We start from the raw sequence: 71511 nt of genomic DNA, 5'->3' as shown, positions 1-71511 counted from the left end.
ATTCCCAGTGCCCAAATGTCATATTGTTAGTGTGAAAGTTACTGCTAGAAGAAAGCTCACAAAATATAATTTGCAATTGTTACACTGCTTTTCAAATATATTTCACAGTTCATTTGCACTGAGAATTGCTTTTCATTTTTTAAACTTGAATTTAATAGGTTGCTGATAACTACAGTGTAGCACTCCTAGGAAGCGATGAGCTAAAAACTGGCAAAAAACGGTTTGATGCCAACTGTAAAATCCTGGTGAGTTTTAGCCCACACACAGATACTCTTATTGTTATAAGCCTTTGCTATACCTCTGTCAGAGGGCTGGTTTCCTGCCAGGCAGTAGTTCATGTGATAACTAAATTTTATCCTCTCTAAGATGATACAAGAGTTTGAAGGCAACACGTTACTGTTTAACAACTCTTCAGAAGTACTGAAATTGGGAAATTTGGACAATACTTCTGTGTTTTTGGCCAGGTATTTAACGGCTATCCACAACGACTGTGCAGTGGTGCTAATGTAATGCGCTGAAAAGTCCACAATTTGGGTTCAGAAAACCATAGATGTTGCAATAAAACACAATGGCAGAGCATGTGTTTTGTTTACAGCTTTTCTGCCTAGCTGTTACGCACCATTCGAACAGACAATGTTGCTGGAGTGTAACGTAATTGAGAGCTACACAGGGTGATTTATATCAGCTAAGCTTGAAGCCAGCAGCGGCTGGGACAAGATCTGGCGACAAGTCAGTCATGTCCTGCTGTTGTGTGAGAGGCCGTGGCGTGTGGATCACTGACACTTGCTGAATAATCAGGCCTCCCACTTTAGGAGAGCTTAGGGCTCTCAGAAAGCCACCTTGTGTGGCCAGGTGGGTTTTCAAGCAATAGACTGTCCTGGGTCGTAAACCAAAATTGTCCTACCCTACTTTAAAAAAATAGCCTGAAAAAATGCCTTCCCACAGTTGTGTCAATCCCAGCTAGGGCTGTTTTGCCAGTGAAAGAGAGTTCCCTCCCCACCCACATGTTTGTCATGCCTTGGCTCAGGCAGCAGAGCTGGCCTGAAATCAGTCAGATCAGGTTGCTGCTCTGGTTGAAAACTAAAAACTCACACCACCACCCTCCCAGTTAATACAGATGATAATGCAACTGCACCTCCTCTGGGAGTCAGAAGGATCTGAATTCCTTGTGGTAAAGGACAGAAACTAAACAAACACAAGAGTCAAGTCCCAAATCATACACACAGAATATCTACCTCTTTTGAGGGAACTCGACCAAAACTGTGGGCTGTTCTCTGAATGTCTTAACTCTGAATGTCATTCTAACACATGTGTTTTACATAAATTTTGCAGTTTTGCTTGCCTAGTGCAGGTATTCCCAGAGGACAGTCTTCAAAGCCATTACCGATACTCATGAGACTGTTTTCAGTTACGTTTGACAGTGATTCCTAACATATAAAGAAGTGAACAGTATTTGTTCATCCAGAAAGTTTAGGAACTGCTGGTCCAAGATATCTTTATTGTCTGACTGTAAAGAACATATTCTGAACAGTTCTAGCACTTCAAAAAGCACAAGAGTGTATTAAATCCATAGCTGTTAAATCCTTTTCTAGATGGAAAACCAAGGTCTACAATCTGAGACTTGTTTGTTTATTTTTAAGGAAGTGCTGATGCTTTTAACAATATATTGAATACAAATGAGATGTTTTCTGTAAGCCACAGATGGCTTGAAACAATAGCTCTGACAATAGCTCCAAGAACCATCCAGTGCTTTTGACTGGTTTAATTCAGAAACTTAAAGATGGTTATTTAAATGACAGTAGCATTAGCTAATTCTATGTTAGTATGTTTTTAGCAGAAAAAAATAGTTAAAATACTAGAACCCAAATGGTTCTAACGTCCTTCACTGATCTTTAAATTTATCTTACCTCTAGCCTCAACAGCTTGCATGTTCCAGTTACTGATTGTAACCACAAACATCTGTTGTGTATTTAAAACAAGAGTGAAGTCTGAATTAACTACATCATAAATCAAAACAAGTTTGATTTGTATTAATCCTCTTCAGATTTGTTCAAAATTGTTCTATTACTTTTGGAAATAAAATCATACAAACTCCAATGTTCTTGATATTAGCAGTGAAGTCCACCTGGTTAAGCCATATGTAGAGTATTCATGTTTAATGCAGTTCTCTCCTTTTCGAAAAGAAGAATTGGAATAATGATTTATTATTTCAAACCTCATAAATGGTGTAAAAGTCTTACTTCTTGTTAGCATTTTATCTTTGTAATTGTAAAAATAACTGATTTGTAATGCTCATCTCCTTTTAAGAATCAGTTTGTGATTTCCACAGGACCAGGACCGACTTAGCTGTTTGTATAATCCTTAACTCCACAAGACACCAAAACACAGGTAAGAAGTCTAGTAATTGAGATGTAGATTTCTGTCTATACATCTGAAAATGTTATATCTTTAACACATGTATAGCATAGCAGCTAGAGGGCCTAGAAAATATCAGGATGCTATTATGCTAGCTGCTATATAAGCTCGTAGAAAGAAACAGCTCCTGCTTGTAAGCATCTATATGGACAAGACAGAGGAAAAAACACCAGAGATGAAGTGACATTCTTCCTGGAGAGATGTTTGGCAGTGACTTGTAGCGTGAGATCCTAATTATGGGTACAACACGTATCATGTGAAAACTCAAGATATATAGGTTTTTTTCTCGTCGCCACAGAAAAGACAAACCTGGATTTAGGTCAGTGGAGAGCACTTGTTTATGTATTAACAGAGCATTTGCCATTGTTTTGTCCCAGAATAACAGAAGAGCAGTATAAACATGGCATATAGAAAATACATACATTGAGGTGACTGAACACCTACTGTTCACTCACAGGCATTCACATAGTGTCCTTACGGATATGTACCATAGCACACGCTTAATGCCTTATAGAGCTAACACACTGCTGTACTGCAGCGTTGTCTAAAGCAGCGTGTTTTTAACTTAATATGAATTAAGTGAGTAAGAACCTCTGTATTTTGTAATCCTGGAAGACGAAAGAGCTAATTCAGGATTGTGAACGCTGTACCTTATACTATCTTTATGGTAAAATAATCAGTGGTAAAATAATTAAGGTTTCAGTCACTATTGGCAACATTTGTTCTTTTGAAGGAGATTTATGGGGACTTGTTTTGTTTCACTTTAGGTTTAAAGCCTGGACCTTTTGTGGCTGTTTTTAGAATGAAAGAATATAAGATTAACTATCTTGTATGAAAACAAGCAAATGCAATTAAGTATCTAATACATATTTGCTTGTATTTTTCCAGAGCTGAAAATTGAGCTGCTGTTGTACAGTAAAAGCAGAGAAGAGACTTGTTTGCCTTTGGTGTTTTGGGGTAGAGCTCAAAGCTTGTTGGACACAAGTTCCCTTAGCACAGGCCTTTGATGTCCATATTTGACAACCCAACTAGGACACGTGGTCAACATTACTCATTATAATTTTTAAATTACATTTGAATGGCCATTAACAAAATCATGAGAACTTTTTATTTTTCTTTTTTTTTTTCCTGTTTTCTGCTGATAAGCTAAAAATTATGGTATCTACAGGTTGGCAAAGCAATTCGGTATTCTCTTTTCCCAAGATATCTTCCATTCACTATCAGTTTTCTTCTTTTATTTTGATTTCTCTCCTCAATCCTTGCAATGATTTTTGTGGATCTCCGTAAAGCAAAGTTGGCAATGCTTGTTTGAAATCTTATTCTGTAAACACATGGCCTTTGTTCACAAGGTTTAAAGCACTGTCCAAATAGAAATTGGAATATGAGGGTGGTTTGAGCAAGTAGCTGGGGTTTTGGTTGAGCTGCTTGACTCTTTGGAAGCTGCCAGCACTGAAGAGATGGTATGTGTCACACCTTGTTTTATTTCAGTTCCATTTTGTACCTAAAACCAGACTGCAGAAAGGGTAAGATTTGACTGACTGCACTGGTTTGGATTGTACTTAAATCATGTAGCAGAAATACAGCAGCTAAAGAGATTTTTGTTTTATTTTAGAGGACTCAACCTGTTTCTAAAATGACTTCTCTTAAATAGCTCCCCCGGTATATTTTTACAGAGCGTATATGTTTGGGTTTTGTTTTAATTGGGCACTGCTTTGTGGGAAATAAATGAGGTTTTATTTCCCATCATTTTAACTAAAAAAATTAGCTTCAGATGCTGAAGTGTAAAATGTACTCCACTACAGCTGGGCTATAGAAAATCGAAAAAACTGATCATGTCTTTGATGAAAGATGAATGGTTTCTATACAACTCTGAGGTCTATAAAGCAACTGGATTAATGCTGTATCTGTGAACAAATGACAAGCTCTGTTTTGTAATTTCAGTCTTTTTAGATTCTTGATTATGACATTTCTTGTTCTCTTGAAATGGAAGAAAGTAAATAATTGAGTTTGTGGGTGATGAGCTTGCCAATCACAAGGCACTGAGAAGTTCTGTAAGCTTCTGTAGTGGTTAATGCCTGCTGGGCTCCCTGCCAACACAGTCAAAATATTTTAGATTAAAGTTAGAATCTCCTTGTGTTGTCATTTGCCCACTGCAATCAATCGGCTAGCCATAACCCAGAATTAGGAATTAAAAACCAATCTGTGATACTGCGGCATGTGACCATTATTCATGAGACCTCTGCCTGTAAAACATCATGATGATAAAACATGAAGTCAGCTGGATATGCTGTTTCTAAAACTCATTAATTCTTTTGCCTTGCTGAGCCTCTCAGTGAAACTAAGTATGTACAAATTCGGTATTCATGTGAGGTACAGCATCCCTAGAGTGCTCTTAAATGCTGCGCTATGAGAGAATAAAGCAACTGACTATGTTAATTTTAAGTTCCTTTAGAAAGAAAGGAAAATACGCTCGTGCTTGGAAAGTCAGAAATAACATAGGACCAAACATCACTATCTGATAATGCATACAAAATGTTGCCTCCGCTTCCACCACACACTCCACACCTTCAGTTCTCAGCCTTTTACTAGAGCATGGAATCAGCAGGGTCACCACAGAAAGCTTTTTATGCCCAGCTCTGCAGGTGCCGGGGCTATACAGCAATACACTGCATGGCATGTATTTCAACAGGAACCAAATCAAACGATGATCAGAATTATCTTTACTGTTGTGTATATTTTTAAATGTTACCCTCTAAAGCTCCTTGTGCCAAAGGAGGACGAAAGTATTGCCAGAGGGAAACAAAAATAATTGTCTCGGGAAGGAAGCACAATCGCTGGAAAAGTTCTTTCAAGCAAAAACCAAAGCAATTGTCTTTGTGCCTTTTTTTTTTCTTCCCAGTAGCTGATATTCAATAAACATTCGCTGAAAAGTAAAAATCAAAGAATACCAAAGAGAAAGGAGAGGTTTTCCTCAAGACATGCAGTGTTTGCTGGAACTACATTAAGAGACAACTGTGTATTAATAAAGTGCAAAATAAAAAGAACAAAATAACAAGATGGCAGAATAATTTCTGTAGGGATAGGAGCGTAAATCATCTATGTATTATGATGTAAATGGCAGCATCTTGAACATTTAAATGTTTATCAGCATTTGAATTTCTCACTATACTGTAATGCAGACTTGGTCAACACATTCAATATGATGACAACTTTGTATAAAAAAAGTATATTTTTTGTTACTGTGTTTCGGAAAAATAGGCAATCTCCTGGAGTTTGATTTTTGCCTCACATTTTTCTATTTGGTTATTATAGCAATTATAGCTAATAGCTTTTCTTCAGACCAATACTAAATGTTTTAAAATGTTTCGGCCACAGGAAAAATGCTTTATCAGTTTGATTTATTCTTACACCAGTAGGACATGCAGCTGCAACTTTTCTCCTAACACTGAGCACAATATCAGTGTTTTAAAATCATCACTATTCTGCAAATACAACAAATTGTACCAGAGAAAGCAGTTTTGCTGATACAACCTTCTGCTGTATAGTTTTTCTCAACACAGAACAGTTATTTCTGCCATGAATCGTGCTTCTCTGTGCTGAAGAACATCATTGAAGCATGGGGTGTGTGTGTATATACTCTGTGTATCTGTTAAGCTGCAGTATATGCTTATCGCTCAGATTACTTTTAAGTGTTGCTGACAATTATTTCACCTTATATCACTTAAAAGTGACAACCCATCTTCTGTTAGCATTTTGAATTATTTTGTTGCAGTGGCTACCAAAAAAAAAAGAAAAAAATTCTTGAGAGTTCGTCTGACTCCAAATGAATAGATGTACCCACAGAACTCTTTCAATCCATCCTTCCCATGGATCCTCTGGGAGCAAGATCTTTGTAGACATGAACCCAGCTGGAGAAACTAGTATCAAAATGATACCTCTCTGTATCTCTGCCATGTGGTATTAGCACAAGGTCGGAAGAAAGCATAAGATTAGAGCCACTGTGGAAACAACCAGTGATCATTTGCCATTCAATGACAATTCTGCCTCTCAGCTGAGGCTGTGTTTTTAGCAAGTGTCCAGCAGGGATTTGTACTGATCACTGTTGGCTCTAGCAGTTTCTTGTCCTTATCACCTCTCTACCTTAGCTTCTTTCCACACTTGCCTCTCTTACCAACTGTTGTCATGCTCAGTTAATTTCTCTTCAGTTCAGTCCTACCCCTAACTTTGCCACCATTACCCCACCCCTTCCCGAATACCTGGGAAGCCTGCTTGGCTGTCTTCTGTGGCTTGTACCCTTTCCCTCCTTGCTGGTCCATAATCCCTCTGGCTGAGGCCTCGCTCTGCTGCCCCAGCACAACATTCAGCACAACTGGGTCTTATTTTGGTGGTCCAAAGTCCTGCTCTTACAGCTGTGACCAAGGAGCTGTGGCTAGCACCCCGGTTTCTCTTCCCCTCACAGTGTAAGCCTGAGGACAGCAAGAGCTCCCAGTTGGGCAGCTGAGGGAACCGCAACTCCTCTCGCTTCCTCCCCAGGCAGCTTAACACACAGCCACGAAGTGCTGCCAGACAGTACAGGGCTCTCCATCCACCTCCACACTGCCCCAGCCCTGCAGTAACACAGGGCCTTGAGCTCTACCATGCTTTTGGTGCCGGGGCGATGTAAGCCAACCTCCTGCCACACTGCTCCTCACTATTGTCAGCCACTGTGCTTAACATCAACTATGTGTGTGCTCGCTTAGGCAGTAGGGCAAGAGTAGGGGTGCCCTGCTCCCCGCTGGTGTCACACCTGGAGCCGGCCGCAGCCTTGCGAGAACCTGAGCCGGCCCGGGCCTGGGGCGCTATGAGGAAGCGCCCTCGGGGAAGCACCTCCCGTCCGCGCGGGCGTGCGCATGCGCCAGCCCTCAGCGCCTTGCCGCAGCGCTACCGCCCGCCTGGAGGCTCTCTGCGCATGCGCAGGCACCTTGCCGCGCGCCTGCGAGCGACTACGCCTGCGCAGCCCCAACGGTTTCACCACCACCACTTCCAACGGCTGCGGGTGGGCTGTGCGCAGGCGCGGAGCTCCCCGCCCCTCCCCCTTCCGTTTCCCGGCTCTCTCGCCTCCGGGCCTCGCAGAGAAGCGCGGGGGAGGTGCGCGGCGGTGCGCGTGCGCAAGAAGCCGAGAGGTCCTGGCGTGCTCCCGCCGCGCCGCCTCGCGCGCCAATCGGGCGCCGCCCCGCAGCGTCGCGCCGTCGCGGCCCGAGCGCGCTGTGCGTGCGTGCGTCCGCTCGTGCGTGCGTGCGTGCGTGCTTGCGCTCGGCGGCGGCGGCGGCGGCGGCGCAGCGTCCCCTGCCCCGAATGAAAGGGACGGTCCCGGCGAGCGAGCGGCCGTGAGCGACCGGCGGTGACGGGGGGGTGGGGGTGTGCCCGAGCTGCTCCTCTCCCTGGCGCCCCACCCGCTACACGGGTGAGTGACTGACTGAGTGACCGACCGAGTGCCCAACCGCCTCGTTGCCCGCCCAGCCGCCTCTTTGCCGCGCGCCCGGGGCAGGCACGGCGCCCCCGGCCCGCCCGCCCGCAGCCCCGGGCCTGGGGAGCCCGCCCTGCCCTTTCACCGTCGGCCGCCGCCGGTCCTTGGGCCTCAGCAAGCCGCCTGCCCCGGGAGGGTCCCGGCACCCAGCGCTACCTCTTCAGGGGGCGCCCCCCCCGGTGCCGTTACCCCCCCTTTCCCTCCCCGAGCCGACGGCAGCCCCTCGCTCCGCCCGCCTCTGCTCGCTCCCTCCTTCCCTGGAGGATCCGCCCCCCCTTGTCTCCGAGTCGCGATTCCCCCAAAATTTGGTGAGGAACGGGGGAGGATCGCTTTTCCCGGGAGCCCCGCGTCCCACCGAGCCCCCCTTGGTAGGCCCTCCGTCGGGGAGGGGTCAGGCCCCGCCGGTGCTTGCGACCGGGCCCCTGCGGGGGAAATCGCGGCAGTCCCTCCCCAAAGGGGTGCCGTGCCGTGCCTCTTCGATCTCCCCTGGAGAGGCGAGCAGCGGAGGTGCCGTTATCGGCTCATCTCCCGTTCCCCGTGGGAGTATGTAAACTTTCTTGAAGATCGGTCTGTGCTGTCTGCCAGATCTTCCTTACCGCAGGCTCTTCTTGTGTAATTTTTAGTTACCTGGTCTATTTTTGTTGTTCAGACTTTCCAGGGTTGGGCCCTGCCCCCCCCCATCCGCCCCTTGCCCCCCCTTTGGTTTCTTTCTTTAAGGAAGTTGCAAGGATAAGTTCCTATCCTACTTTTTATAGTGGCTGTAGGATGCTCTGTGAACGTAACTCTTGGATAAAGCTTTTCATGGGACTTGTGACTTTGGGTTCTCTGCTACAGACACCTACAGGATACCTCCCTTCTCCACAGTTTCACTCCCCCTTCTCCAAAACAACACCCCCAATAATGGGTGATTGACCCTAGAAACCACTTGAAAGTTTCTTGAATGGAGAATGTGCTATCTCTAGTGAGCATCTTGAAAAATTAGACACAAATATTTTCTGTAGCTTTTCCTGAGAGTCCAAACCACTTCAGCACGTTTTATGAAATTTTACAAAACTTGTGTACTTCTCTTGTAGGTTTTCCTTGGCTGTCTGAAATTTTCTTGACCTATAAATTTAAATCCTAAAAATTTTTTTATAATTTTGTAATCATACAGGCCACACAGCAAAACAAACTTTACATGAGAGGGTGTAGCATATAGATCACTGTCCTTTGTTGGAAATATAAGTGGGGTCTTAACTCCTCTAAACAGGCAGTAGCTCTTGAAACATATTTGGGCAATAAATAGAAATTAGAATCCAGATTACTTTCCGTTCTTCGGTGCTGAACAATGTCTCATACACTGAGAGCGTCCTTCTTTGCCTGAGAGTCATTGAACTTGCTCTCTTCTTTTACGTTTGAAAATCTGTCCTGGAGAACTCAGTAAAACAGTACACAAGCCATATGAGTTTGTAAAACATGCTACTTTAAAGGTAAAATAAAGGTGCTATTAGGGGGAGCACCATGTTGAATACCTTAGTGGACATTAAGAATCATCAATGCAAATGGACCAAGATTTTTGAGTGAAGAGTCACTGAATGAATTTCTTGTTTTGTGATTTTAGGGTAGATGCAACTTCATTTTTTTAGACCAAGCCTATGAAAAATGTGTCTATATGTAATAATCTGTGTTTTGTAGTACACGTGTTCCATTTTGGTAGAGATAGTGCATAATCTCCTAGTCAGTGATTCCATAGTACATCGCTTTCTGTGATCCAATCTATAAGACTTTTTCTGACAAAGCTGACAAGCAAGATTCCGTCAACAGTACATTTAAATACTATTTTATAAGTCTTACTCATTTGTTAGCTTTTTAAACATGGAAAACAGAAATATTGAGCTGGTTTTAAGTTGCATTATTTTTCTTGTTCCAATGAAATGTAGCTTTATACTTGGCAAATTGGATTAGTTGCTTTTGGGCGATTTAACTCGAGAGATGAAAACAGAATTTTGAGTGTTTGCGTTCAGAATTCTGGCTCTGTGGTACAGCTGTGTAACTTTTTCAGAAAATGGGTATTTTTAAATGGACAGGATAAGTAGTGCATTTTGGCACAAAGAAAAGTGATGCCAGGATAGTGTTTGCTCACATTTATGAGAAAGCAAACATAATTTAGGGAGAGGTCTACAGGTTAAATGCTTATGAAATATTTCTCATGCTCATTTTTTTTTCTGCAGTCTTTAGAAATGTATAAATAGTGTTAATGCCTAGTGATACAGAAAACACATGCAAAGAACACAGGACTGGAAAGAAAACTTTTAGATATCCCTGTAAAATGTTTTCAGAGTAATTTAATCTGATGGTGAAAAGAATGTGAGTTTCCTTTCTGCCATACCCTGATGACTTTTGGTCTGTTTGCATTTCAAATAATTTTTCAAGTGTTAAATTATTTATCATTGAATAAGTATTCCAAAACATAGTATTTGCCAATTTTTTGTTTGTTATAACATCAACATCCATGCATCATCAGGTAAATATTGGCATTATTTTTAACTTTGCTGTGAGCCTTAAAAAATTTAATTATGCAAAAGTACTTCAAGAAGTTAGGTTATGTCAGGTTCTAGTATTGCTGTAGTGCTGTGCCTTCTCGTGTCTGTTAGTGCACTGGAAGGCATAAAGCTGTGAGAAGAGTCTTTATAATCTTGTTTCTTGGAAAGTTACTATTGTTATAAATTAAAGATGAGAGCCACTTAATTTTTTTATCTGTTCTATAAATTATTCGCATTTTCTAAAATAGGAATTTGCTTGTTAAATTGAAGGATTGCTATTTTTTATGGTAGTAATTCTCATTCCTGTAAGTCATTAGAACCTGCGCATGTGTTCAAGGAAATCCCTGATCTTCCTTTTAAGAAGTACTGTCATTGCGGACAATATAGTGATAGTATGATCTGAATATAAAATGAAACAGGTAGACCCAAGTGAGTGTGTGTGTATGTATCAAATTATATATACCAAAGCAGAACTCCCTGCATTTTAAATTATTTTGTTAATATATTTCTAACCCATCACTGTGTGATTTGTGTTAAGCTGTTCAATGTGACCTGAGAACAACAAATCTTTGTGATACTGTTTCCTACTGTTCTTTTGTAGGTCTTTTTTCTGCTTCCAAACATTTTAATTTTTTTTTAAGTTTAAAAAAATTTTTAAAACCCCACATTTGAAAAATCTGTGCATCTTTCCTTCAGAAACCATCCCTTCTTTCTACTCAGAAGGGATTACAGAATGGTCTTGTTTTATTTTTTCTTTAGAAGAATACAGTATAGTAATTCTTTTGTGTTTAACACTTAAGAACTCTCTATTACCACTGCAAAAGGGTGTGACTAGTTTATCCAGATTGGCACATTTTTTGTGCAAATCAGCAAGATCTGAAATCTATGCATTCTTCTTATGAGTATGCGTCACCAGCTAGTAAACTGCTTTCCAGTTATAAAAGAAAGCAAATGAAGCTGTTGATAAAGCAAAGGCAATAGATACTGGGCAGACACCTTTTGATGCAGGAGTTTTGTAGTAAATAGTGCAAAACAAACAGTTAAAACTCAGTCTGTGAAAATCTGTTGAAACAGAAGGGTGAGAAGCTAAAAGGATTGTCTTTTAGTAATAGTATATGCCGACAGAAACTTAATGACATTCCTCTGCTTTCGATTAGAAAAATAGTGAGTGATACCGGTATTATGAGCGTCTGACAGCACCGAGAAGCAGGCAGGTTTGCCTATGCAAATTTCAACAAAACAGTCATGCATTTTCGTGCAGATCGCCATTGTAGCACAGTCCAGATGTATTGCAATTCTGCTACTCTTATGGCTGGCTTTTATATTTTTTTCCAACAGAAATATCAAACTGTGTGGTGGCTTTTCTTATTTAGATGAGCCTAATGTACACAAAGGCTGAGGAGGATGCTTTTATTGCAGTTGTGGTCAATTCTGACAGTAAGGCTCAAATCTCCACAGTAAAAAGCTGTAAGCAAATCTGTTTGAAGCGGATGATATTTTCTTTCTTGAGAGATGTAGAAACAAATAAACACAAACTACTTAATAGTGGGCCAAGCAGCATGTGCACTTGTTAGGTATTTTCACTTTTGAACTTGCAGTGTCTGCTTGCTGAGGGGATTGGGACCTCAATGTTGTATTTTAAAATATGTTGCTGGTAACACATGAAAAGTTTGTGATTCATGTTGAGTTTAATTTTGTTACTTTTCTTAGATGAGAATAGCAGCTCTCGTGCTTACTAGGAACTAGTATGGTACTGCTAAATTAACTGTGGGTCTTCAAAAGGTTTCCATTGCAGCCAGTTAGTCATAGATCCTTCTAAAATTTTGTTCCTAATACTGTTTGACTAGCCACAGTGTATCTGTGTAATACCTAAAATGGTAACATTTTATCTTCTCATCTCTGCCCTCATCTACGTGTAGTTACTCATCTGCCCTGCTATTTTGTGAGCTTTTATACTCAAAACCTGTTCTGGATGAGATGCCAGACTCTTGGGTTTTTCTTTGGTTCTGTTTTTGAAGCCGTTCAGTAGCATGAATTTGATTGCGTGCACAGGTAGCACGTTTTCTACAAATGCCTTTGCTGTAATAAGTAGCTATAAGAATGGGATGAAAGAGTTGCAGTAACCTTTTCCCCTAATGATTGCTTTACTTGTTGTATTTTCCATTTATTTCTTCTTTTCCCCGTAAGTTTCGTATTCACATCCAAAGTTTTATATTAATGTTCAAACTTTTTTGCCTGAAGAACTAATTCTGCCTGTTGATAAAATTTCATAAAATGTTGGGAAAATACTGCCTCTGCTGGGTGCATGTTTATTTGGGCATATTGTAGTAGTGTAAAGAAAAGGGTAAAAAGGGACAGATCATTTTCAAGCAACCAATGTATTTATAAAACTATAAATTAAATTGCCTGTTATTGATGTTAACATGCTGATTGCACCTTTTTTTCCTTAGCATTGAGAGGATTGAAGTGGCATTCTAAGGTCATTTAAAATCATGACAAGCTCAGTTGGACAGAAAAAAGTCTCTTCAAGACAAAGGAAGTGTGGTTTTTGTAGATCTAATAAAGATAATGAATGTGGACAATTATTGATGTCAGAAAACCAGAAGGTGGCAGCACATCACAAATGTATGGTAAGTAACCCATAGGAGAAAGGAAAGGAATGTAGTGAGCTAGTAAAAAAAAATAGAAACAAATGAAAAATTCAACCAGCTGTGGCATTGTCACAAATTATTAATCACTGTAATTTGAAATTTTTTGTGGTTTTCATATATATAAATGTTCTATACCATTTTTACCCTTAAAACTTAAAAATAAGTTTTGTTCTTGCAATTTTAGCTGTTCTCATCTGCACTGGTATCTTCACACACTGATAATGAGAGTCTTGGTGGATTCTCCATTGAAGATATTCAGAAAGAAATAAAGAGAGGCACTAAACTGGTAAGTCTCTATTTTTTGGCCTTGAAAATGGACAATAATATTGTCTTACCTTCTGTAAAGTTTACCATTAAGTTGTTCAGTGTATTATATATATGGTTGTTTTTCTTAAAATGCTACTTTTGTGTGAGCTCTAAGGTAATGGACAACTTATAGAAGAATTGATCTCAGATTTAGGAAAAAAAAACCCCTCAGTATATGTGATTATACTTCTATTGAAATGAAATTTAAATATCAGTTAACCAGCCTTTGAATTGTCTTTAAGAAAGAATAAAAAGTAGTTTGTTTATTTCAGTCAAGTTCTGCTCTCATGGAAACATGTTGTTTTAAGAATTGTAGCTTAATCATGGAATTATTTATTTTAAAAAAAGCACTCTAATTATTATTTTTACAGTCACTTTTTTCTCATTGGCAAATGTATATGGTTGTAGCAGATATGTAGTTTTTTCCAAGCACATTTGAAAACTCATTTAGAAAATATGCTTCTTTTTCCTTTTGGTGGGCCGTGTATAAACAGATAGCATTTCCTAAATTTATGTTTCTAACCCAGTAATTTCTATTTAATATTTTCTGTTAGATTTCGGAATGAAACTCACATTCTAGGGACCTGGCGAGGGTATTATTGTGCCTTTACCAGTATTTGGTTTTGCTGCCAAAATCTGTTTTTAACTACCAAAAGTACTTTTATTTCTTGCTTTTATATTGATTTACTAGATGATTCTGTGAATATAGGCATCTTATGAGGTACGTGGGTACAATAGTGATTACAGCTCTACCAAATTCATGGGAATTGAGCAGCAATGACTTTTTTTAATTCCCAAGATGCTTATTCATGATTTTTTTTTTCTTTTTGGTAGAACTAATAGTTTTCCATTTGGGAAATGATGGAGACTTTTTAAAAATATTTTTAACAAATTATCAATTCACTGAAAAATTTTCAACTTAATTATTTAAAGTACTCTTATGTATTTACCATTTGTTGGACTACTAAGAGTAGTCTCAAGTATTATCATAGAACTGCAATTGTATAGTAATAGTCCAATATTTCATCCAGTGTTTCATTTGAATCTTTTCCAATGCAGGGAACTTTATTTGCTCTAATTAGCTGAAGCATAAAGAAATAACTATTCACAAGTCATTCATGTTGTGATTAGGAATTTCCAAAGAACATGGTGGTAAATGGAACTACAGATCATAAAGAAACTTTTTGATTCTTGGGTCTCTCAAATGTTTTTTGAAAATTATTTCTTTTTGTGTCATTGGTGGTTTCTGTTTCTGTGCTTCTGAATCTCTTTATGTTCCTTCACTGACGCAACAGCTGGCTGTATTCTTGGCACTTACTAGCTGTATGTATCAGGCACTTTGTTCTGCTCTTTGCAGAAAACCTGGACCTGGTTAACATAGTAGATTTGTAGTCCTGAGATGGTCCCTATTTGGAGAGAATTTACAAGATAATTTTAGATATTAAGTTAGGTGCCTTATTTCTGTCTGTAGCTGTCAGAAAACCGCAGCTCTGAATTACTCTCTGGAGGAATCTATCTTTCTCCATTGACTTGTATAGAAAGCTTAAAGCTAAATGTTTATAGTCAGCCCAAATACCCTCTGTAAGGTCTGCTTTGTGTTCCAGCCTGTTCTTTTATGTGGGAACACACCAAGAAAAAATATCTCAGCGCGATGCACTAGGTTAAGTAATTATATTGATAGCTTGGACTAAATTTGTCCGCTGACAGATTTTACGTAGTTGCTCTCCTTCTGGAGGTGGTGCTGCTGACCAGGTATGCCCTGAAAATCAAGGCCTGTTCATTACTGAAGTGATAATGACTGACGTGTAGAGCCTTTCTGATGGTAATATATTTCTGTCTGAGAAACATTTGTAGGTTCAAACCTTAATAGGCCAGTCATAAAAACATGTGAAGCCAAACATTTGGGAGTACAAGGCACTGATATAATTATTATTTCTGTTAGGTGTACATGGCAGGATTTTTTTTAAAGAGCTTACCTATTTTGCAGCTGGTCAAACTTCACATGTACCTGATACAACTTGGGAATTAATTGATCTGTTGACAGTCACCATTTGGACAGCAGGACTTGTACCAATGGAATAAATACTTTATTACTGTCAGGAAACATAGACCAATAAGTAAATATAAAAAATTCCTGTGGTCGGTTTTCTTCATACAGATACATCATGAGTTTAATAAAAAGAAAGGCTTTTTTAGTCATTTCTGGCTTTAAAAATCCTGAAGTACTGACTAAAATGTATTGGATGGTTATAATTTCAACCTAGGCTTTTATAAAGAGCTTTGATCAGCCATTATTTTATGTTAAACCATAACACATAACAAATTTATGAGATGAAATACCCATACAAATTAGATAACAACTAGGGAATGGTATATAACTATACCATTTCAGAGCTTGCAGAGGAGTAAATGGAGATGATCCAAGGCTTTGACATTTTTAGTGTTCAGTTAAATTTGTTAAAATTGAAAACCAGGATGGTGGTACATAACTTTGGTAATATATTTATTTGATATATTGGAGACTAACAAGAACTTGATCCAGCTAGCATGGTGGGCAGAAAGTGTATTCCACAAAGATATATGTAAGGAGTATCCTACATTGCACACTTATGCTTATTAATCTTTTGGGGGTGTGGGCAATGTGCAGGATACAAACAAAAATCTCTGGTTGTCTTGTGAGAGGAGTTTAATGGGAAATTCTGAGATTTTGGGGCAATATTATGTCAGTGGAAAATAGAGAAAAATATTGTTATGATATCAATTACTTCCTTTTCTAACACCATTTGAGAAGGGCAGTGAACAATTTAGAAGCACGATGGTTGATGTATCCTAAGCACTGACGAGTCTAATATGAGAGTTAATTGTTGGGAAAGAAGAATAAAGCAGCTGGCTCCCATTTAACCTTTTCTGCATTATAAGTATAAAGAGCAAAAATTAGTATAATTGAAACAAATACATTGTATTTAACAAATATTTCACTAAATTCAGTGTTTTGCAAATGACTTAAGGAAATAACTGTAGAAAAAAGAGGTGAAGTTAGCTTCTGAGGCTAAGGTAAATTTGCAGATCATCAGTATTGCTGACTGTGCAAGATTCACTGCCAAATAGTTGTTTGGGTTTCTTTTCCCCTCTCCTACCTTCATAATGTAATTCAGAATCAAACAGGTACAATTTATGATTTTAACTTTTCTGAAATGGTTGGTACAGACTGTCCGTGGGAGTGGGTTATTTAGGTGAATAGCTGTGTCACTTTCATCAAACACATGATATTCCACAAAAGTAAATTACTTTTTTCTTTATTGAATTGATAATCAATGTGTGATGGTTATTGTATTGTTGCATAATTGCAACAAATTTCTCCTTGATTTTAAAATAAATTATGAAGAATACCTGAGAGCAGGAAGTATAATGCCAAGTGCATAACTCCATTTATTTTGTCACTTGGAGTGGTAACTATATTATTTTTAAACTCAGAAATACTAAGCCATGGATTGTAATATGAATTATACTTTCTTTTTCTTTACAGATGTGCTCTTTATGCCATTGTCCAGGAGCAACCATTGGCTGTGATGTGAAAACATGTCACAAGACATATCACTACTACTGTGCTTTGCATGATAAAGCTCAGATAAGAGAGAAACCCTCACAAGGCATTTACATGTAACTATTATTTATTTGCTATGTTTATTTTTGTATTTATATTTCACATCCTTTGTTTAAAAAAAAGCAAAACAAAAAACCATTTTTGAATCTAAACAAAACTTGCAAACAATTCTAATGATGATTGTGGCATTCAAAATAGTGATGTGCTAGAAAAGCATATTTTCACTGCAAGATTTGTATATCAGTGACTCTTACAAGTGGGAGAAAAATGTACTGGCATTTAAATTTAAAAGATGAGTAAATAATCTGTGAATCGTGACTGACTTGACAGTTTTCAACTACTTTGTTTATAGGATTTTATGTCGAAAACACAAGAAAACTACGCATAACTCTGAAGGTAAAATTATTCAATATAAATTTTTCCCATTGTAGAAAGATACTTTGGTTAAATTTAATTTTTTTTGAGAATAATAAATGTTTTCCGTAAAAATTAGACCTACATTTTTTGAGACACAATGAGTTTGAAATCCCATCTAATTTCTGTATTTTCTCTAAAAATTATTGGTTGAGGTGGAGAAAAACCCAAAACATAAATTTTAGGATGTTTGAAAGTTTTGATGTTCTGTCAAAACAAGGTTTGGGTAGAAGTAATGCGTTCCCTTCTGAGAAGAAGCTGGCTTATATTTGTAGTTAAATATTCAGAATATTAACATCTAAAATACTTTGTCAGGTAACAGCTCATTTTTGCTATTTCTAATGTTCCTAAATATTCACTATTTTTTTAACTATTAAATAGAGTTTAACTGTTCAAATAAGAAGGATCCAATAGTAAATGAAAAGGTTTGTGATCAGATCACTTATATCTATATTTCTGAGTAATTTTGATAAAAAAACCTGTATGGATACATTCATAAAAGCTGTGCATCTTTGCAGGGGAGAGTAGTGAAATGCGTGAGGGATGATATGCCACAAACATAGATAAATTGTGTGGTCTGTTAAAATTCTGAACTAGTTGCACTATTGTGTAATTATGCAGGTGTATTTCTTTTTTTCTACTGTATCTGAATTTGGGTAAGCGAACAGTTGTTAGTTTACTTTAAACTGAAATGTTAACAGATTTAATTAATGAGGAGTATGTGACTATTTAGCGAAGATCAATTACTTCAGTCTCCTTCTGCCAAATGTATTTGTACTTTTTATGCTATGGGAAGTAGATATATTAATGGTAATGTTTGGATGTTACTTCTGTGTTCAGAAAGATATTGAAGACAGTAGAAAATCCCACATGAAAACTGATTTTTTAAGTCTCTTTAGATAATTATTGTCATGTGCTTTGTATAAAATACTCTCTGGTTTTGCTATTACTAGGTTTAAACAAGAAAAGCAGTATACATCGTAGATTAATTCTCTAGAGACAGCGCCACATTATCTTGTAGTTTGGCACTTTGTTTCTTTGTTTTGGGGTTTGTTTTGCTTGTTAGCAGAAACAGAATATGAAAGACATTTGAGTCCAGAGAGAGATTAATCTCTTTGATACTTAAACATAATCTTTTATACTTATTCATAAATGTCTTGATGTTTGACATGTTTTGAAAAATGCCTCCAATTCTGCATGGACCCCAGTGCCAATGGACACCTTTTTCTGCTTGGAATTCCTTGCAGGATCAGAACTTGTGCTTTTCTTTAAGAGTTTTCAGAAACCGTTATCTTCGATTCTATGATGTCATTCTCTAACAGCAACGGCTTTAAAATTTTATATGGATATATTTGTCTGAGAAGACATCAGAAAAATTACTACAGAGGCATAGTGGCTTTTTTCTTAAATGTTGTTGATGGCAGTTTATTAAAGCATTGAACTAGACTCATCTAAAGAGGCTCTTAGAGGGTAGGAGAGGGAGGAATAAACAACATCATTCAGAAAAACTGAGGCCGAAGAACCCAATAGTATCTTACTTAGCATTTAACTTTGCACACATTTATTTCTATAAAATATTTAGTTCTGTTATGCTTTACACTTCTAGAAATATGTGTAGCTGTACTTCATATTTTTGTTTTCTGGGTTTTTTTGTTTAATATTTGACTGCAATTTTACCCAGTGCTCTTTCCCAAAGAATACGTTCTCTTTTTAGTCCATACAGTTTAGGGAACTATATCCATAGAATATTAATAATTACAGTTATAGATTTGATAATGCCAGAAGCTGGGGCTCTTTTGTGATAGACCTCCTTTAAATCAAAGAAAATAAAAATACGTATTGCATCTGTCTTATGGAAATGACTTCTAGCATTGTATAGCAATAGTATTTTGCTACATTGAAAATTAATTACCTTTAGAAGACAGAAATATACAGGGTGGTTTTCAGAGTTTAGGAAGGGACTTTGGAGGGTTTGTTAATATTTAAATGATGACGTTTGCTCAGTGAAATGGTGACTGAAAGATGTTGGATGGTGAGATTAAGCTTTATATATGTATTTTGTTTATTTCTTGAGGAATATGTGAATATCAAAGAGGAACTTAAATGTGAAAGAATGGTGGTGTGTGAGTCCAGAAAGCACTTGCAGAGAAGACTGAATAGACCAGCTAGGGATATTAGATGCTAACACAGTGGCTTTTTTTCCCCCTCTTTGTTTTTATTTAATTTTCATGAATCCTTCCTCTCAGCAGTGTTTTCATAACAGAATAGGTAAAGCTCATCTGTGGTTGCGTCACTCAATGTAGGTGCAGAGAGGCACTGGATTTATCAGTCCTTTTTAATGGAAACTTATTGATCCTGCTGTGGGATGCTATTGGTTTATTTTTCTTGGTCAGTGTAGAACATCTGGGGTTTTATCCTTTGTTCTCTGTATCCAGATTTAATTGTTGCAGTCCAAATATTTTTATTATGTTACTTCTATTAGTGGATGTTGAAAGAGTTTTTAGGAGTGTTTGGTTTGGTTTGGTGTGGTCCAGAACAATTTATTTTCTGTAGGCAATACTGCTGCATAATAGTGAAATTTTTTTTCTTCCCTTCCCTAGAAAACAGATGCTCTTGGGGGCATACTTGTTGAAGTCTGAGAACTGGCTAATATAGCTTTTGTTAGAAGTTCTAGTTTAAAAATAATTTCTGTTAACAATTTAATAACAGTTAAAGAAAATTTCTTGAGGCTGCATGGAAATGGGATTGAAGGACCTACATTGGAATTAAAGTTACCCAGTTCAAACCTAATAAAAAGGACCTCTTAGATGTTATTTATTGCTGTCATGAAGTTCAAGTGGTGTGAGAATTCATCAGACTAAGTATCTCTCTACTCATCAAGACAAAATTAATGAGCGATGTGAGTTCATTTTCCTTTAATTGACAGAGTTGCTGAACTACCTTCTGTTTTCTTGGAATACAAAAATATGAGATGTGGCAGGAAAGTACTGTACTCTTAAATTCATTATCTGTTGCAGCAGATTGTTGGGTTTGTCTAAAGTATCTGTATGGCCTAGTCTTCAGGTGACATAGAAGAGGAAAATTGTATTTCACCTCTATTTCCTTCCACTTTGTGTGTGTGTATATATATTTCAGAGTGATTCTTCTGTGCTGTGTTCCCACTAACTGGAAAAAGACAGTAAAAGTGAGGTACTCTCACTAGGCTGTGGCTGTGAAGTCAAGAGATTTGAAGACCAAGTTACTGAGAGCTTCATATCTAGAGTTTTGTCTTGCTGTTTACAAATCTAACAAAATAATCTGGCCTGAACTTCAAATAATAGTTTAATTCATAATTTAGGCAAGCTGTCTTAAGTTTTCAGTACCTAATGGGTTACAGGAATTGGTGCCAGTGCTTTCAAACTATCACAGCTAACTATTACTTGAATTACTGTTCAGTTTGATACAATTGCATTTATTCTTTTTGAAGAATAGAGTATTGTTGAACTAAGGTTTTGGAACTGTTTGTTGGAATTTATTCCAATGTACTGGAAATAATTGCTGAAAAATTTAAAATCTGGTATCTTTCAGTTCCCTGCAGGTGGGGCTGCCCTGGCCCTTGTGTTGAATTTAAAACAAATTCAGCTGATCAGGAATAGTTTAATAGAAACTAAGATAATAATGTAATTTCATTCCTCTGTTACTTACTAGTAAAACAAGAATAATGAAGACAGCCATGTGACTATCTATTGTTAATGTTTAAAACAGATGCTTGGGAACTGTGGGGTCAGAAAATAAAGTGTCCATAATTCCTATTGTAGCTGTACTCAAAGCCTCAGGGAATTATGTTTCCACAATGGAAATAAGGACATTCCCTGTCTCAGAATACTTTTCGTGTTATTCTAAAGATCAAACATTAAATCTGTCCTTCTTGTACTGCTCAGTAAATTAAGTCAGGATAATATTTCTCTGTGAGACCTATTTAGAGATGCTGCAATCTATGTCAAACCGAGTGCTTTTTCAAAGCACTGTGTAAGCCAGAGGCTGGCAGGAAAAACATCCGAAACTGTTTGGCATTACAATTAGGTAACATGCTGATTCATCTTTGGATTCCTTAATCAGTATTTGTTCATAATTGCATTTTCTGTAACATTGTTCACACCATAAGCTTGCCTAACATTGTATGCATTATTTCCATAATATATTCCGTAACATTGCAGTTTGATGTCATTTCAGTTCTGTTGGTGGATGGTAACAAATTCTTCCCAGGCTCTGCTAACTCTGCCTTCTTATTGTCTGTCTTATGGAAAATGCTGCTCTGAATGTGGCATCAAATGTATACATAGTGTTATGACAAAAACAGTAGGTCCAGGCAGTGAGTTAGCAATCTCCTATGCAGTCCTTTATAGACTAACAAGGTATTTTGCAGAAGCATGACAATGGTGTTTTCTTACGGAAAAATACACAGCTAATGGAAAAGGAAAAATGTAAAAGTAATGTGGTAAATGGTTTGTCCTATCTGAGGAGCTGTCCTGTGGGTTTTTTTACATTATAATGCTCCTTCCTATATAGGCAAGACATTATACAAACAGAAACTTGGTCAGCTAACTCATACTTAATAGGTTTATCCTACCAGTTGTCATAAACTTTCTGATTATGCAGATAAGTGAAGTGTATTGTCTGTCTTCAGTCTTTGCCAATGATTGTTTGCTTGAAAAAGCATTTAGATTGTAGGGTTATGAAGGACTATTTTATTCAGGACATGGACCTCTTGGAGTGAGTCCAGAGGAGGCCACAAAGATGATTAGAGGGCTGGAGCACCTCTCTATGAGGACAGGCTGAGAGAGTTGGGGTTGTTCAGCCTGAAGAAGAGAAGGCTCCAGTGAGACCTTACAGCAGCCTTCCAGTACCTAAAGGGGCCCACAGGAAAGCTGGAGAGGGGCTGTTTACAAGGGCATGGAGTGATAGGACAAGGGGTAATTGCTTTAAACTGAAAGAGGGTAGGTTTAGGTTAGATATAAGGAAGAAATTCTTCCCTGTGAGGGTGGTGAGGCACTGGAACAGGTTGCCCAGAGAAGCTGTGGATGCCCCATCCCTGGAAGTGTTCAAGGCCAGGTTGGATGGGGCTTTGGGCAACGTGGTCTAGTGGAGGGTGTCCCTGCCCATGGCAGGGGGTTTGGAACTAGATGGTCTTTAAGGGCCTTTCCAACCCAAACCATTGTATGATGATTTTTCTATGTTAAATGTACTTAATTAAAGAAAGAATCTCAAGTACTTCATAACGTAGATACTATTTAGTCAAAAATAGCTTTTGGACAAGAGTCATCAGTTCTCACAGTATCTGGTACTTTTGGAAACCATACTAGTGACAGGACCTAAAGGGTAATTTAATTTTTTTCCTCTCCATTCTTACTTTCTCCAGTTTAGATGTTTCATGTAACTTAGTCTTTTTCCATTTAAAAAAAAGCAAAACAAAACACAAACTAAGAATTATATTCAGCATTTTGATTGTTAATTTCACAACACTTGCTGATAAAAGCTACTATTATTTCATGATTGGTTTACTTGATTCTGTATTTGCTTGTAAGGGTTTTTATGCAAATCTCTGGTTCTTATTAATGCTTATAGATGCATTCAGATTTTTAACTACTGGGACAATAAGGTTTTCTGGGTTTTTTTGACATTTCTTTTCAATTTAAAATAATTATGTTGCCACGTGTTTCATTGGGATTCAGCCATATTTTAAGGATATCTTACTTTAACATACTAAAGTACTTTTTTCTTTCTCTGTTATATGCCATTTCTCTTCTAAAAATCTAGTTAGGTTGATTTTGTTCTTTGTAATTTTTAGAGTTTCTTTTATCCCAAATGCACGGTAAAACTTTAAGTACATATGTGTGATTTCAGATTTGCATAACAGCATGTCTAAGCCACTTCCACATTCTACATTTTGGCTTCTTTTTATGTACAGTCCTACTTGCAAATACATTTTGTCAGTTAGTTTTGTTTATTATCTTCCTTGTACAGACTTGGACCCCTTTGCTTCTGGCTCCCTTAGTCTATTGTTCAAGGTAATGTAGGAGGTGGATACAGAGAGCAGTATTAGCCTTTATTGTACACATCCTCTTTTTATTTGTTCTTTCACAACCTTTAAATCACTTAATTCTTTTATTACTTTGCTTTAACCTAGCTTTTGGAAATTAGTGATTCCATGTATATTTTAAGCCGATGCAATATAGAATAGATCAGTGATATCTCAACCTCTTCTCTGCCAAGCCTTATTTTAAACAGCAAAACATCTTGATCCTTTTTCCTTCTAGTCATGATCAAAGGAGAATTTTTAGATTTCTCTCAGAAGCTGAGTCTCCCTGTTAACAGTTTATGTAATACAGCATTTTGCTAGTCTTCTTTTTGTGGTACTTTGTACTGCTCATGGATTTCTAAAATGCAAATTTGGGGCTTGTTGCTGCTCATCTTTCCACTCATCTGAATTTACAATATCATGTTCTTAGGCGCTTTTTAAAATGTAGAATGTTTCCTCTTGATTTCTACCCCCACCCCTCCTTCTCAGACCATATTGCGTATTAAGCTTGTTTTTTCAGATATAGCATTTAGGGACTTCTGTAGAAAGCTCATAAGATACCTCCTTTGAAGACTTTAGATAAAGTTATGTTGAGAATATTGTGATGATTTTAAAAATCAATGCAGTAATGGGATATGGGATGGGGGGCAGTTGAAGAATATCTAGGGAATCTCAGGGGATTCAGAGTATGGGTGATATCCATGATAAAACGTCGTCTGGTCAGGGAGGAGTTGAACAACTTTTTGTGTTTTCCTTAGTTCAAGCTGACATGAGAAGTTGGAAACACCCAACCATCAGATGCCAGGGAAACAGGGTAAGCTGGCAGTGGGCTTGAGGGGAGGGATAGGGCACAAACCAAATTGTGTATTAAACAGTAAAGACCATCTGAGGCAGGTTTAAAGCTGGTTACAATCTCTTTCTTCTTGTACTGTTACACTAGTTCATAGTGCTGTTAAAAATGAGAGAAACTTTAATGTTTTGAGGTATCAGTCTTGCAAATAGATGTGGTAGAGCAGATCCTCGCATCTTGGTGGTGTTAATCTGTACGTCCATGTCACTTGTAGAAGGAGACCTAAATCTGCAAGGAATATTATTTTAATGAAGGGGTCATGTAGCATCTAGATTTCAATGAATTCTGAACTTTTTTGGAAGTACTAGTTTTGAGCACAGAAAGTGGGTTCTCCTTTGAAGAAAGCTGTGCAATCTTGATGCTTGTTTTATCTTACACTGAAACCATCTTTTAAAAATATAGCATTTTTACTTTTCACATCTTAAATATCCTAATAATTGTAGACTAAAAATAGCACTTAGGAACTTATTTTATAAGGAAGCTGTGACATTTCTTATAAAAAGTTGGTTTTCATAATGTCTGCTTGGTTTTTAGCAATTATGATTCACTTTCAGTTTTGAAAGTGTGACCGTAGAGAGTTCAGGATATGCTTTAATGTTATTTAGAAAATAAGGGTGGACTAAGAGGTGGAAAGCGTTATGGTTGACAGAATTGATAAAGAGCTTTGGAAAAAATAATGTTGGTGAATGGACTATATTTTGCTTCATCAAATACAGTAGGGAAATCTGTGGAATTATTTTGGAAGGGATATTTTTCACTTCTTACTGATGTTATTTAAAGGATCACAAATTCAATAGTCACATTTTTGTAAGACTTGTTTTTTCTAGAATAACCATCTATGATTTCTGTAAATGTAAAAGTAGAGACAAAGATTCACAACTTTTTTTAATACGTTGGTGGACAGCTCATATAATGAGGGACAAGATAAAATAGAACCCTTTTCTTTGAAAAGGGTTTTCAGACTGTAGTAAAATTTGCTATACGCAGTCTGAGAGGAATGATATCTAAATTACATAATCTTGCTTGGGGAATTTAGCAAGTAATGATAAAGGAAAAATAAGCTTAGTAAATTCTGAGAAGAAAATGTAAAATGTATTGTTTTGTTAGACAATCCATGTCATCATGTGTTTTGTTTTATTTTTTCAGAGTACAGTAAATAGTGCTTTTGTCATCTAATTAGAAAAGAATAGTATATATATTAAAGCATAGGAATGTTGCAGTAGACTGATGTATTTTAGTAGCAACTTGGGAATATCTGTATATAGCTGTGTAATCTGTCAATTTAAACCACAATAATTTGAGGATTGGTATTAATTTATTCTCAAATTTTTGCCTCTTTCTAACCATACAACAGAGTAAAGCTTTGGGGCAATCATATTTCAGTATAACCTGTTGAGATGCAGTTGGATTAGTTTTCTGTCCTTTGCTAGTAGATGTGCAAGAAGCTGTAGGTCTCTCAGGGATTAGCAATAGATATGATAGATGAAGCTTGATAGGATACACTTGTATGCAAGGCCTCGGGCCAGTAGTTCAGTTATCTTCTACTCTACGTTGATGGCTGAGGAATATGTTCAAGTCTGACTTCAAACTTTGTGCAGTTGAGTCACTGTCAATCATGAGATAAAAATGTGATTTGATTTTTATGTGATAATAGATAAGAAAGATGAGTTCTGGTGAAGCAGTATTTAGTATCAAAATAAGATATCCCATCTGGATACTGAGTCCGAGATATAATGGCCATAAGTGCCCTAGCAATGCTTTAATAGTAATAATAATAATAATAATAATAATAATACCACAACAGTTAAGTGACCCATTAATGTGTAAAATAGATGTTCCAAATCTTCTGATTAGGATTTCCTTCCGTTTGGGGGCTCATTGATGTTTGTGGTTTGGATTTTGACAAACAAGTTCTTTAGCGGTGTGTGTGCATGTCTCTTTAAACAAGTCTGCTGAAATATCTTTGCAGTTTGAACAGGGGTGGATGTTATATATTAAAAGAAACAAAAAACATGCTCTTGTGATCAGCTGATGATCAGGAGGGTTGTTAGGGACTGAATAGAGCTGGTTATTCAATATTAGATGTAACTTAATTAGATCATATTGGAAACAATCTTAAGTCTGCAGAATTGATCTGTATTAACTGTGGAGTAATCAAAAGGAAGGTCTGCTAGAATACTGGACTGCAGTTCTACGTAGCATTCAGCAGTTGAGCTGACATTTTCAAAGGAACTTGTCAGACCTCTTTGGTATGTCTGTATTAAAAATATATATTCTTCTATTCTTAATGGTCTATAAATACTTTATCTGGGATATTGTCAGTATGGATGATTTTCTGTAAACTGGTGGCTGCTTTTAGTGGTAGGTGTAAAAATATACTGTAACTAAAATGAAATTTTAGATTTGTTTCATGGAGGCAAAATACATTTCAGTTTTTAAAACTTAATGTTATAGCCAAAATGGGTGAATTTTTTCTTCAGACAAAAGGCATCAATTAATAAAGCAAGGAGAGAGGTGTTATTTAGAAACAGTGGCATAATATCAAGTGCAATTTACATTGGAGTTATGCATCTTACAAATAAATTAAAAGCTTATTTCATGGTTGAAAACATGTAATTTAAATGAATCGTATTTCCAGCAGAGGTGAATATATGTATCTGAGGATGCATTTTGGGTCTGAAAGTAGAAGTTTTAAGAAGTGATAAACCTTCTTCATATATGATGTTATAAAGATGCAAAGCTGTGTCATATGTATAAAGAAGTAAATAATGTTTTCAGGATCTGCAGTTGCATGTTTGTAATAAATGGGAAAAAGTTGCTAATTTTATTTCTGACCAAAATACAGAAAATACAGGTTATGTTTTTTCTTGCTGTTTTTTGGTTGGTTGGGTTTTTTGTTTGTTTCACATAGAATTTCTGAGAATGTTAATGACGTTTTCTAACTTCTAAAGCAGATTTAGAAGAAAGTATCAATGAACACGAGTTGGAGCCTTCACCTCCCAAAGGAAAAAGGAGGGGTCGTAAGGGAAAGCCAAGAAAAACAAATTTAAAAGGGCAATCAGAAGACACTAGATCTACGTCCTCACATGGCACAGATGAAATAGAAAGCAGTTCCTATGTAAGCAGTAAATATGCTAAACTTCTTAGAAGACAGAATTGCATATTTGTTCTCTGCAAATATAACTTTTTATTAAAATTTGCATTTGTCTGAGCCTCCAGCTGGTGGCCACAGGCTTTTAAAATTACAACCTGATTTGTAACCCAGCAGTATATTTTAGTAAAATGTTTTTCTTTCAGAGAGACAGGTCTCCCCACAGAAGCAGCCCCAGTGATACAAAACCTAAATGTGGATTCTGTCATGCAGGTGAAGAAGAAAATGAAGCTAGAGGAAAGCTTCATATATTTAATGCCAAAAAGGCTGCAGCACACTATAAGTGCATGGTGAGTAACAGTACTGTTGTTAACCAGTCTATTATGTGAATTTTGTCTGAATTGCTATTTTAGATTTTCATACAGTACCCTCACATGTAATTATGCATGAGTATTGTCTGTGTGCTGATGATCTCTTTAAGCACTCAAGTGTTGCAAAGTGAGCAATTCATTTATTTTTACTGCAGGCAATATGGATAAAACTTGGCTACGTGCTAAGAGATGGAATTAGCTCAGGGAGACTCTTTAGCTTATTAAAAATGCTCCCTCAGTGGCTAAATGCATACACAATATTTAAAAAGGAAAACAGAAAAAAGTTTTAACTAAAAGAATCCACTCCAAAACTAACGTACCTTTACTCAACAGGCATTCAGACAAAATCTGGGAAGAATCCATGAATTTAATTAATTTTCTGACCAGTGGATTCAGGCTGTGTGACTCAAGTAGAGTGGGACGTGGAGGTTGTAGAAAACCCTTGCCTTTAGATATTCACGTTTATAGAGCTGCCAACCTGAAAAGAATCTGCTAATTTCAATGAACATGAGCAGATAGCGCTATCTTTCATAAAACTCGTTCTATGAAGGAGGTAGGGCTTCGAGTAACAAACCTCAGTGGTTCCTGTTGTACCTCAAAGTCAATAAATAGTTCAGGCAATCTGTGGAGTATTAATTGTCTTCCTATACCTAGTCTCACTAAACAGAGAGCTGGTGTGTGCCAGCAGCCTTGAGTCTTCTTTGCTACTTTGTGTACCTGAGCTTCAGTTTTAAGACAGTATAAACTGACTGTACCAGGATGATCATAGTAGGGGTGGTACTTACGTGCTCCATTGTCATCCCTCAGGGCTTTTCAGGTACATTGACATCAGCTGTGCCATGAATCTAAATTGTATATACGTCACAGGGAAGGAAATGGAATATTCCTAAAGAGTTCAGTGGTTTAATTGATAATATTGCCCATTTATTACTTTCTGTGTTCATCACGTTGTTATTTCTTGTCTACTCCTTTGTCTTTTAAAATATATTTCTCCAAGGCAACAAGTGTAATTAAAGCAGTCAGGTGGGTATCAGAAGGAATACTCATCATACTAATTAGTCAGCATGGTTTTCCTGGTTTGTTGGTAAAGCACATGCTGTCTGAGACCACGGAAGGGGATGTTCAATACTTGGTTATTCCTGCACATAAAAAAAAAATTGTAATCATGTTGGTGACCTGAAATAATTTTGGACTTACTTGTTTTACAGTTGTTCTCTTCTGGCACTGTCCAGCTAACAACAACTTCAAGGGCAGAGTTTGGCGATTTTGATATCAAAACTGTACTTCAAGAAATCAAGAGAGGAAAAAGAATGGTATGTATCTGCAGAATGTGGTGAACGTGTTACTGATTCTACTAAGGTGTATATAGCTCTGCCTCCTTCCTTTTGTGTTTCTGAACACAAAATTTAAATGTATTGTTACTTTTGGGACAGGTAGCCAGAAAGGAATCACCTTAAAAATTAGTGGTGGTTGGGCATGTGGTATTTAAAGTTCTTTATGATAGTATACATTGTAAGTTATTATTAGCTTTCCTCTAAGAGTGAAACAGCTTTGGATCCTGTGTTACTGAAAGCACACTGTATAAAACTACAAATAAAACTTAGAGAATATGTTCTTGCAGTGACTTATTTCAACTATTTTGATGTTTTAATATGAAAATGTATTAAGGCCTCAGAGATGGGGATGTTGGTAAAATGTCACATTGTCTTTTATTAAAATTCAGGATGTTTTTAAAGTGGTAAGAAGTTTGGGCGGAGGGGGGACGTGACACGACAAAAAACTCCTAACAATTATTGTTCCTTGAAAAAAGATTGCATAATATTCTTCATATATTAATGTACTAACTTCAGTGGCAATAAAATTATCTTGGAAGTGAATAATACGTACAATCATGTAGCAGTTTTCAATGCAATGGACAGGTAAATCCTAGCATTCATATTTTAATAAGTTAGTATTATATAGTTTCTTCTGTTTTACAATATCTTTGATTAACTTTTCGTTGGAAATATGATCTGGAAATTACTCCATTCCAAAATGGTAGCCATAAATATGAGGAACATGAAACTGAATACTGAGAGGTAAGAGACTGAAAGGCTGAATAGTGCTATTCTTGTCTTTCCCCTGCACAGAAATGCACACTTTGCAGCCAGCCTGGTGCTACTATTGGGTGTGAAATTAAAGCCTGCATAAAAACATACCATTACCACTGTGGAGTAGAAGACAAAGCTAAATACATTGAGAATATGTCACGAGGAATTTATAAGTAAGGACCCATGCAATTCTTGAATCTTTAATGAAAGTGAAGATATTTCATGATGCTTTTTCTGTCTAATGTGGCCAGTTATGTGTATTATTAAAAAATATTATTTCATTTAAAATGGTATTTTAACGTAATTGTTGACTTTGCAAAATATTTCATTTACTCTAACTTAGAATTTCTGTAGTAGTGTTGTAATATGATAAATGAGAAAATTAATTGACTTATTTTCCCCCTCGATTAATCTATAATTTATATTTAGGAGACCCTGGATAATTTATTTCACGATTCCTCCATATTAATACATTTTGAAGCTTGCTTTGGGTTTTTTGGACCCCGTAACTTCCCACACTTGCTTGCTCAACTGCTGGCGTTAGTGACTTGGCTGCAGTTGAGTTGCCAGTGTGGTCGTGCCCACAAGAGGGCATTCTCTGAGCAGGAGAAGCAGTTTCTGAAAACCAGATTTGATCAAAGTTTTGTCGGCTAGTCTTCACCCTTGTTTTCTTGCTCTGTTTAACTGATGCTTGACTGAAAACCATGAATGAGTTAAAAGAGTTAGCAATCGATTTGTAGCACATCTCAAAACTAATTGAAAGTCTCGTTTTGATAGATATTTTCAGTAAAAGTCCTTGCTGTTTCTTTTATTGTGCTAGACTCTATTGTAAAAACCATAGTGGAAACGATGAAAGAGATGAAGAGGATGAAGAAAGAGAAAGCAAAAGCCGTGGCAAATCAGGCACTGACCATAATGACATTCCTCAGCAGCAGCTCAATGGAAACTAGGTATGGAAGTTACTCCTGACAGATCCGTTACTGAGACTGAAACGCAATATACATTTAATGTAGTTTATTGCAGTGAAGTATTTAAATCTAGTGTATGCAGATAAGTACTTTTTATTGGCATACTGTAGAAAAATGGGGAGGATTTGTTGTTTTTTAAATCCAGCTGACTTTGTAACAGCATAAGAAGGGAGGCCCTCATTTCTATTGCTAAATATAGATATAATGTCAGAGCTGCTAAATGCTTTTCTGTATGATTTTACATTTACTATTGTTTTCATCATTTTTTAAACAGGTTCAAGGGACAGAGTTATAGAACTGGGAATGGCTAAGACATCATAACTACTAATTCTTTTAAATTGTTTTCTAAAATCAGAAAAGGGTTAGTAACTTTACTGCCCAAGTCTGTTAGAAATTTCATTGAACTGCCTGAAACGTTCATGTGTGTGAGCCTTCAGTAAGTGGCAGAGTTTTACATGTCAATATTATGTAGTTTGTAGTCTGCAGTGTCTGGAAAAAATGAAACACTATATAAATGATATGTAATATGTACAGTGTCAAAAGTTAAGGCAGATGTTGAAATGAAGTAAGATCTATATTTCTGGACTGAATAAAAACCTTAAGATTTGGAATGTGTAAGTTGTTTAGTGGATTCATGCAATGAGGGAAGGTCTTAGCTAGTTTAATTAACAACATGGACGAGTTTGTGGTGGCAACAAGCTGGTACTTTGTGAATTTTGCATTTTCTTCATACACAAGTTACGGAGGCTATACATGGGAAAGCCGCTCTCTGTTTTTGCTTGCAAAGCACACAGTAGAAAAGGACTCAGTGTACACCGAAGCACGCTTGAACATTTCAGGTTGTTCCTGTTGTGATTGCTCATTTCGCCCAGCATTGTTTGCGGGAGATTTACTTGAGCAGCTGTTGGTTCTGAGCTGTGAGCTTTAGAACTCATGCCAAAGGGCTGTGGTTCATTCTTTCCCCACCGACTCACCTCTTTTATGTGTCCCTGATTTACAAAGAACACTTGGCTAAGTGTGATTAAAACCTTACTATAAAAATGTTTGGACTCTGCAGCCCAATCTCTTTTACTTCAGAGAGTTACAACTCTTAACTCACTATGGAATTTAGCCACCATATCTGACGTCCATACCTCAAGTGTTCTGTGTTGTGTGGAACACTTCATGTTTTGTCCAGAATATGCATAAAGGCCCCATATTCTGTAAGAAGAATGAGGAAACAACCTTTTTTTGCTAGATTGGTATTTATTTTTTAATCTTATGACCACTATATGAGAAACTTTGCTTATCATCCTTATTGTGTTAGTGATTATTTTTTCTCTTTCTGTCAAGTCAACAATCACGTCATGGAATTCTACTTGCTAGAGTTTGATGTTCCTGTAGGGAATAATCAGATCTAGGCTATACCAAACCTAACAGATCAGTCCTCTGACTGCTTTCAAAACACCTTGTTATTTCTAATAGCTATTAGCTTCTTCAATTGGTCTGTTAAAGCACATTCTCAGACTTACTTAAATAAAACCAAAAAAACTGAATCTAGTCCGCATGTTTGTCTGTTGCTATCGCATCACCTTATCGTTTGTTTAGGGTTTTGACTTGTTTCACTCTGAACTCCCAACAAAACTTCTGGATTTGAAGGAAGGAAACAAGCAAAATACACTGATTTGACTATAAACTGCTACAGTTCTTCTGTGATTGGTATTGCAAAACCAGTTCATTTGTAACATGAGTTTCTGTAGCATTTTTTACCTGTATTTTTAAAAGATTTAATGTGTGTCATTTGTCTTCTTATGCATTCCCTTAATGTCTTGAGGGACTCAATTACTGTATATTGGAGTTTCTAACATTTTACCTGTTAGAATTCAATCAATTCTGTTTGCTTTCCTGGAGAATAATGCCATTTTGGAAAGAAATATTGCTGTGTACAGAAAATATTCAGTTACTGCTCTAAACATGATGCCATTGATCATTTTTATTTTGTATTTGTAACTTTCAAAATTAAAAGCGTGACTTGAATTGCAATGACAGATCGATTATTGAAATTGTCTATCAAGGTGTTTTGTTTCTCCTAGAATACGAACATTTTTCAGCCACTCAGAACAGGTTTAGAATGCAAAATAACATCCTTCAATGTTTAAATTACTTCTGGATTTGTGCCTCAGACATGGCCCTCCCATGGAAAAAAGGCACTTTGTTTGCAGCTACTGTATTTTAACTGAGGTTGCATGGGGTAGATCTGCCAGCATACTGATTGTATTTGAGACTGAGCTCTAATTCATAGTGTGTCAGTTGCTTAGTATAATATTCAGTCCAATAATTTTTCTGTTGTGAAATAAATTACCCCATTCCACGCCTGGAAGAACCAGAACAGCACTTTACCTTCGGGTAGCAGAGAAGTAAGTGGCTGGTTTACCTGTTACCTCCTTGTGCTGAGATGGCTTGACTGAACTGTCAGTAATTCAGAATTCATGGAAACAACGTCAAAAGCAAAAATCTTTTTTCTTACAAGCCTCAAATTTGTTATAACTGACTTCAACTCATGTATGCTGGGTAAAAGTGCCTTACAATGTAAAAATTGTATTTATATGTTCCCAAGTAGCATCACCTGCTGGGGAGTAATTCTGTCGTGGTGTTAATATTTAGAAGAAATGTACCTCAGCAGTGTATTTACTGTACATCTCTTACGTCCTTAATTGTAGTTTTAAAAAGCATGACAATGTATGATAGTATACAACATTTACATCATTTTTTAAAGACAAAATACTGCCATTACTGTCTTTTTATGTGTATTTTAGCTTGGAATTTCAGACGGTCTGTTTTTTTTTTTTTTTGGTAAAGCAATGTAATCTTTGCAAGCATATATTGAAGATTATTCTGGAGCATCTACTGCCTTCCCAGAAATGTTAGAAGTAATGAAAGTGCTCTATAGGTAAAATAGATATGTTTAAATTAGCTAGTTAAATTAATGCAGTCTGTTTGTTACTGAGATTTTTTTTTAAAATAGGCACCTTCTGCTTTCATCTCACAATCAGAGAATTCATGAATTTAACAAAACTTGTCTTACAAAACTGGTTTTACTTTTTTTTTACATTTTACTTTTTTTTTTTTTTTTTGGCCTTTGGGCATTTCTTTCGCTCGCAAGAGTAGTGTGTGCTGTTTAAGGCGCCTGGAACTCTCCAAGAAGGGAGGCTTCTCCCCAGCTCACTGTATCTCTATATTAACAGATCTCCCCAACTCACTGTATCTCTATATTAACAGATCTGCGATTGTGCTATACCAAGAAAGGACTGTACCAAGGAAGGACAGGCATCAGAAGGATATTGTTCAAATAACTTGAGGATACAGCTGGTGTAATGCCAGAGTCTCAAGGCGTGATCAAACACTATAGCAGTAAGCTGTGCTATCACTCCATTTCAAGGAAGGGAGACAGGCCGGTTCGATACCAGCATCAGTGCAGCTAGCTAGGACAAAACAGATCAGGTGATCAAAAGATCTACTCCTTCAGCAGCTGTTGATCCACAGGAGCTTCTGTGATAAAGCTCTAGAAGGAGTTACACCAGCTTAACACCTGGAGGGCAGCAGTAAGTCCACTAAGTCACCTACACTCCACAAAGTCTGATCTTTAGGTACAAAGAGCTGTGCTGATCTGGAATGGTATGATTATACCAAATCTGGCCCTAAAATGCAATCTAAAGGAGAGCTTGCTTCTTACTGCTGCCTATATGAAAAATAACTTCATGCTAAGCCAGAGTGAAAGATGAAGAGGTGATAATCCATTTGAAATATCATACTTCTCTGGCAGGTGATAATCCGTGCATTCCAAAAATATTAATATGCCGAACCAAATTGACAAGAAAATTAATCCTCATTAGATGAAATTAATCTTAAGAGAACTGAACGTACATTATAGCAAATAGTGACGACTCTTCCATGTCACCAGAAACAGATTCCACTGTATTAGTGATGGAGGTTTAAAAACAGAACACAGCTCTTGATTTATATACTTGTTGAAGCCATTTCTATATATGCATATGTATGCACATTCATTAGTCAGCAGTGACATCTCAACCCTTAACAAATCCTGGAGAACTGTTGCTTGTCAAAAAGCACTCAGGTTAGGCTAACATTTGCAGCTTTTGCTCTAGCATACATTTACATTAGGTGTAAAGACAAGGAATGTATGAAAGAGGGTCAATGCATTCCTATCTACGATGTTCTGTATATTTTGTTCCTGTTATATTGGCTTTACTTCCAAAGTTGTAGTTTGCAGTATTAGTTTCTTTTTATTGGTATCCTTGCATATATATATTCAATAAATGAGTTATGAATTTCATATTTGCATATCTGTCCTTCTTCTGAAAGTATAACTTTTAAAACTGCTGTTTTCATGCATAAATGCAGTATTGCCTGTTGAGGTTACAGGCCCATGACAATCTTACCAGGAGAGAAGTGCGTACTTTTACAGTATGCCCCTTAATCAGTGGTAACTCTGCATGTTTGTGTGTTCTTAACTTTGTACGATGGGTAAGCTGCTTTGTATTTACCACTAGTTAATGATGTGAAGTGACTGACTCACTGAAGGTTCCCATTCTCACCTTCCAAGAACTTTTTCTTTTTTTTTTTTTCGAGAGCAAATTAATTTAGACTAAGGTACCAAGGGAGTGCAGAGTGTAATATAGTTACACTGCAGAAGAGCAGCTCCATCCAGGATGGACTTTAGAACCCTATAGATGTAGTGTAAGGGATTAACAAAACAAAAGATCCCTTGGAAAATGCTGGATTTGTCCAAATACATAACTGCCTAGAGTGAGACAGCAACACCTTTCGGTGGTTTTTAAAGTATCAAGAAATGTGATGGGAAGACTCTGTAGGAGGAAGGGTACTATTGGCCTATTTATGAAAATTTTATTTTCTAAAAACAACTACATGGTGTTATTTCATCACCTTAAACAAGGAGTCAGTTGAATGAGCGTAGTAGGTATTCGGCGTGACCTCATATCCCCAGTCAGCACAGACTTAGTGTCAAGAAAAAATTGTCATGCATCATCTTCAAATAGGAGTTGCCAAATGATCAGACGTTGTTGGTGACGTGTAATTATTGACAGTGTGATCCCACGTCCATCTTTGCAAAGGTTTCCAAAGAGGTTAATTTAAGACTTTTATTATCAGAGTTGATGTTGGGAGCAGTTTCGCCACATGGCTTTTGATGCCATGGAAATAATTACTGGATGCACGTTGACTTCATTTGCTGTATGGTTTTTGTGTGTTACTTCAGTCAGCTGGAATCTCTGAAAGTAGTACAGGATTTTGTTGAGGAGTCTTCTCTGGTGGATGTAACTTCTCACTGAAATCTTGGAACACCTGTAGACATAGGAGCGGAAGACTTTCATTGTCCTCGTACAGTGTGGCCTTGGGGCAGAGTAGTGAGTACTTAAGGGCTCTCGCGATCCCCACTCAGACGAGCTCTACTTACTTTGCCATACGGAGGAGATTTGCGGCACAGGCAAAACAACAGTAGTTCCCCTCGTGCCTAGATCAGATACTCCAGATGGTAAATTACCTTCCAGCATCAAAGGGGGATGCCGTAAACTGTCTCTGCTTCCACCCTTCTGTTCAGAACTGGGGGTCAATAGTTTAAACTGGAAAATTAATGGCAAAGGGAAACTATTGGTGAGCTTCTAAAGGAAGGAGAGATCAAATTGTGTCAAACTAATGTTGCTCCTTCTGCACCAAGGTAACAAGCGGTTACAGTTTTTACTTTAGGTGACTCTGATGACTTTCCATAAGAAAGTAGGGGAATGTGGTCTGACAACAATTTATAAGTGAGTTTATGAAAACCTCTTTGGAAAACCCTACTCAGAGTAATTATGAATCATTCACAGTCTAACTGCAAGGATGTATTGAGTGGGATTCTCTACAGTTCTGCTCTGATGTGATGTTTATTGGTATTTTCATTAACAATTTGGATGATGTATGCTGCTTAAATTGTAGGGAGCACCAGACTTGAACTAACCACTGACTGAGTAGAAGACAATTACAATTCAAAATGAACTTGATAAATTCAAAAGCGTTAGAATGTGATTCAGTAAATCCAGGAATGGATTTGACAAATGCAGATCTGTGCCCTTCAGCAGAAGCAACAATAAGCTGAAAAAAATACAGGACGGGCCAGGACAGGCTGCTCAGGTAGCAGTTGTACAGAAAAGTTCTCAGGTTAGAGCCAGTCACCAGCTGAATGTGATTCAACAGCATCCTGTTCTTGTGAAAAAAATATGTTGTGGAATGTATGAAAACGAACATAGTCTGTAAGATACATGACGTGGTCCTTCTTCCTCGTGATAGACAGCCTTTCTTGGAACAGGGTATCTAGCTGTAGGTACTGCACTTGGAAAATGTGGAGCAGCTGGAGAAAACCCAGAGAAAAGGAATGAGAGGGATAACAGGATGGAAGATTGGGCTTGTTTCAAGGTGTTTGGAGAGACATGTTTTCAAATCTGTAAGAGGTAGCTGCAAAGGAGGAGGAAATAAACACTTTCCCTCACTGCTGCTGGCAGGACAAGAAAAATAGATTACAGTGCAGCAGGAGACGTTTAGCTGAGAGATGAGAGTGAGCAGTTGGCCTTGACAGCAGGAAGAGTTATGCTCTGGAATACCTTTCCTGGGCAGGTTGTGGAATCTCTGGAATTTGATCTGTTAAAGAAAAAGTTAACGGGCATCTTATGGGGCTGGTGCAAACACGGGTTGGAGGTGCTGGGGATAAGGCTAACTCACACGCCCCCCCAGCTTGTGTTTCTTACGCTGCTGCCCTCTTACGTTTTCACACGAAGGCACTCTGCAGGGGAGTTGGAGAACTGCTCTGGAGCAAAACCCTGCGCTGGCAGAGCTCAGCTTGACCTCAAGCCATGTGTTTCCTTTTTAATCTTTTCTTTTAAAATAGCACTTGTGGTAATAACATCTGTGGGGAGACGGGCATGCTCTGGTGGAGTGGCCCACGTCTGCGCAGTTGGTACAAACTTTCCAACACCACCCAGCGTAAGGCACTCTCCACTCTGCCGTTTCATTTTTGGGAGTACTTCAGCACTCCATCTTTTGGAGTGAGTATGTCCCCTGCCTTGAATGTACATTTCTATTTCTATAAGCAAAGTGACAACAGTACTTTATACGCACATACGTGTGGGATTAGTGTGCACAGCTCCTTGATGCTTCTTCATTGCATGTGTACGTGCACTGGGATGATACAGAGTTTGGAGTGGCTGATCTCTTAACCAATTATTGTGGCAGGAATCTTAAACCTTTATCTGACTTTTTGCCAGAGGTGGTCTCTTACTTTGTTTAAATCAAGTTCTCTGCTTTTATTTTTCCTAGAACAACATTCCCACTGAGAAGAGAGCAACCAGGGCTGGTGCGGCCCTGCTCTTTATTCCCTGGATAGATATGCAGGTTGCTTGGCACATGTGCAGTACCCCGTTTCACACTGCTGGCCAAAAAAAATTTCATATTTCCGCGCAAAGACTCCCATCAAGCTCCTGCCTGCCAGTGGAGGGCATTACAGAGGCTTGGGGCAGGGGGAGGAAGAAACTCGCTCCCTAAGCGTGTACTAAAAATAGGCTGTGCAAACAGCTTTGCTGTGAACTTCCTTCTGGCATGCAGCCATGCAGCTGCCTTATAGCTTTAAGCCTAGATACCTCTCCAAAACAAGTCGTCAATGAAGTTGAACGCAGTCAGCAATGCTTTTAATCTTATTACTCCCTGCTGTGTTGTATCAATTCTAGCTTCTTCCAGAGTGCAGGTAGCTTACTCGAGATCTAAGTTCAATTTTTTTTTATTTAAACCGCAGTTAAGACTGGCATTGGCAATCCCTGAAGTCTGCAAAGTTCAAAGCAGGGAGGAGGCCTTTAATCTAAAACTGAAATACTCGGGTGACACATCCAAAAAGTGCTCTTCTGCAGAGTAAGAACTACAGTAGCTGGGCTGCAAAAAGGTTTTTAAACTCTCCAAATGGCTGTTAACTAAACAACCTTAAATCCTGATGTGATGATATGAAATTGGCAGGTCAGTTCCTTAAATTAGACTAGTTTAGAAAGAATAACCACAAGACACAAGACTCTCCGGGCAGTTGGACTGAATGACAGAACTGATTCATTCAGGCCTTGAGGCCTGTGAGTTATTTGGTTTTGCCATATTTTCCAGTGATTTTTACCTATTTATAGTGCCAACATTTTGCCCTATAATAAATCATGTCACATTCTTCTGTACGTTTTGACTATGAAGACTGATGCTTCAATTTAAGCATCAAGCTTCCTTGTTCTTTGTTTCAATGGTTGTTGATTGTTCAGACATAACAAGATTCACATTTTCCTTTATCATGATTTCTCATTTGTAGCAAGAATATTTTCCAAGACTGTAATTAAATCTCTGGATCATTTTCAGCTATTTCACAGGAATCACTGAAAACGCAATATTTTTGCATAGCTGTTTTTCCCCCCTCTTGATTTTTTCTTGTCAAATACTCAGCTTTTATTTGAATCCTCTGTATCCAATTATCTGATTTGTGTGGCAATTAAACAGAAGATCAGTGCCATTGTACTTTACACTCTTTTTAAACTCTCATCAATAGCAGGACCACGCTAGTCTGTAAGTGTGTAATTTAAGATGTGCTTGGCGGGGGTTCAAAGAGACAGGAGCTGTAGTCTGTCTCACTTCCCCTTGGAAAGCCTTTCTGATGCTGCCAAACAATATTTACACCAGAAGGGAACTGAATTTTGGGAAACTTTTCCAGACTCTGAGGAAACCAAGCAACCTGAGACTTAGATAAGCTTTGGTGAATTGAAAAACTCTTGATGCTATCACTGTGTAAAACTTGTATTAGCCCATCAGATATCACAGATTTACAATTTGAGGAATGGATTTCAGTTAACAGATAAAATTAAGAGCAGTAGTTTGGCAAAAAGTGTTATTAGAAGTAAAATTCTCCTATTATCACCTCTGTTGAGCCCTTTATGATATCTTGCATTTCTGCAATTATGGGTACAGGTGCTCTGTTCTGCAATTAACTGAACATAGTGTTTGCTAAACAGGGTTAGAGTCTGGAGCCAGATAGGTTCAAAAAGCATCAAGCTTATTCTTTTTTCTGAGACCTTCAGCTTTCCAGCTGTCTGGAGAGAGGGTTCAGATGAGGTCCTGTTTGTCCCAGAAGAAAGGTGGTTTTCTCCCCTTGCTATGGGGCCTGGCAGTCCTTTTGAGAACAGGTGTCCCCCTTCCCATCCCTGTCTTGTGGGGTTTTTCAAGGACAGATTTCTGAAGGGTCAAGCAGGTTTCTGGGTGGGTGACAGACAGCACATGGGAATTCTAGCTCCCCGGTGCCTGGTCGTTTACCTTGGGACCATATAAATTCACTTATATCCCCTTTTAAATATAAACTGAGTTCTAAAAGCACTCTTCCACTGAACTATCGGACTCTGTCCTTACCAAGCATCTCATCCAGTCTTGCACCGTTCACCCAAATCCAGATTCAGGGTCTGGTGTTACACCTAGAACAGTGTTTAATATTTGAGGATCTGAACAACCGTTTTGCCAGCTCATACCATACAACTGAAGAGGTCTTGCAAAGCGGAAGGGAGTCCTGAAGTGCAGTTCCCTCCCGGCCTGGTGTGTGCTTCTTGTTTCTACTTCCTTTGTAATCTGCCCAGAGAAGATTGAGATACTTGAACGGCTGCCACGATCTGCATGGGAGGCAGGGGCCTTGGCATGTGAGCTCTGCCACCTGATGCCTAGTCTGCACTGAGACCGTGCCAGCTGGACCTGCAAGCCTCAGCAAATACAGCCTTCTATCAGTGAGGTATCTGATCGGGCTGCTGCCTTGTGGTGTCTTGCTGGTTTTCCTCATTCTTCTCACCTGTTGCTGAAACAGCCATACCACCTCCTCTTGCCGTCTCTCAAGTTTCTGTCCTCACGCGACAGACTGTTGCCCCCTTTGTCCACGCTGCTATCCAGATTTTAGTTTTTTTTAAACAGTCCTTGCATCTGGCTCACCTGTGTGTAGCTGTACAGACACCTCTCCTGAGACATGTGACGCAGGTAGTCTTCTACAGCTTTTTAGAAATGCTTCCTGGGGTTTGCAGGTAGGTTCTGCACTCGGGTGCCTCGTGAAAGCAGATTAACCTGTTCATTCCTCAGAAAGCAACTGAGCAAGGGGGGGAACCCCACAGCTCTCCCTCACTCCCCCTTCCCTGGTAGGAAGATCTCCTGCCAGCACCAACCACTTGCATTTGGAGTCCTGCCTTCCCTCGGACTTCAGCTGAAGGTACGATACAAGGGAGCTGCCGGTGCAGATACCCTGGGCTGCAGGGTTCCCTTGGTTTCTTGCTAGCACGCTTTCATCTAGAGGTTGACTGAAAAAACGGAGGTTGTGTTAACTAAGTTGTTGGCTAAAATAAGCTGCCTGACTTTAGCAAGAGCACTTCCCGTGCACAGCCCATCTCCCAGAACTCTTTTTATGCCTGTGTAGTCCTAGGAGCTTGCTGCACGTGCATGTTGCAATGTGGACATCTGTCTGCTCCTGTGCTCCTGGAGACCATTTAATTCTGAGTAAGCCAGCAGAGTAACGTGGCTCCCATCAGTCATATTAATTTTGGTAGGGTTTGCACTGAAATGTGTCACATAGAAGCTTCTGGGTCACCCAGGTATCTTGTTGATGCAAGTGCTGCTGAATGAGGGGAGCAGAAGAGTCTTCCTTCTTGCTGACACACAGAAAATGTAGGTCTCAGTGATGCTTGCTGCCCAGTGAAGGAAGGAATCTGATTTTCATAACTGGTCTTGGCCCTGCTCTTCATTCTACTTTGCTTTCGCAAGGGATTGCTGGGGACCCCAGATGACTTCTTCAGCATGAGAAGAGCAATGCATGCAGTCAAAGGGGATGGGTGGGAGCAGCCAAAGGAGATCAGCCTGGGCTTTACGGCGTCCTCGCACCCGGGGTTTTCGGTACCGTGTGACAATGACTCTAATAAATGCTGGTGGTTCCCCTTGTGCAGCAGCAGGGACGCTGCACACGCTTGCAGCAAATGGTTAGCATAACAGCTCTGAAGGCTGCTCTGCAGCAAGCACTGAGCTATTGTCACATTAAAAAAATAAATGGTTTTTTACCTTTTGCTGCGTGAAAAGTCAGCAACTCCATCAGGCCGCACTGTTCAGGGAGTCAAGTTGAGCTCAAAAACCAGCTGTTTCAAACAAAAAAGACAAATGCCTTCCAGGTAGTTACATTGCTCAGACTTCAACCTTTGGGTCAGGACAGGTTCAAACAAAACCAACGGCCTTGGGGCAGCTCTCCAGATTTCAGGTATGCCTTCCTCCCCATCCATACCACTTCTCACAGCTCTCCTGTTCCCAGGGAGAAAGTTCCCTGGAGAGTGGGGAGAGGAGCAAGCCCAGACCCTATAGCTGTTGGGGGGAAAGTGGGCACCCCATGTGCTTGGTCACGGCAGTGGGGCTGGGGCACCTCAAAGTCTCGGGTGCTCCCAAGGGCGTAGGGCCCCACGGCACAGCACAGGATTGTGCTCACAGTCTGGCGGCACTGAGCCCATGCCAGTGACAGGATCTTCCTTTGCTTGTTTTCTGCCCTTTTAAGATAATCCTTGTTTAACTTTTTGCAGGCCCTTAGGCTAGCTGGACCTTGGCAGCACACGGGTACTCAGTAAATCCCATCGGGCAGGACGTCAGTGTGTCTTTAGGTCTGCGTAGTGCCAAGCGCCAGCCTCTCCGCTGTGTTGTGACAGACACCGTGGCGTGTCTGGTCCTGCTGAACCAGAACCATGAGGATAATTCTTAATGGTTGTATGCAAACAGAAGCTGGTAAATGCCATAAATACCAGCCCAAAGTGTGGCGTTGTCTGCAGCAATCCAGATCAGTGTTGCTGAGGATAGTTGACATGTGATATGCCAACACTGGATGTTTTGTAGCAATTGTGTAATTCTTGTGACAGCGACCGTTCCTTGCACTGCTGAAGAAAGTGCAAAATGTCTGTAATTCCTCCAAACCCCTGCCCAGAGTATGAAAGCATTTTTCCCATGAAGGTCAACAGAGGCAGAGATGTACATGGAAAAGGAAGTTACCTGCAGCTCCAGAGAAGGAGTGCATCAGGTCAGAGGCTTTGCTTATTTTCATTTTGATAAGTAAATTGTCATTTATTAGCCAAGCAGGGAGAGAAATCTTGGTAAACTCTCATCATCAGGGAAGTCCCAGTCTTGAAACAAGTAAGGAGATAGACACCACTTTCCAAAATCCATGGAAACTGTCACCACCGAGAATCACTTTGATGACTAATTTCTGCAAAAGTCAACAAGATGGAGAACAGGAATAACATTATTTTAAAAGGTATTTTGCAGCAAACAACATCTAGGAAGGGTGTATCTCTTTTTAAATGTTTTGGTAGATCTGACTTCCTCTCCCATTTAAAACTTTAGGCTAGAGAAATAATTTTAGGCTATTTAAAATACTAATCAAAGTGGAGGGATTTCTCTGGAGCTGGGATGAAGATGGGATGCTTGCACGCTAAATTCATGTTTTGGTGAATGCTCTATACATCATTTAATGAGACATTCCTTTTGTGATTTTCCTCTTGATTAAAAATGTTGGTGCTCATCTCAGGACCAGTTTAATATGCTTTGAATTCTCAATTTTTTTCCATTCTGTCTGCACAGACTAATTTCTGTTCAAAAATGAGTCCTGCTGGTCTCAGCTGTTAATCTCCTCAAAAAAAATTATTGTGCTCTTTGCTTTTTTAGGAGGTTTGTCTTGTGAAAAAAAAAAAAAAAAAAACCAACAAAAACCAGCAGATAAATTTTGCTAAGTCCCTGTGAGTCACCCAGCAGCAATGGCAACACTGGGAGGAAAAAATGGGGGGGAAGAGGCAGATTGGTGAATGGGCGGTGACCTGAAGATGTGACTCAGAGCACACTATTTCAAGTGTTTCCAAACAACAAATACGCAGTTGTTATCTCCAAGTTTCCCGCCACTGCGGGATGTCGTTACCAAGGAAGTTTTTAAAAAGTCTGTTGATAAAGTTACGTACAACCGCCGCTCACGCAGGCCATGGTTCACTGGGCCTGAGCACTGAGATATGCCTGACTGGCAAGAGAAGATAAAATAATTATGAAATTGGGAATCTACTCAGAGGCAAAACATATTTATTGAATGGTTTGCCTTCTAAAAAACTGCGCATACCAGAGGAATCAGAACATTGGGTCTCCTACCTTATGCATCACCTAGCCAGAAAATGCGCAGCTCCCAGATACCCCTGAACCCCCTCCCTTTACCCTGCCCCGCGAACCTCGGTGGCTCCCATACCAGCAAGAACAAAACCGGTCATCTACTAAATCTGTCACTGATCTCAGCTAACCAACTTCCTGTAATATCAGCAAATATTTCTGCTTTTGTAAATCTGTTCTTCCCTCCATAACGGGGTGCCAGCAGGACCAGGAATGCTTTGGATCTAGAAATGTGCTGGTTGGCAGGAGGAACAAAGAAATTGCTCACCCAGAAGGGCGAAACAGGACTAATGCTTTTGCCCGCTGGGGAGAAATCACACAGAAGTCAAGCCAACAACTTTTGCAAGTGATCAGAAAGGTGCTGTTGGATGCTACTTTTAATGGCAGACATTGATATCGTTCATTAACGAGAAATGTCTTCAGTAACTAAAATGAAATCAGATCCTGTGGTTGAACGGTCTCGCAACAGATACTGCCCACTGCCCAGTAATGTCAGGCACTCCCTGAACTTGACAGGGCAGCTGCTGTTTTTCCCAGCCTTCTGGAAACAGGCCAGCTACGACATGGCCCTGATATTAGTTAGCTGCAGGGCGTATTTCATTCTGCTGCTCTAGGCAATTTGATAAAGGCTCCTTCCTCCCACTCCAGAGTTAACCCGCCCAAACTGTAGCTGAACCTAGCTGCAACAATACCGCATTCGCTAGGGATCATGCCTATTTGCTTAGTTAAAATTTGCTTAAATTGGTTGTTTCATATGAAGGAACACTTAAATTGATTTCATCGTGTTTTCTGCGCCAACAGTAATAGTGCTGGATGTATATCAGGAGCTGGTTTCTACAGCTCTTTGTGAATAAAGTTATTTTTAAGAATTAATATCCTTTTATTGACACCAAGTATTTATGCAGCATAAAATAAAACTTGGTCTCCACCCCTTAGAGAAAGAAGGGGAGAGTCTTCAGCTGGTACATGATTGTTTAAGCTAGAACATAAGAAATCACAAATCACCATTTGTTCTGTTGCATTGTCCTTAACTCCAGACCTACAGAAAACGTTGACACCGTTGGTTTTTTTCCCCACTTGAGACCACTGGAGCTATCCAGGCATTTCCAAGCTTTCTTACTATTTTACTTCAAGATCAATTTTTTCCTTCAGATTATTAAAGATACAGACAGCATCTGGAGGCACAGTTCAGCCTCATCTTCCATCAAACGGAGATGCACTCAAATGCACTCAAGTGCATTTTCTATCCTCCTCGTGCGGGGAGGTGATGGGGTGGAGGGGATCCCTTTCATTTGTGCATGGGAAAGTGGCACCTGTATCTTTGCTTAGTGAAAAGGCACAGTCGTTACCAACTCTGCCAGATGGATTGAAAGCAGCCCCGAGGAGAAGGACTTGGGGGTATTGATTGATGAGAAGCTCAACATGAGCTGGCAGCGTGCACTTGCAGCCCAGAAAGCCAACCGTGTCCTGGGCTGCATCAAAAGAAGCGTGACCAGCAGGTCGAGGGAGGTGATCCTGCCCCTCGACTCCGCTCTTGTGAGACCCCACCTGGAGTACTGCGTCCAGCTCTGGGGGCCCCAGTACAAGAGACACATGGAGAGAGTCCAGAGGAGGCCACAAAGCTGATTGGAGGGATGGAGCACCTCTGCTATGAGGACAGGCTGAGAGAGTTGGGGTTGTTCAGCCTGGAGAAGAGAAGGCTCCAGGGAGATCTAATTGCGGCCTTCCAGTACCTAAAAGGGCCTACAGGAAAGATGGGGAGGGACTGTTTATCAGGGAGTGTAGTGACAGGACAAGGGGCAATGGTTTTAAAGCTGAAGGAGGGGAGATTTCAATTAGATGTTAGAAAGAAATTCTTTACTGTTAGAGTGGTGAGGCACTGGCACAGGTTGCCCAGAGAAGCTGTGGATGCCCCATCCCTGGAAGTGTTCAAGGCCAGGTTGGATGGGGCTTTGGGTAACGTGGTCTAGTGGAGGGTGTCCCTGCCCATGGCAGGGGGGTTGGAACTAGATGGTGTTTGAGGTCCCTTCCAACCCAAACCATTCTATGATTCTATGTGGAGCAGCATCTGCGAAAGGTTCCCTGCACCACACCAGAGCAACGGTGGGTTGCTAGCTGTGACCACACTAATACTGTAAAGGACAGTGGAGGAAAAAAATCCCACAATATATTCAGACAGTTGTGCACCCAAGGACCCAAACGCTTGCATCAACTAGAGCCCTGAAGCACGAGATTTGGTTATCACAATTGTCCTGACACAGAGCTGCTGGCCTCGGTAGCATGTCACGGTCAAGGCAGGCATCCCCGCCCTGCCCGAGGCCCAGAGCGCTGGCGGTGCCCCAACACCCCAGTGCCCACATGTGCCCGTCTGATGAGTGTATTTCCCCCATGCCCTCGGCTGCCTGCGTCAGGGGCTGAATTTCCTGTGCCTGGGGAGACAGAGACTCCACCAAATCCCGTGACTTGCAGGAAGACCCAAAGCGATGCAGAGAGTCCCTGTTCTTTCCTCCTACAAGGTGCATGAAGCAACAGTGGAGGACAGGCCTGCCTTGGTGATGGAGAAGCCTGAGCAACACGCGGCAGGAGAGGGGTGTTCCCGCCATGCATGGAGGTCCATCCAGGGAGCCCCTCCAAGGATGTGAACACCCGTGGGAAGTGCATCCCCTGTTCTTGGTTTTGGGATGACAGCAATTGTACACCCTGTTTCCCCTGGGGATAAGGGTGATCTTCCCAGGGAGCAGGAGGGGATGGGGGACATCCCCATATCTCCTTGGGGAGGGGGACATCAACTCTGAAGACCCAGGGATGGGGACAAGGGACAGCCCGGGGGACACCTGCACCCTGCTGGGATGGGGACAGCCCTACCGAGGGACGGGCACCCGTCATGGCATGGAGACAGCCCCGGCCAGGAGAGGGGACCCACGCCGGGCAGAGACCGCCCCATACCTCCGGGGCAGCGGTGCCGCCAGGGCTGAGGGCGGCTCTCCGCACCTCCGAGGAGGCGGCTGCCGGCGGGGCCACCCCATCCCCATCCTTCTCCCTGTCGCCAGCCCCCGCGCCGGGACGCGACCGGTACAGGCCTCTAGCCGCTAGAGAAGGTGGCGGCTCCGCGGCCATGTTGAGGGCGGGGAGCGCGGAGGCGGTGCCGGGGCCGCTGCGGGGCGCGGCGTCTCACTACTCCTCGCCGCCCGCCACCTCCGCTGCTCCTCCTCGCCTCCCGCAGCCGCCGCCGGCGGGCCGCCCCGCTCCATGGCGACCCCCAGCCCCTGCATCGTGGTGAGTGCGGCCCCCGGCGCCGCCGCGGCCTCCCCCCCGCGGGGAAGGCTGCCCACTGCCGCCGCGCCGGGCCGGGCCGGGGGCTGCCAGGCGCCTGAGGGGATGTCTGCCGCCTTGCCGCCGCCGCCGGCTGAGGGGAGGGGGGGGCCGTCCTCCAAAATCTGGTGGTGATCTGTGACGGAGCGGGGCGGGGGTGTGTGGCGTCCCTCGTGTCCCTCAGCAGCGGCGGCACCCGCCGCCCCGCGGAGTCACCTTGAGGGGAGCCTCGGCCTCCCGGCGCCGGGCCCGGGGCTCCCTCCCTTGCCCCCCGGGCGAGGCGCTTTCGCTTTCCCATCCCCGAGCGGGGCCAGGGCCGGGGTCGCGGTGCCCCTTCCCGCCGCCGGGCAGCGCGGGGGTGGGTTCGCGGCCACGGGTGGCGTCTCGGGAGGATTTAAACGCGGAGGACGGCGAGGAGAGCGCGCGTTGTCGCCTCAGAAATGAAGGTGAAACAACTTCCAGCAGATCGGAGCCCTTCCTATTCCTAGCAACTTCCTATTCCTGTTGCTTTTCGTAGCGTGCTGGGGGGGAGGGGGCACTGGCTTGTTAGCGAGAGCCGAGAGTGTGGAGTAAGTCGCTTAAATGTTTAAGTTAGGATTTATTTTTGGAGGAAGAGCACTCGAGGGATATTTTTTTGGCATCATTGCTGTATCTGCTAAGGCTCTTACGCATTCATTTGTATTATTTTTTTAAAGCCAGTGCCGGGTGCTCGTGAAATACATGTGGTGTCTTATGGCTGAGAGCTGTGCCGGCGGCAAGGTTGCGACTGTAAATCCCTGCAGTCGATAAAAAACGTGATGAAATCTGTAGGAAGGGTCCATTCCCTACCAAATGCAGAAAGGAAGGTTTAGTAGACATGCTAGATACAACCATGGGTCTGAACCACATGGTTCATACCATGCGTTTTGGGAGGGAGCTGTCTTACTACTTAAAATAACAACCCGCTCTGGATTGCGGGGACCCTGATCAGGGACTGGATGTGTAGGTAGCTCGTACAGGGTCTGGTTTGGATGGGAGGGTGAAATACTCATGAAATTCCCCATGTGAAATACTCATTAGGGGTTACACAACAAAAAAACCCCTATGTAAACAATTGGCTGTTTGCAGGCCAGGTAAGTGCTTCCTTGGGCACCAAAATAAGATTGTGTCCTGCAAGGGCAGCGGTAGTCAAAACGGATATTTAAAATGTCTGCCCTGGTGAACTGTCAATAATAAGCTTTGGTTTTCCCTCTGAAATTCTTAACTTCATTTTACATGTAATAGTGTTCAGCTGCATAACCTGAGAATGAAGTAATTTAAAAACATATTGTCATTTTTTACTTGCAGCAGGGTTAAGGCTCAGGGAATGCTATTCCTGATGCTGTTGTGACAGTATGCCCCGAACCTCAGCAGTGTTTGGTATAATTATATACATATGCTAATCCCTTGTCCTAATTAATATACACTTGCTAATATAACAGGCTGTTTCATACGAGGAATTTGCCTGTGTGGAACAGGTTGCTGAAGTAGAGCTTTCATTTCAGATTCTGAAAGATCTTGAACCTCCAGGGTTTGCAGATGATGGTCTGAGAAGGCTTGCTTCACAGCAGCGTAACTTGTCATGCTCATCTGGCTGTCTTGTCTTGTCCTGAAAACTGGCTCGTGTGTTTTGTTCTGATTTGGTGTTGTGGAGATTTGGAAGATGGCCGCATCAAAAACTCTGCTTGCTTAATTGCAAATGTTGTTAGGACTTAATTTCTTCCCCATGTTGTATTGCACAACAGCTCTTGTGAACTCTACGCACTTTACGCTGTGTTCAGTGTGACTAATGTTTTTATAGAGAGGAAAAGTAAGGTGATCCTGATGAGTGTAATGGGTTTGATAGTTTACTGAATAAAGCAAAGGACTTGCAGTTTCTCACCACAGACTTTCTATAAGGCTTTGTAGAAATCTCACTTTATTTCCTTTTCAGATTGGTGATGATGAACAAGGTTACGACCTGGACTTGTTCTGCATACCCAAACATTATGCAGATGATTTGGAAAAAGTCTATATTCCTCATGGGCTCATCATGGACAGGTTGGTTTGACTTCAGACAGTACACTGCTCCAGCTGATTCCATGCTGCTGGAATAAACAGTCTTCCAGTGATAGTTTTGCTGCCTGGTGACTGTCTAAATAGATTACATTTAATAAGAGATGAAGAAGTACAAGTGCTAATTAACTCTTTCTTGTTTGGCTTCTAAGAGTTTGTACATTTGCAGTTATGCTATTGTTTGGAAATTTGTCATAATTCACCAGCAAAATTTTGTAGTACGTAGCAATTTCCAACTTTCTTTCCAGAGTTTCTTTGATGTTAACCTTCTTAAAACCTAATTAGAAAACATTATTTGTGCCAGTTCAGTCTAAAAACAATTATAGTCTCTTGAATTTCCTTAGGATATTAATAAAAGTAAATTATTAATCACATCATTTTAGACTTTCTCATGTTTGTAGGGTAGATAAGTAATATCCAACTTTATCCTACCTTCTGGGAAAGACATTAGTATCTGCAAATATCAGTCTGTCACTTTTGTGGTTGCTGAAATCTGTGATGTGCTGTGGAAGTTTTATCTGGTGTGATCAGAAATTGGTGCATAAGCCTATTTTTGTTTTACTTTGATAATTGCTAATTCCCTTTAAGAGAATGAACAACAAATTCAGTGAAGTAGTTGTTGGAGAGACACAACCATTTAAAAGTGGTGCTGGGTGGATCTTCCTGGAGGTCTTGTGAATAGGAATGCATGTGGATTTTATGTGGTCCTGTTTGATAAGACATAATAAATGTTCCTATCATTTTTTTTTTAAATACTGTAAAAACTTTACACTGGAAGTCCATATAGAGGAAAAAATTGGCCAAAGTACATGTCATCAAGTAATTGACGTAGAGTTTATAATGGTAGGCTTTCTCTGAGAAACCTGCTGTCAGCTGGCACACGCTAAATACATACCATGCTTTGTAAAATAACTTACAACATAAATTTAGAAACAATGATTGCAGAAAAACAGTGCAGTGGTCTCTTGCTCTGCTTTGTTGGTATTGTATGTTGCAGTTGGGACAAATTTCTGGCATTCTAACTTGGCAAATAAACTTAAACTCTTTAGTTTACAATTTGGGAATTTTCTTGCTCTTCAGTTAGTGAGGGCTACTGCCTTTTGGGTTGTGTTAGCTTACGTTGCTCTTTGCATAGAAGCCAAAGCTATCTTTGGAAGGAGAAAACACACTTTCATGTCCCATATCTGACAGTGAAACAGCTTCAGGGTGTTAAGATTTGCTTTGGCTGAGTGTGACGTATGAAAACAAAGGCATTTGGTAGTGCTACTGTTAGATTAACCTTGAAAAGCAAAACTTTGTTTACCAATGACGTGTAAAAGTGACTGAAGTGGTAGGCAAATATTTCCAAGCAAAATGTGTTTCCAGGTTTGATGCATGTATTTGCTGCTGTTAGTGATATAAAATGCTGCTGCTATAGTAAGCAAATGAAATGTATTATGACAGCTAACTCTTTCTTGATTTTGTATAGGACAGAGAGACTGGCACGAGAAATTATGAAGGGCATGGGAGGACACCACATTGTAGCACTCTGTGTACTCAAGGGTGGCTATAAATTTTTTGCTGATTTGTTAGACTACATCAAAGCACTGAACAGAAACAGTGACAAATCAATCCCCATGACTGTCGACTTTATTAGGTTGAAGAGTTATTGTGTAAGTATCTCTGCAGTACTGTGCAATTTTTATATAAATTTGACTAACTTCCAATTATTAACAGAGATGGTTTAATATTGTTATTGCCAGAATGTGCTAATATTAAGCAAATAATTAAGGGAAAGCTAACTTACTCTTTCTCTACCTTATTATATAACCTGTTTTCTTTTAGACCTTGATATCTCTGCAGCCCGGTGAAATCCTTATGCAGAGCACAGAGACCCTTTCCATGTCCTTTACTTGTTAAACAATTTCCTCTCTGCCCACCACCCCATCTCTAAATCTGTGGCTCTAGAATAATACAGAGGATTCTCCTGCAACAAAAAATTCATTTTAGGAATTTTTATGTGGGTTAGACATCATTCATTGGATAGGAAGACCTGACAGCTGCAAAAATGGTTATTCCCGAGTTACCTACCTCATCTTTTGTTTGGCTCAACCAAACAATGAACAAAATTAGTTGTGTTTGGCCTTGAGGAAATAGTAGATTCATAAACCTAGATTTATGATTAGCAGCTACTGAATATGGCTCTACCTTTTCAAGACTAGGCATAGGTTGCTTTGGGTTTACATTTTTGGAAAATAATTTATTTTCATTCTGAACACAAGGATTTAACTTTATAGGGAAATTGAACATTCTGTGACATGAGGTAATATGTAAGTTTTATGGAAGGAAGCACGAGGTTATGTTGTGCAGGTCAAAGGAAGAAGCAGATGTACGTTAGTACTGTATGCTTCCTGACTTACTGACAGCCTATTCTTGCGTTTTCAGGATGGTATTTATGATTCGTTCCATAAGACCATCTGTAGCATGGAAATAATTACATTTTTTGGTTTCAGTTTAGAGTGTTTGAATAAATTGTTTCGTCAGGTTATGCTGTTAGTTCTGTCTCAGCAACTTTGCATTCAAGTCAGCAGTATAGGCTGCTTGTCACAGTTGTGGACGAGTGCCTGTTCCAGTAGAAAAAAAAAATAGCTTACTAAATTGGAAACTTAACTTCATTCTTCATTTCATTAAACTGCAAAACCAGAGATGGACTTATTTGCAAACTTAGTTTGGACTGTCAAAGAACTTCATAAATTTATGATTTCTGTTGAGCGATCTCTTATCATTTCACGGTAAAGCCCAGAACTACGTGGGTCTTTGGTCAAGTCTGTTTGCAGGGCGAGCAGCCCTGGCTGCCCGAGGCACACACATGGCTGGCTGTCCAGGGGTTACTTGGAAACCACGTTTGCTGAACGCAAGGCAGTCATTTAGCTGTGCTCTTTAATGAGAAGGCAAGGCTGGGCAGAAAGATCCGTGCCAGCCTTTGGTTCTATCTGACAAGGCACTCTGTGCTCGTGCACCTCATTTAAATCAGCGAGCAAGAGCTGTTTGACACCCTTTCCTTCTGCTCCCCCAAAAGATTCAGGTTCCTGCCACCGGTCCATGTAACCACTAAGTCACCACATGCCCATATAGTCTGCCTGTGAAAGTCACAACCAAAATCTGAATGTCTCTATTGCAGGACAGTATGTTAAAGAATAGGAAATTATGACTCTTGCCTTTTTTTTTTTTGGTGACAAAATTGTGTATCTTCTGTTTTCTTCAAGGAACACTTCAAATAACTAACTTGGCCTGTTTAAAAAACAATATAAAGACTACACCCTTCCACTCTTTCCACTTTCTGACTAACTTGGAAAAAATCATAGAATCATAGAATGGTTTGGGTTGGAAGGGACCTTAAAGATCAACTAGTTCCAACCCCCCTGCCATGGGCAGGACACCCTCCACTAGACCACGTTGCCCAAAGCCCCATCCAATCTGGTCTTAAACACTTCCAGGGATGGGGCATCCACAGCTTCTCTGGGCAACCTGTGCCAGTGCCTCACCACTCTAACAGTAAAGAATTTCTTTCTAACATCTAATCTAAATCGACCCTCCTTCAGCTTTAAACCCATTGCCCCTTGTCCTGTCACTACACTCCCTGATAAACAGTCCCTCCCCATCTTTCCTGTAGGCCTTTTTAGGTACTGGAAGGCCGCAATTAGATCTCCCTGGAGCCTTCTCTTCTCCAGGCTGAACAACCCCAACTCTCTCAGCCTGTCCTCATAGCAGAGGTGCTCCATCCCTCCAATCAGCTTTGTGGCCTCCTCTGGACTCTCTCCAACAGCTCCATGTGTCTCTTGTACTGGGGCCCCCAGAGCTGGACGCAGTACTCCAGGTGGGGTCTCACAAGAGCGGAGTCGAGGGGCAGGATCACCTCCCTCGACCTGCTGGTCACGCTTCTTTTGATGCAGCCCAGGACACGGTTGGCTTTCTGGGCTGCAAGTGCACGCTGCCAGCTCATGTTGAGCTTCTCATCAATCAATACCCCCAAGTCCTTCTCCTCGGGGCTGCTTTCAATCCATTCCTCACCCAGCCTGTAGTTGTGCTTGGGATTGCGCCGACCCACGTGCAGGACCTTGCACTTGGCCTTGTTGAACTTCATGCGGTTTGCACGGGCCCATCTCTCAAGCCTGTCAAGGTCCCTCTGGATGGCATCCCTTCCCTCCAGCGTGTCAACCACACCACACAGCTTGGTGTCGTTGGCACACTTGCTGAGGGTGCACTCGATCCCATTGTCCATGTTGCCGACAAAGATGTTGAACAGTGCCGGTCCCAGTACCGACCCCTGAGGAATGCCACTCGTCACTGTTTTCCACTTGGACATTGAGCCGTTGACCACAACTCTTTGAGTGTGACCATCCAGCCAATTCCTTATCCACTGAGCGGTCCATCCATCAAATCCATGTCTTTCCATTTTAGAGACAAGGATGTCATGCGGGACAGTGTCAAATGCCTTGCACAAGTCCAGGTAGATGATGTCAGTTGCCCTTCCCTTATCCACCAACACTGTAATGCCATCATAGAAGGCAACAAAATTTGTCAGGCACGATTTGCCCTTAGTGAAGCCATGTTGGCTGTCACCAATCCACCTCCTTATTTTCCACGTGCCTGAGCATAGTCTCCAGGAGGGTCTGCTCCATAAATCTGGCCAGGCACAGAGGTGAGACTGACTGGCCTGTAGTTCCCCGAGGCTTCCTTTTTTCCCTTCTTAAAAATGGGGGTTATGTTTCCCCTTTTCCAGTCAGTGGGAACTTCATAGGACTGCCGGGACTTCTCAAATATGGAGAGTGGCTTGGCCACTTCATCCGCCAGTTCCCTCAAGACCTGCGGATGCATCTCGTCAGGTCCCATGGACTTGTGCACCTTCAGGTTCCTTAGATATTCTCGAACCTGATCTTCTCCTACAGTGGGCGGTTCTGCATTCTCCCAGTCCCTGCCTTCCGCAACCTGGGCAGTGTGGCTCAAGCACTTGCCAGTGAAGACTGAGGCAAAGAAGTCGTTGAGTACCTCAGCCTTCTCCATATCCTGGGTAACAAGGTCGCCTGTTTCATTCCAGAGGGGACCCACATTTTCCCTCGTCCTCCTTTTATCACTGACATACCTATAGAAGCTTCTCTTGTTGTCCTTGACATCCCTGGCCAGACTAATTTCTATCAGGGCTTTGGCTTTCCTAACGTGATCCCTGGCTGCTCGGACAGTTTCTCTGAATTTCTCCCAGGCCACCTGCCCTTGCTAATATTGGAGAAATGGTTTGAAACACCTGAAAAACACCCTCTGTTAAAAAGCAAGGCTGCCTTATTAGACGCATGTTTTATTTGCTCATACTGGTGTGTTAGGCATGCTTTGGTTCATTTCTTTACTACAGCTGCTTTTGTTTATTACTCCCCAGAACTAAAGTGCCTTGATATTAATAGGGGAGTGAGCAGCAAAGTAAGTTTTATGGAAATGAAAAGCCTGTTTTTGTAGTAAAAAGGAGTAGCCAAAGAGAAAAGCAGAGAAATTTAGACAGCTGTCTAAGCAGAATGTTTTCCTTGAGATGTTGGCTTCAGGATTTTTGGTTTTGTCAGCCAATTCTATAAAAGAATGTTTTTGTGTTCCAGGTGAGTGAGGAGCTCCTGTTACCTGATGCCTCCACTACAGTATTTACGAACGTTTAATTTCTGTGGACTCTCTTAGGTGGTTATTAATATCCAGACTTATGTCCTTTAGATTGTATAGCTTGATAGACTGGATAATATTGTCCTAACATGAACATGTATGTAACAGACTGATGAGGTCTTCCATCATTAATAGTGTCAGAATGATAAATCTGCTCTGTAGTTTTTATCTGCCCTTTACTAGATGGAGAGATCTGTGGTGTTAGTGATGTGAAAACCATCGTAAACTGTAATGGACAGTTGAAAGTGGAGCTAGCTCTCTTGTCACTGTCTTTGGATGCAATCATTAGATCATGCTGCTTGCCATTACAGACTGGGGAAAAGATGTTAAAAATACCCTGGTCGCATAAACAAAGCAGCTGAACTTGTGTAATGGTTCTGAAATTGATGCAATTGAGGTTCTATTCTTATTTCAAACTGATCATTTAATATTTACAAGCATATAAGGGTTTTTGTGGTTGCAATGCAAAGTTCATACCGTTCTGCACCCAAAAATAATTCTCTAAGAATACTGACATGATCAAGCTGTGATTAAACTTTGCTTGTAACTCCAGCTTTCCGAGTCCTTACAGATGAATTTTAATGATCTGGCAAGCTGTTAAGAAATGGAAAGATGGTTTTTGTGAACAGACCCAGATCTCAGTATTCTTGACAAACAGTTTACTTTTGTTTGTGCTACAAGAAGGATGGTGAAAAGCCATTCTCCTGCATTTAAACTTGGAAATGAGCAAACCTTGCTTATGTAGTCACAAGAGCAGCCAAAAGACAATGGATGTGTTGCACTGTAACTTGGGAAAATAGGGATTTTTGGTAAAATCTGGTTAGGCTGGTCAGGGCAGTACTCTGAAAGATCTCTGTTAACTGACCCTTATAGCAAATACTGTAAGGAATTTAAAATGCCTTTTTAAAAAGTGATCTTGGAGTCACTTGAGTCAGGAGTTACAATCTTGTAAAGCATTATGATTTTCCAGCAGTGACAACGGGAAGGCAGTGAAAACAGATCTGAACAATAAAACTCTTATGTGTTAAACCACAAAGCATTAAAGTCTTACCAGTACTGAAATCAGAAATAATGCTCCTGAAGACAATTAAAACATTGCTTAATTATTAAACAGAGTTCTTTCCAATGGAAATCTGGTCACAACCAGTGTCGGAAATTCTTTAACTGTTTTTTATCCTTTAATTGCTCAGGAACTCAGTACCTGCATAGGAATGCAGGTTTATATGCCAATGAAGATTTATGTTTTGTGTTAAAAAGTGTAGCAATTTGTATGGTTTTTGGTGGGAAGGAGCAGGAAAGTTTCTGTAGGTTAGATTGTTTTTTCTCTGCTGATCATCATACTTTAATATGCACAGTCCAAAGGTTTACAGTAACCTATGGTTTTGTGGTGGTCTTGTTTGAGTATAGTGTGTTGCTTGTAGGCAAACAGATCATCAGGAACCTATTCTTACGCATATACTGAGGAGTATGAGTCAGTCATCTATGCAAGTAATTTTAATGGAACAAATACTGTAACATCTTTCTCTATTGTTGTTTTGTAAGGAATGATGGTTTTCTTACATCCTTTCATGGAAGGAGAATGAAATCCTTATTAGTGTAGGAATAGATAAGAGAGAATCCTGTAACATAAACAAGGAAAAGCTTAAAGAAGCTGTAATTTGAGATAATTTTAAGATAGGATGAACACAGGAAATGTCCTTTAGCTTTATGAATACAGTGCTTAACTAATGACATTTTTGTGGTTGATCTAGCTAGTATCTCAGGCATTCAGTAGCAGTGTGTATATCTACTGGGTCAGCCAGCAATCATTTCGGACATCTTTGGTTTTGGACTTTTTCATCACAGTGACATTGATGCTGTTTGGTTATTGTTTGCACTGAAACAGTTGATTATTTATCAAAAATAAATGTTCCTTATAGTAATGAAGCATGGCACTTCACTGTAATTTTGGAGTGGTATAACTCAAACTAATGTTTTCTTTAAAACACATGGGGTAAAACTGAAAAGATACTTTTTCTAATAACTGATTTGTTTGGTATGGGTTTTTTAATTGTGTGTCCTAGGAGTCATAAAAGGAAGATATCTGTTAGTCTTACCATCTGCTTTTACATGCCTAGAGCTGTTAGCACTTTATCTTAGACTGTTGACACCACTGTCGAAGGGATTTTAATACATTTTCTCTTTACTATAATCCCATGGTTACTTATTGAGTACTTGGTGTGTGCCTCTTTAAATTATTTGTTTCCCCCTTTTTTTGATAATATACTTAGTTTTTGCCTGTGATTCATAGGGCATGAATATCTGTCTTCACGTGGCTGTAAAAACAGGAAGCTGTACATGGCCGTCTCTGTTCCCATGTGGTCCCCTCTCTACTGCATCTGTGATTTCTGGGTTTTGAGAAGGAGCTGCTGTTTTGCTGCGTGTCTGCATAGTTGTGCAGCATGCTTGGGCTTCAAGGTGTAGCAGCAAAATGCTACCATTTTTCTAAAAGCAAGATGTGTGTTAAGGAGCTATGAGAATAAAGTGTGCTAAGCAATATTAACCTTCAACTGAAATGATTAAATTGTAGGATAATGTCATCATGTGTAAGTAGCACAATAATAAGCATATCACATCTAATATGAACTGTGAGAGACTGTCAAGGTCTAAAGTCAGTTGAATGACTTCAAACAAGCTGCAAAGATCTGTGAAACACTCCTAGCAGCTGTTTTTAACTTTTTTATGTAACAGTTCATTTACATTTGTATCAAAGTTGAGTTTTACTGAAATAAAATGCTATGTTGTAGTGATGGTATACCTATGTTGCTGTTCAATTACTATAAGAAGTTATTTGATGGTTACTAATATTTGTTGTAAACTAGGCAAACATAAGCTTTTGTAGCTATTATTGTAGCTTGTATTTCTAAATATTAATTTGTGCCTTGTTTGCTGACTATTCTTGTTACTGTTACAATTGCTCATTCTTATTCAAAGAGTAAGGCTTTCTAAAGCTTTAAAGTTTAAAATGGAAATTGCCAGCTATATAGCAGCATGCAGCTTGGAAAATGAAGTGCATTTAGTCTTATTTCCATATCTGTAGGGAATGCATAGCAAATCATATCTTTTTAGATATATGTGTAATGGTCACAGATGAGAGATGGTGCCTGGGTTTATGCAGATCTCTTGTTAAACAATCTTTAATCTGAAATACCATCTTTGAATTTGATCACTTGTAATTTCTTAGTTAATAGAGAGACACCGTTAGTGCTGTGTTTCCGAAAGCATTAACATTCACTGGTTATGTACTTTGTGGTTTTGATATTTACTGGACGAAAAATTACTTTAATTCTGGTTATGCTAATGCTTGCCCTTCTCTTTCTTATTAGAATGATCAGTCAACTGGAGATATAAAAGTCATTGGTGGGGATGACCTCTCAACCTTGACTGGAAAGGTATGGCTCTTTGTATGTTTAAAAACAAACAAACCAAACCACTAAAAAACCCAAATACTTGTATTTAGTTTTAGGGTTGCTCTTTTAATGTGTGAAGATTGTAGAGTTTGTTAAAAAAATGAAAGCAGAAGAGTTTTAGTTTTAAATATTTGCCACTGTATACTCGGAGAGCGGATAGGCCCCACCAAAACCATCAGTTTAGTCTGAACTTAACAAAAAAACACCCCTTATTTACCATCTTCTGTATCAACAAGTTTCAGGGGATTTGTTTTACTGCAGTGCCTGCGAAGGATAATCTTGTGTGAGTTGTTGTCTACAAACTACCTTTCCAAGAGATTGGCATTATTTATTTGCTGTATTGGTGTTTCACTGAAGTAGTGATGGAAATTCATACTGTCGAGTGGTGTAATGTGCAGCCCGGGTTAGGAGCAGAGGTTCCCGTTACAGGCAGTGAAGGGAGAAGGAAATGGGAGAATGTAAATTGGGAATCTGCTTTTCTCAAGTGACTCCGTGGAGATCGTTGAGCCACATGTCTGGGGTTAAAGCATCAGTGCCTCTTGCTCTGTCAGAGCACATTACTTTCCCCTTCTCCTTACATATATGTGATCTTTAAGGGACATATGTCACAGTTCACTATACATAGGTATGACAGAATTGTACATGTCTCGATAGTATGACACTCTTGGCTTTAGAAGAATACAAATTGTGTAGGCTCTGTTGTGATCTCTTTTGCATATATCTGGAATTCTCAAAGTCTAAATAATTTAAAGACCACTTTGTACTCAGCATGAGACGTTGAGGAGAATCTCATTGCTGGCTAATTGTTATTAGAGCATCAGAAACGTTAACTACATAGAATTCACTGTTATGTGTGTAAACATACATAAATGGTGATACAAATATTTAACTGCAATTAAAACTAATAAGTTTTAGAGATTTATATATATAAGAAATTACATATTGTTTAGATATTAATGCATTTTTCGTTCTTTTTTTTTTTCTTCCCACCAGAATGTTTTGATTGTAGAAGTAAGTATTACATTTCACTTCGAAGTTCTAATGTGTGACTGCTAAAAGAGTTCTAACAGAAGTTGTTCTTAAGCCATAAAACCTACAATTTCTGATTTCAAGGCTTCCAGCTTCTGATTCCAGGTCTGAATTTTGCAAGTGGGCTCTGAATTTAAAATATGTGTTTTGAATTCTCAAATTCCATTCAGCTGCCAAATTTGACAAGGAAAATATCCATGTCAAATTGTTTGCATTTGCTTTCAGTTTTCTGTGATTCTGTAAATTCTAAAATGTCTTTTTTATTATTTTATTTTTATTTAATTATAATTTTATTTTATATTATTTTTAAATTTTAAAAAGTGCCCTGAACAAAGTGATATTAAGCATATTATTGTTTGGGGTTTATAACAGCAAGTTAGGAAATTAAACTGCAGGGGTAGAGAGAGGTTCCTAGTAGGAATATCCTAAAATACGTGAAAAACAGATCTAAACCCAATGTCCCTGTGTGTAATTTGTTTAGAGAATAGTGACATGGAGAACACCAGTTCCTAATTAGCGTTTTGCAATTGCTGAATTCCCATTTCTCAGTCTTGTCCTGATTCTTTGGATGCCACCAGGTACGGTACAACTCAGTTTGATTTCCTGTTAGGTACTGTTGCTTAATTGTTGCTTTCATGCTTCTTTCTTGTGGGACAGTGTTGCTTATGTCACTTTGACGAAGGATGTTTTGAGTAAGATTGCCAGTTTCAGGGTAGGGAGGCAGCAGCAGCAGACAGGAAAAATGGACGTGCAATCTAATAATGTCTTAAGGCTCCAAATAATGGAAATGACTTGTTTGTAAGCAAACAAACAGCTATGGCAACTGATTCAGCAGCCAAAGGGAAGGATGTTTCCTCTCATAAAATGTGTTTTTTATGTATGGTCTTTTTTTTTTTTTTTAATTTGAGGTTATATTACTCCACAGGAAGCACATTCAGTTCCAAAACTCCTACCAAAATAGTATGTATACAGCAGTCATCTGTGTGACCAGTGGTGTCCTTTGAAGTATATTTTGCTTCAGATAGGCAGATGCATTTAATTATGTATCTGCTCCATTTCAGATGAATATATGTCTTTAAAGTCCCAGACAGCTAACTAGGTTAGTTTCTCCTTTGTTCAGTGAATAATCTATCCAGTGACTTGTTTTACATGCTGTCAAATATGAACCCTTTTACTGATCATTGTTTTAACTGTCAAACAATGAAAATGCACGTTTATTGTAGGTTTAATATCTTGTGCACCAGAGCACTAGACTTTTTTATACAGCATCCCTTTTACATGCAAAAAAAAATCCAAACAAAATGGAGATTCACCTCCAATAAACAAATAATCACACAATACAAAATCAGTAATAGGTTTTATTTTTATTTTAAAGTGTGGAAATAGCTACTTCATTTTATTTGCCAACTTCTATTTTTATCTATATATCTGCATGTCTTTCACTTTTCTTGAGTTTATAACCATGATTAAAAGCATAAAGTTGTTAAAGATGGTATTGCTGACAGGTGCTCTGTTGAGTTTTTTGTTTGATTTTTATTCTAATTGGGAGTCATGGGAAAATAACCTGAAACCAGAACATTGCTGCTTCTGTGTTATCTACCTCCTTCATTTCAAATAGACTTGATTTCAGGCCAGGGTAAGGACTGTCTCACTAAAGATTGTGTGATTATTTCAGTCCAAATGAGGAGTCTGTTTCTGATGCTTCAGTTGTAAACCATATATTCTTTTTTTTTTTTTTTTTTTGCTTATATGTGCAGTGGATGGGATTAAAATGGTGTGTCAAAATTCATTGTAGTGTGTTTGAATATAGACTTTAGAAGCAGACCCAGATATTGCCAGTGCAATTTCTTCGGCTGTTTCTTGAATCTGTAATGTAAATTACACTCCTTTTTCTTTAATTGCAATAATGGGTTGTTCTGCCTATTTTTCCCTTGCTACTTTTCTTTCTGTTGTATATATCTGTCTCTGTAACTGAGCTCAACGACAAGACTAATGTTACTCTTATCATAGTGGAATTAAACATTGTTTATCTAATAGGTGCAAGGAGTACTAGCCATAAAATCTCCAGAAGGAGCCAAGAAGGTTGTAGTTCAGTAACTGCTTTCAAAGTCATAGTTACCTACAACAATTAAGAACTATTATTAATGTGTGTGATCACTTTACTGAGCATAGTTGTGTAAGCACAACATGGTGTTACGCGTCACCTGTATTTGATTATGAACAGTATTTTGGCATATTTTCACGCTATTGCATGGTAGAAACTTGAAAATGCTATTCTGACATGTTTAGTATTCTTTCTTACTTGAGATTTTTATTTTCAGGATATAATTGATACTGGTAAAACAATGAAAACGTTGCTGTCTCTACTTAAGCAGTACAATCCAAAGATGGTGAAAGTAGCCAGGTAAATTTTTTAATGATGATTAATTGTGCTGTATTTCACCTGAAGAAGGGGACACAATATATAAAGAGCAAATGGGAGGGAACATTTCTGCAGGAGTCATAGGAGTCATATATGCAATCTGATGGAATTTAGTATTTTTTAAACTCCAAAAGTACTTTTGCTTGTTGTGAGAACATATGTCGGTTAAGGCTGGTGGAAACACTGTTCTTTCCAATCTTATTGCTGGAAGAATTTCAGTGCTTCAGAAAGGAATAGCTTGTGCATGCCAGATACATGTCTTGCTTTATCATGTTATGGTAAGGTTTGGAGGGTTTTACCACTGAAGTCAAAGTTAGGTTTAGAAATATATGGAAGAATTTCAATCTTTGGGGCTTAAAAAAATAACCTCTCAAGTTGGTAGAGGTATTTTCAATACAAATTGAGTTAATAAATGTATAACTTAACTAGAGATGGGGATTAAAAAAAATCAGTGGTTGTCACTTAGGTATATGTAGTATCTATCCAAAAATGTGTGGTTCTGCTCGTGTGATCTTCAGTATTCTGCAGTGGTGTACCTGTGCAATGGGCACCTTTGTATAGTTTGCCTTCTTTAATTGTAGAATTAAATTAGTTTGCACACTGACGTTATTGTTTGTATACTGTGTATAGTGCAGCTGAGCTTTAGAGGTCATTCTGCAAGAATCACCCGGCCATATGCTCTTCCAGGCTTTTCTACTTAGTTACATCTTTAATCAATTAGTTTCAAAACATTTTATAATTAAATAACTTAAAACTAACAAGAAATGTTGAGGATAATATTGTATTATTAACCAATATCAACATTCTTCCTGCTTCTTTTTAAATTGCATCTTTTACGCTGCTATGCTGTGGTTGTGTATTTTACAATAAAAGCATAATGATTGCTGGGGATTAGAGATAAAGCAGAGCTGTGTGTAATATCTAATCAGTTGTGTTACCATAACAATGTCAAAGCAGTTGTTAGATATATGAGAACAGCTCTTCTTGCTGATAATCTGGAGGTGACCTGCTGAAGGTGAGGTTGTTGAGGATTTCTCCCTGGCCAGATTAAGTGTGCCAAATTTTAAATATTTGTCACTGCAGTGTACATCACAAACATAATATAGTATGAGCAAAGTCCAGTTTCCTATTGTTTAAACCTGTTGCAGTAATTTGTGTCTGCCAAAGACTTGAGCAGGTAAACATGATCATTCTAGGTAGTCTTAAGTGTAATGTTCTTAGTTACTTTGCTTGCTTTTTTTTTGCTTTTTTCTTTCTTTCTCTCTGACAAGCGGTTGTTGCAGGGAGATGTGACTTAATGCTAAAATGATTTTGGGGCTTCTTTGATCAAATCCTACACTAATTCTCGAAAATTAGGTCTTACAAATAGACGTTTCAGTACCTGTCTAGAATTGAAACTGTGACTCTGCAAATGAAGCCCTAACTTCGGGGTGATCGAAGAGGGAAGGAGGTCTGTGCTTAATGCACAGTTATGCTGACCTCTGTCTTTACATTCAGCCATTGACCACTTTTTCTTTTCCTCCCAAAGTCTCTGTATGGCAAAGACACACAAACGTCAGGCCCATGGGGTTGTCTTATAAGAGGCAGAAGTGCTCAACTGAATAATGAGTGAATCAAACTAGCAAGGCATTTCTCTCTACTGCAGTAGCCCCAATCTCCATGCTTTTCACACCTCTGACTCTTAATTCTAGAAAAGTGGAGCTGGTTTGTATCACCTGATCATCAGAACCAATTACATTTTCTTTATGGGGGTAATTAGTACTGCCAGTGAAACACAGTTGAGAACATGTTGTGCAAGTGCAATTGAGGTTGCATTTAAGCAGCTGAACTTTTGCTTCATAATGCTAATGCTTTTGAAAAGAGCTCAGTTGGTCTGCTCAGATCCCAAGTTGTCACCTCTTTACCTGTAAGCTAAATTGCACCTGAAGTTCCTTAACACACATAAAACCCCATTAAGTCACTTTTCACAATGAAAGTCCATCCAGATCAGTATCTCCTGGCCTCTTTCTTGCAGACCTGTTAGTTATCCTTTAGACTGTGAACCATTCATGATTCTAGGAAGTTTTGATTTTGTCATTATGATCAGCTGCACTCGCAAATAAAATAATAATTTAAAATGTGTGTAGTTATACACACTTAGGCCAAATTCAGCTTGTCTGTCATCAAAACGGTCTCATATGTTTGTACCTGGTGCTTTTCCATGTTTCAGTTTTACATTGGTTTTATTTGACAGTTTGTTGGTAAAAAGAACTCCTCGAAGTGTGGGATATCGGCCAGACTGTAAGTGACTCTTTGACAACCATTACTAATTTTTGAAAGTATGTCAGTGTATTCTGTACCCTTTGGTCAAAGTCCAAGAATGTTCCTAATAAGTTTTCACTAATGATTCTTGATAGATTTTTGCTCTTATTTAGGGAATTTAAATATTTGGAATATATTTTCACAGAGTTCATCAGGATTTGGTCTGATCCTTTATTTTCTTAACTTTTGGTAACATTTTACTATATGAAGAGCAAACTTTGATATTTTGGTCCAGGTAACACCCTTTTCATGTGCAAATTCTCCCAGCTTGCATGTAGTCAAACGCTTTGGTCAGCAGAATCTGCTGAATTCACCTTTGACACTTTTGAGAGTGATTTGGGTGTCTAAACCTAGTCACCTCATGCCCTCTAGATGTCCCCAGGAATGTAGGAGGACCACACGGGGTAGCAGGTCTGATAAAAGTTTACAGTGATAAGACGCCTATATTGGCACAAAATGGGTTATGTCTAGGCATCTGAATTACTCCCTTCTTGTCTTCTCCTGTCTGTCCCAAGACCACAAAGAAAGGAATAGCATCCAGAGGAGACAGTGGTACCAGAGTGACGGCTCCTCCTGCCTTGGGAAGGGCTATGTGTTTTAACCCCTTTCCAGAGGCTAAATTCCTGTTAGTCTGGACCATGTACTTTCACTATAGAAGTGGAGTGAATTTAGCAGCAGAATCGCATCTTCTTACTCCTCCTTGCCAAAGCCGTACAATATTCTGGAACTGAAATTTTTCAGTGCCGCAAAAGCTTAATTGAGGTGTTCCCCTCAGTCAAGGATGCCCCTCATTCCTGAGATCTTATTATAGGCTTAGCTGGGTTAAGGGTCTGTCTTGTGAGCATCTTCCAGCAGATGACTTGTTTTGCCATCTGTCCACAGAGACAACCTGTTCAGTGCAGGACATGTGAGCTCTGAAAGAAGAGACAACAAGGCAGTATTGGCTGGGCCTCCATTTTATCCCTGTATTATGAGGCCAAGTAGATGCTAAACATCGCCTTAATTTTTCCAAAAATGCACACAGCCTTTCCTTTGAGTTATATGATTTATCTCCCTGTTTTTCTTATGGGGTCTCATTGTAGCCAGGGAGAGAAAAAACACACAGCTTTCTTGTGCTCAGGAGTCTTTCACAGTAGCATGAGGGGAGATTTGGAAATTTTATATTATTTTATATAATTTTATGGGTTTGGTCCTTTTATAGTGTGTGTGGACAGGTTGGACTGATAATGCTTGACCACCTGCAAACTGTCCTGCCAGAGCTGTTCAATCTGTGGAATAGCTGATGTGCTCTTTTAGGCAGCTTCTCTGGGAGAAGATAAAACCAGTACAACTCAGCAACCCCCCCCCCACCTGCTTCTGAAACCTGCAAGTGACTCCATAAAGAACAGAGTGCCCTTTGCTCTTCCCTGTTCTCTATACCAAGGGATCAGGATCTAAGACATGCTTTAGCAGAGCTGTCCTGCAGTCATAGTGTATTCCTACTATCGGCTCTCTATGTATTTACAAAATTGCAGGAAATTTTCAAGGAATTTTACGTTCTGATAATAGCACCCTGTCTGTAGATTTAAGTGCTTTCATTAATTTCCTGCAGACTGCATGCTACCACCATGCTGCTGCGTGGGAACCAATAAATAAATCTATTTAATTTTGCTTTAGTTGATGAAATAAATCAACAAAGTAAGTTGAAATTTTAAAAAGCTCAAATGTTAATCTGAGGGTACTTGAGTGGAAGAAATAAAGTGAGTTAGGATGGATACATATCTATATAATTCCAGATTGTCTCTGTAAAAAGGTCTAGTGAACTCTAGGAAGTTCTTTTCTAACATACTTATGGTCTTTTTCAGTTGTTGGATTTGAAGTGCCAGACAAATTTGTTGTGGGATACGCCCTAGATTACAATGAATACTTTAGAGATTTGAACGTAAGTAATTTTTCCCGTATGTTTTTGTCCATTTAAAACCAGGGAGGAGGAAGGAGGGGAAATCTCACATCACTCATCCTCTTCTGTAAACCATGCCTCCTGCAAATCTGTTCCGTTGGTGATGGAATGAGAGCAAACCCTAGAGCAGCAGTACAGCATTTTGGAGCTCTTACAAAACTAAAATTTATTTTGCTCCCTACAGAATGGAAGCTATGCATCTCCTGTTAACTTTGAAATTATGTGAAGGTTGTGTGAAGTTTCTTGTCTTACCAGGTGTCTACAACAAATAAATGCATTTGCTGTTATGTAAGAATTAGAGAAGAGAGACCTTGGAAGTTAGAATAAAAAATGATCCCTTTTTAAGTCATTACTTCCTCATTTGAGTCTTGCCAGCCTTATATCAGATGCTGGGTGCGATAATGAGAGGGAGCAGAAAGAAGGCAATATTGAGATTTTTAGACAAAAAAAGGCTTAAGTTCTGCGTAAACAGTATCACAAGATTCTTTCTTACCGAACTGTGTATAGCATGCTCATATTTTTTTCAGAAGCACATTATTGAACACATATGTAAAACATCAGTCTCTCACATTACTTTTCTAACAGGATCTTTTTATTTTATTTTGTTTCAGCATATCTGTGTGATCAGCGAGACGGGGAAGCAGAAGTACAAAGCATGAAAGCATAATTCAAGTGCTATGACAACAGAGCTTTGAAATGTTTTGTTTACCGAGTCCTATCTTTCACAGGCTTCAACTCTGGTACACCAGCTAAAATTGTAGAATGCCCCAGCCCCCCATTGTCATATGCTTACTATAATTTATTGCATGTACAATATAAGATCTCGTCTTGTTCATTTATATTTTAGAAATGTAAACAACTAGTGCAACTCTGCACTCCTTATTTTGATTTGCACTATGACTCTACCGACTATTGCTGCCCCTGGTTGGGTTGTGCTGTTTGTGAGCTCCAGAGTCTAACTCTTGCAGTGGTAAATTGCTTAAACCTCATCAACCCAGAACTGAAATAGTCCAAGTACTGTAAATGTAAAACATTTTATGATAGGGAAGTCTATTAGTAATATTTTTTAAATCTGTAATTTAAGTTTTATATTTTAATGCACAAATGTGATTGTGATTAATGGATAGTTGCACCTTTGGGTGTTATGAAGCATGCGGAGCAGCCAGTTACAGTATCTGTAATCTCCAAGGAGCTCAGTCAGATCTCCTGGAGTTGCCTTATTGCTGTAAAGGAAGTCTGGGTGAAAAATGTCCCTTTTTTGTTTGTTTGTTTGTTTGTTTGTTTGTTTTAAAGGAGATAGAATGACAAAACAATGTTTAAAATCTAGTTTTAGTTGAGCTGCCTGTTTCTGTTAGATTTTTTTTTCTTTAAAACAATATCCATCAGCCAGTGGAATTGCCTTTTAGATTGAAACAATTTTAATATATTTCTGAAAAAGTATTGTAATTTTTACTTTATAAGATCTACAAAACAAAGTACTTTAAATAAAGGCTGTCTCTTTAAAATAAGCCCCATAAATCTATGCCACTCATTCCATATATTGAAGGGCTCTTGAAATTTTCTTCAGTAATATTTTTCATAAGCTTTTCTGACAGTGAAGGCAGACTCTACATTTGTTATCTCTGTGGAGCTTTTGGTTAATATTATCCTATCTACGAGAGAGATGATAAAGTGCTGAGGGAAAATACTGAAACACGTGCATATTCTATAACCAAACTAGATTTCAGAGAAAATGGTTTAAGCACTGCCCTTTGTTCTGTTTTGGCAAAAACGAAGAGTGGAGATTGTATGTTCATTAAACATATACACATGGAAAAAAAACCCCACAACCATTTTGTAAGTAATTTTTTGGGTTTGTTTCTTTAACACCTCTGTTCATGTCAAGTTTAATTCTAAACATGGCAGCCCCTCTCATACCTTGTCCTTGTGTCCTGCTTTTTGGTCCCTTAGCTTATGTGGTTCTTGTACTTCTGCGCATGGATTCTTCCACTGTATGCTCGGATTTAACGCTGCTCAGTGCTTAATACATAACGAAGTTTTTGCCAGCCTGTTTTCACAGATTTTCCTGTGGTTTTTATGTTTGAGTTCTGTTTCTGCACTTTTCCAGGTACTGCACACCATTGTCCATCCGTGGTGTGTTCAGTTACAACTGTAGTAGTTAGCAGCAGACCTAAAATACGAGTAATTTACACAATGTAATATAGATCAAATGACCACAACGTGTAGGAGATCTATTTGTAAATCAAAATTCTCATTAACAAATATCAGAACACTGATCGTGATTATACTATACTTCTGCAATGTTAATGTTCCAAAGTGCTTTTTTTCTAGCTGCACTACAAAGACTGACGGTATTTCTCGATGTCCTGAACAACATTTGTGTATATGCCTTTTCAAGAACCTGTACGGTCCCTGGGATGACTTGTTGCAAAGTATATGATGCATCCTCAAGATGAGGAAACACAAAAGCAACATAGAAAAATCTGAACCCACTTGAGAATTAGTATATCCATTCAAGTTTTCACTAGTTCTGGTTGAACTTAAGGTCTAATCTTAAAAAGTAGTGTTTTCTTCAACCTTAATAGTTCTTACTTCATAATGTGTTTTAAAATGAGTTAATGGCAGCTGGAGATTACACCAGAGAGGTGGCTTAAAAGTACCTACTTACACATGAAAACAATGAGAGTTGATGACGTTCAGTGTCTTTTTTAGGACTGAACCCTTAAACTAGTTTGTCCTGAAATGTTTTCTTGTCTCGGTTAAGACAGTTATTGAAATGCTGTGATTTGGGAAAGGGAGGAGAGGTTGATTTAGTCACAACAAGGGGTTTATCTTCCAAACCGTAGCTGGAGTGGGGAAATGACTGCTCTGGCGGGGACAGGAATTGCAACTCCATGGACACGTATGTGCAGTGTAGCCACAGAAGAGGTTTGGGAAGGTACTCTTGAGCTACACTGATCCCAGGAGCGATGCTACAGGAGCCCAGGTCTGTCTTCTAACAAATCTCGCTTAGTCTGATGGAAAAGGTCAATACTTAAAAAAACCTACTTACTGAATGTTCCCACATGTCAAATGCTGGGGAACAGGCATTCCCCCCCCCCCCCCCTTCACATAAGTGCTTGTCAGATGGAGTTTATCACCTCAGAGCAATTCCTCATTGAAAACCTTTTGTTATTCTCGAAAATTTTTCAGGGAAAAAGTTACCCAGTTTCTCGCCCTTGCTAGAGCCATTCTAACATACTGCAGCCTTTTACAGCACCTGTGCATGCACTACAGATAAATTCTCACTTGGAAAAAGGTTGAAATCACAATAGTTACTTTTTATTCTGTAATTTTGGTTAAAAGACTGGGGTTTTAGTCACACTTTTGCAAGTTAAATGCCAGCTTTATGCAGCGCAGACATACATTGTTAAAACATTATGAAAGCACAGAGAAAATCTTGTATTTGAACATTTATGTGGCATTTGAAATTCATTATAGTTTTATGTTTTATGAATCACAAATGTAACTTGAAAAATAATTTGGAATATTTACAGGCTTTAATATACTGTCTCACCCTGTGACATCTGGCATTTCTGCACATTTTGATAATTCTCGCCTGCCGCAGACCACTGACGCTGCCTGACTTGGTACCGCAAATGTGTAGCTCTGGTTTGGAGTGTTTCTTCTTGCTTTAAATTCACACTGGTCCAAATCTAAAGTGCTTTAGACAGAGCTGGGAGATGTGGTGAAAAGTGTGAACTGAGCTGGCCATTCACTTGGGGGGTGAATCCTGGGTTTGAAAATTGAATTTTTAAGTTGCCTTGTAATTGTATATCCTGGCTAATTAAATAGTGGTGGTGTTTCATTGTCTGTTATGCTCTGAAAATCCTGTCGAGCATGCACTAATCCAGCAGTGAGGATCAGACACTACGTACAGGGAGCTGGTTACTCACGATTCAATAAAGGGCTGTTTATGCCCTTCCTGGCTGCCTTTACTTCCCATTCAGGCTGCACCTTGCAAGATCAGATCGCGACTGTATGCAAGTGCCTTTATAAGCAAATGAGACATCACAGTGGTCTTTTTTTGGTGTATAAGAACATGTAATTTATTTCATTTCACTAGCAGTTGTAGTTTGGTAACTATTTTGATGGGGAAATGGCTTCCTAGCTCTGTAAACGTGCCAGTACCCAGTTGCAGATGTGAAGATGAAGAAGGTAGGGCTAGAAAAGCACAAAGATTCAGCACGCTGCAAGAACTGGCAGTGAGAACTTTCATCCCTAGGGAAGCTGAGAAAGGGACCATGTTAGAACTGCCAAGTGATACAGGCTGGTGCAAGGTGTGTGTGGGGGACACGTCTGAATGGCTGCAAACATACTTCTGTGAGCAGGCTTTCTTCCAGCTGTTCTGCTCCGGTAAAACACAAACTGGAGTGAAACGAAACGTCTCAGAAGGTGAAAATCCTCACAGAGACAGGTAGGAGAGGCAGGCCTGTGATAGCGAGTAAATCACCGTGCAGGTAAATTTATCTAACAAGTGATTATTGGTGGCATCTTTATTTTCCCCCCCCACTCTAACCAGAAAGCAAACAAACCCTGTTGTGTCTTCTGTGTCTCCGGGTTGCCCATAGCAAAGTGCTGTATGTGTGAGCTACGGCTTTGGGCCTTAGGGGTGGGGGTTTTCCCAGATGGTCTGTGCTCTCCTACAGGTAGTGCTCACCCACCAGGCAGCGATCCCCCACCTCTACCCTTCGCAAATGTAGCCAGGAAAACTGCCCGATAGCTGGTGTCTGTGTGTGTAAATAGGACCCATCTCTTCCCAACTCCAGTCCCAGCTCTGTTAGGTAGCTGGGTAGCTTGTCCGTGCCCTGAAATCTCCGGAGCACTGGTGGGAATGCTTCAGGATTGCTTTTGGGAGAGACTTAGACAAAACTTAATTCTCCTACAATATTTTGCTACGCATGGCAGTATGTAACCCTATGTTTCCCCTGTTCCAACCCTGCCACTGAAAGCACCGTGCCTGCCCATCAGTTTTGCATGGGAGAGCGTGCCACTGCCCTGCGTGTTGTGCAGCGGATGCTGGCATGGGGCTGGATTTGCTCCTGGAGCCCCAGCGTCCGCTGGGACGGCTGCCCTCTGCCACGATGCACCGCTGCGAGCACAGCCAGCGTGCAGCCTGCGAAGGAGCTGGGGCAGGGTTTGTCATAAGCGCGAGGTGT

General features: G+C 39.7%; 2 protein-coding genes across 6 annotated transcripts; both read left to right on the top strand.

Moving 5' to 3' along the window:
* Positions 1 to 7552: 7552 nt before the first annotated feature.
* PHF6 (PHD finger protein 6) lies at positions 7553 to 35178 on the top strand. 4 transcript variants are annotated; one of them, XM_054839445.1, is made up of 11 exons: positions 7553 to 7858; positions 12894 to 13073; positions 13279 to 13380; positions 16927 to 17060; positions 17357 to 17400; positions 27278 to 27444; positions 27624 to 27767; positions 28997 to 29101; positions 29918 to 30051; positions 30699 to 30828; positions 32434 to 35178. In XM_054839445.1, exons 2-10 carry the CDS (start codon positions 12936 to 12938, stop codon positions 30826 to 30828), a joined length of 1098 nt encoding a protein of 365 aa, XP_054695420.1. In that variant the 5' UTR covers positions 7553 to 7858; positions 12894 to 12935; the 3' UTR covers positions 32434 to 35178. The 4 variants fall into 4 exon arrangements, with proteins under 4 accessions (XP_054695420.1, XP_054695418.1, XP_054695417.1 ...); XM_054839443.1 differs by having other exon boundaries at positions 7554 to 7858; positions 34105 to 35178; XM_054839442.1 differs by having other exon boundaries at positions 7555 to 7858; positions 31121 to 35178.
* Positions 35179 to 47055: 11877 nt separating this feature from the next.
* On the top strand, positions 47056 to 70162 carry HPRT1 (hypoxanthine phosphoribosyltransferase 1). Of its 2 annotated transcripts, none has more exons than XM_054839124.1 (9): positions 47056 to 47385; positions 49373 to 49479; positions 50963 to 51146; positions 58539 to 58604; positions 59616 to 59633; positions 61973 to 62055; positions 64307 to 64353; positions 66219 to 66295; positions 66925 to 70162. In XM_054839124.1, the coding sequence occupies exons 1-9, from the start codon at positions 47359 to 47361 to the stop codon at positions 66970 to 66972; spliced, it is 657 nt and encodes a 218-aa protein (XP_054695099.1). In that variant the 5' UTR covers positions 47056 to 47358; the 3' UTR covers positions 66973 to 70162. The 2 variants fall into 2 exon arrangements, with proteins under 2 accessions (XP_054695099.1, XP_054695100.1); XM_054839125.1 differs by lacking the exon at positions 47056 to 47385 and adding an exon at positions 47613 to 47867.
* The last annotated feature ends 1349 nt before the right edge of the window (positions 70163 to 71511 follow it).

This window comes from Grus americana, chromosome 12 (assembly GCF_028858705.1).
Source record: "Grus americana isolate bGruAme1 chromosome 12, bGruAme1.mat, whole genome shotgun sequence".
In the NCBI taxonomy this organism is placed as follows: domain Eukaryota; kingdom Metazoa; phylum Chordata; class Aves; order Gruiformes; family Gruidae; genus Grus; species Grus americana.
This window is presented reverse-complemented; position numbering and strand designations above follow the sequence as displayed.

Bases quoted from the DNA above. Each gene is read 5' to 3' on its own strand.
- HPRT1 (XM_054839124.1), top strand. From the start codon at position 47,359: ATGGCGACCCCCAGCCCCTGCATCGTG. The intron at 47,386-49,372 runs GTGAGTGCGGCC...TTTCCTTTTCAG, and splicing joins CCCCCAGCCCCTGCATCGTG to ATTGGTGATGATGAACAAGG. The intron at 64,354-66,218 runs GTAAGTGACTCT...GGTCTTTTTCAG, and splicing joins TGTGGGATATCGGCCAGACT to TTGTTGGATTTGAAGTGCCA.
- PHF6 (XM_054839445.1), top strand. From the start codon at position 12,936: ATGACAAGCTCAGTTGGACAGAAAAAAGTCTCTTCAAGACAAAGGAAG. The intron at 27,768-28,996 runs GTGAGTAACAGT...CTTGTTTTACAG, and splicing joins CAGCACACTATAAGTGCATG to TTGTTCTCTTCTGGCACTGT. The intron at 29,102-29,917 runs GTATGTATCTGC...TCCCCTGCACAG, and splicing joins TCAAGAGAGGAAAAAGAATG to AAATGCACACTTTGCAGCCA.